The sequence below is a fragment of the Ylistrum balloti genome, unplaced genomic scaffold (assembly GCF_031769215.1).
Source record: "Ylistrum balloti isolate Yb309-2 unplaced genomic scaffold, AGI_CSIRO_Ybal_v1 Utg371116, whole genome shotgun sequence".
NCBI classification, from domain to species: Eukaryota; Metazoa; Mollusca; class Bivalvia; order Pectinida; family Pectinidae; genus Ylistrum; species Ylistrum balloti.
The window spans coordinates 59,423-131,511 of NW_026782613.1; the positions used below are offsets into that span (position 1 = coordinate 59,423).

Consider the following 72,089-nt stretch of genomic DNA (forward strand, 5'->3'; position numbering starts at 1 on the left):
ATGATACCATTCCATGAAGGACAGCAGTGACTTGTGACAATGATACCATTCCATGAAGGACAGCAGTAACTTGTGACAATGATACCATTCCATGAAGGACAGCAGTGACTTGTGACAATGATACCATTCCATGAAGGACAGCAGTGACTTGTGACAATGATACCATTCCATGAAGGACAGCAGTGACTTGTGACAATGATACCATTCCATGAAGGACAGCAGTGACTTGTGACAATGATACCATTCCATGAAGGACAGCAGTGACTTGTGACAATGATACCATTCCATGAAGGACAGCAGAGACTTGTGACAATGATACCATTCCATGAAGGACAGCAGTGACTTGTGACAATGATACCATTACATGAAGGACAGCAGTGACTTGTGACAATGACACCATTCCATTAAGGACAGCAGTGACTTGTGACAATGATACCATTCCATTAAGGACAGCAGTGACTTGTGACATTAATGATACTACAGTTCCATAAAGGTCAACAGTAGGATGGTATTGGTTATCAATTTACCTTGCCCATTCAAGTCCTAAAAATCTTGAATGACATTTGTTTACCCACAACAAATTAATTTGAAACCATGAAATTTAAGGAAGTTTACATTGCTTATAAATTTACAAAAATACCACTCAAATTTAAATTTGGTCTAATATATAGACAATTTAAGATTCATAATAAACCAAAACTTTAAACTTGATATGTAAACAAACCCAATTCCGAATTAAAATTGAAGAAAATAAATATTTGATTATTCATAAAGATTCAATAGAAGCATGCTAATCTTTACATTGTATATTTCTAATATGAAAACATAAATAACAAACATCACTCAATATCTTAAAGTAAAACGCAAACATTTTAAGTGAGCTCACATCAGTTTAGAAACATTGTGACAAAGTAGTGTCATGTGTTTTCTTGTCGTTTTAAGCATAGATATGCAAAACGTGTGGACACAAGTTTTCTAGTCACTAAGGTATGTGACCCCGTTTGAAAACCTGTCGTGGGCCCCATTCATTGACCATGATTTCTCCTTGTTTCGCTTCGAAAGTTTACAGGCTTTGATATGTCACATATCATTTTTAAAAAATAAAAACAATAACTGACAAATGTTTTCCCCAATGTGTTTAATCAAAGATATCACTTGGTTGATTATTAAACGACGAAAATCAACGCATGCCGCAGTTGTCAAGACGCCATATACATTCTACCGGGATCCGCCATGTTGTCTTTCATCTTCATAATCGAAGGCACAGACCTCATTACCCCTTACCGGAAACTACGAGGACAGAAATAGTGCATTCAAATTACACATATATCTAATTTGATTATAATATCGCGTTCACATAATTCGGCGAAGCGATTGAATAATATATAAATATGATTTTGTGGTGAAGTTTATATTAAAACAGATTAACTTCTTAAGTGAAAACATAGTTCCGGAAAAAATGTGCGTAGGAATCAAAGCAATTGCTGACGCGAAGAGTCTGGCAACAGTTGCCGTAGGAATAAACGCCATAGACACCGTAGCTGTGACGACTGTTACCCGCCAACAACCTAAGGTGATTTTTCTTTTCATTTGGTCAGTTAGTTTAGTCACATCTTCATGTGTTGATGATGGTCCTTCTGGCTAATGATATTAACCAGATTTTGCTTGATATGTCCTTTAAATCTAATACGTTGTCTGTTGTTTATCGTCAAATATGCTTCTAAAATGGCGAATGTTGATGTGTTTCAAGTAAATTTATTGTAATTTTTTGGACAAAAGGCGGCTTTTTTGAATTCATCCGCATCCATCACGAGGTTGCTAAAGTGATATTGAATTAAAGTATGTATAGTTTAGATTTTGAAGTGGACAGAGATAGTATTGAAAGCTTTGTATAATAAATATGCATGGGGTGTACCATGCGGGTCGTTATTTAGGGCAGTCGAAATGCCATGGATGTGTGGTTGCTACTATGGGACAGCGAGAGGTTGCTAAGTAACACCGAAGAAGGGAAAGATAACGTAGTAACAGACATTTGTATGGTTGATAACCGATCATAGGTGCTTCATTTGTTTGATTTTGTCGAAAATAGATTGATGTAGCAATTTAAAAAGAGTAAATAACAACTGTTTGGCCATGCTGAGACAAGGATTTATTTAAATAACGTGTCTGAACATATGTATTTCACTTTGATATTAACTATAGTTATTGGCACTTCTCTTTGTAACATTTTTATGTGTTGATAGTTCAAATAATATATGTAACATGGAGTTCGTGAAAGGACATTGATACTTTTGTAAATTATTTCCATAGCAACCAGTGATAAGTTGTGAAATAGCAACACAAACATATACATTACATAAAAGTTTATCAATACTGTACTGTTTAGAATAACATTTTTTTTTCAATTCTTTTTTTTTTATTTATTCGTTAATTTTTTCAACTGTCAGACAATTGCAAATATGTGCAAGTTTTTGTCTCAACATTGGAAAACAGAACATATTTTAGCTTCCCAGTTCAGAAAGGAGATATTTCTTTTACAGTCTTATATGGGCAGTTTTGGAAATAATGATTTATATGATTGCAATTTTTTGATGGACAAAAAAAAACTATTTCAAAAAAGTAAAACTACCTATAACAGTAACATGGAATTAAGGTTGGTTATTAGGTATTGGAGTTTTATTACTTGAATTTAACTATGTTTTTTTTAAAAGATATAATAAGCATTTACACTTGACAGAATATTGATAGCCTTGAAAAGATATGAATTAGTAAAATCTGGGACTTTTGGATGTAGGCCAGTGGTCTTTAGATTAATTGACTTTTTTTAATATTTTTAGTAAATTTAGCCATGATTTTGGTTAATTCTTCACATAATTCGATCTATTTATGTTTGAATAATGATGTGTAGATATAATGGGACACATGTTTTCTCAATAAACTAAACAGTTATTTCAGTCTCATCATTTTAGTACTGGTTTCTAATAAAGCTGTAGGCTTGTGATGTTTTATTTAAGTCACTGTCCTTCATCAGTGTCATGCTGTTTTCAGGTCTGCTTACACTTCTGTCACTGATTCAGTATTTGAAGAGCGATTACTTTGGTGTGTGTTAAGTAATGACATACAAGCATTAAAATGTCTAGATAGTGTAAATGTTTCTTTTAAACAAGTATAGTAATTGAGATGTTAGGTTAACAGCTATGCCATAAAGGTAAGTGCAGATGGAAAAGGAAGTATTGAAACAATTGTTATCAATACTGTTTTAGTTAGAGGCTTAATAGTTTAGATTTAATCTAATCTTCTTTGTGTCATTGAAAGAAATATCTGTTATATTCCTATCATGTGATGTTATTTTTGCAACCTGTACAATTGTCAAAAAAATATCAGTCTAAAGCCAAAGTTGAATTCTGTTTCTCCATACTACTAAACAGGACATTTCATAGACACATAACTCATTTCATATTCATGATATCTTCCAATAAGGTCTTCATGACATCTTAAGACATTGTTGTGTATCTTTCCTGTGTTATGTCTAGAATCATGAAACATATTCATCTGATTGATAATTGCAAGTTGGATAAAGTCCCTTGTAGAAATTGGTTAATGAAATATAGCAAATAAGTGTAGAAAATGAGATAATTATACTTAGGTTCAAGTGTAATGACATTACTTAGTTGTTACAGTTAAGCAACTGGTTTATATAGGGTTGTTTACGCTGGTAACGTAATGGCTCTAATTCTACTTTCAAATTCTAAGGCATTGATGAAGAGAAAATACAGAATACAGCAATTGAAAACTGAAAATATACAATTGAGTACAGTTTATTGTCAGATTAAAAGCAGAGTAAATTAATTTGTGCATGTAGTGAAGAAATGGGGTAACAGATCAGTGATAACTTACACATGAGTGATACGATTAGCGGATCAACATTATTTAAGTACCCATAATTCTACTGAATGATTTCACTGTTTGTTCAGTTTATACACAGTAAACAAGTTTCTACTCATTTCATACAATATAATGTGACTAATATATGACAATATGCTGATATTATAAGCACCAAAGCCCTAGATTGTCCTTGAAAGAGCGTCATACCCCAGGTACTGCTATGTTCCTTACTGTAAATCAAGCCAGGCCTTTTTTCCTCTATTTTGGGAAAACGCCACATGGCAATTTTGTGTCACAAAATTTACGAAATTTGGGAAAATATGCCAGCATTCAAAATGTTAGAATTCCCTAAAAAAACTGAGTGAATCTTATTTAAACTATTGCATTTTGTTATATTTTATATTAAAGATACAGACAGACCATACAGTGTATAAATGTCAGTGAAACATGGAAATCTTCAGTACAAGTTACATTGAGAATATAACTTAATTCATGTAAGGCAAGTCAAATAGTTTAACAGTCTAAACTGGGTTTTATTCATGATACAACCTTGAATTCTTCAGTACAACAATCAAAGTAAGTCAAATAGTCCAACAGACTAAAACTAGTTTTATTCACAAAAATATTCAATACAACATATCATAACTATCTAATTAAGTTCTATTAGTCTGATAGTCTTAACTGGAGTACCAGGGGGCTCACTTATGGTAGTCTGGATAGAAGGAATACCAGGGGGCTTACTTATGGTAGTCTGGACAGCTGAAGTATCATTATCGAGATTGGAATCACAGACGAAAATTGGGGTGTCAGTTGGTGTGATGTCGCTTACATTTACCACCGAACTATGCAGGTCTTCTGGGGGTTAGTGTCCGAGAGGCAGTCCTAAAAATGGTTCTAATTGACTTGCATTTTTCAGCATCCTTTTTCCAAATTTTCGCACAGTAATATTTGCTGTTATGTGACATTCTGTTGTCAGAGACGCCGGGCGAAAGCACACGATATCGAAGAAATCAAAAAGTATCTGAAACTTCCGAAATGCTATTACGCGGCACCAAATACAAAAATGCGGTAGATTTTGAATCACTTTATCGTAAATTTTGTCTCGCCTCCGAATGTTCAAACCTTGACTGTCCTAATATCGCAAACAATTGATGACAAATTACAATTATTTTCACTTACCTGTCGAACACATGTTTAGAACAGAAGCTAATTACATATTCAAAATTGGTCATCAGCCCGTTTGTTAACTTAACGCTGATTGGCTGAACATATCGAAGGCAATGATTGAAAGAATGTAAATAGAATGGGCGGAATCTTCTGCCTGCACAGTATAGCGATATATTTGTATAGCGATCGAGGTGTTACACTGTTTATTTGTAAACATACCCGGTACTCTTTGGACAAGGTTACTAGATTTATGTCGGCATTTTGTGTGGGTTTGTATCCGACTTTCCTCGGATGCTTGAAGTTGCAAACTTTTAGTTTGTAAATTTAAATTGCTAATCAACGGTTTTATCCCATGTATGAAAATTCTTGTTGTAATTAAAAAGCCGACCGCAGAATTGGGAATATTTTTTTTCAGATTTAGAAAAAACACCCAAATTTGGATTGGGAATGGGGCTGATATTTGGACCCATGGGATAGGGGAAATAAGACCTGCAAGCCGATTGTAAAATTACTCCCTTGGGCCTCGCTAACTTATTGTCAGCACACTTTCAACTTGTCCTAATAGACATGGTCATTACCGATTATCAGGTTTGATGAAGAAAAATGATTAACAATAACCGTTATTGATCCTACTCGCAAAAATGAATTAGAAAGACAGGAAACTTACACGTGTTTGTTTATACTTACATCACATGTACCTCATAATTCATCTCTAAAATATGCACATGAAAATTATAATATATCTTCATGATTCATGGTCAGTTTCCTGATATTGACATCTGAGATAATTGTCACTTAAGTTATTTTTTGTCACCTTTTCACATGAAGTTAAATCTATTACCACAAATTCCATTAAATAACAACATGCTATATGAAACATCTCAAACATTGTTGCTGCCAGGACAAATTATAGATAGGCTATTGAGAAAAAAATGGGCTGTGTTTATATATATAATAGACAACAGTATAGCCAGAGTGTGCCAAACTATGTTGGACTGCCAGACAAAATGGTCTGGTAAAAAATATTTTAAGGACCTTTTTTTTACAGATGAACCCAGAACACCATTTCCAAAATTTCAGACATTTAAAAGCAGTCCCCTTTACTAGGAGGTAAAGTTTGAAGAAAGTCCCATGTGAAAAATCATGAGACCAGGCCCCACTTGTATAAAACATCTCAACTTGAGATTTCCTCAAGTCGAGATTTTCCTCAGCTGATATCTCCTCAAAAACAGCTTGTATAAAATTTTCTCAAGGAACAGGAGGAAGGCATCGGCTAGGATGTCCTGAAATTCCTTGAGGAATTTTCATGCAAGATATTTTCAAGGAGATATTAGCTGAGGAAAATCTGGGTTGAGATGTTTTATACAAGTGGGGCCAGGACTCATATATCTGAGTCCAAACAATCACTGCATTTGTTTAAATAACTATTTTCTCTTCAGCACTTGCTCTTTTGGAATATCTTGTAATAACTAAAAACAAAAACCAACATCCATTCAGTGTAGATAAGGAAAAGTTCATCTTCTAGGTCCAGAAGGATACCAAATAGTATGCAGGGCACTCTTAACTCAAACCATGCTGAGCTTGTATTAAAGGAATGTGAGGTTGATGAAGAAATTGAGAAAATGTGCCTTTTAGACAAGCACTACAAAATTTTAAAGTCAGAGAGCATGGCTTCATTTACATATCTAAACAAGACAAATAATATCAATATTATCTCTTGTTCTAGAGATGTGAAATGTGATACCTACCAAATACCATCAAATTCTAGTGCTGCAAATACCAATTTTGAGAAGTAAAGAAGAGATGGTTAATGTATTGTTTTGCATAATATGCAGGATTTCCTTCAAATTGATCAAATTATAAAATATCAAATAATACCGTATTTATTCCAATAAACGCCCTGTCTCTAATAAAACCCCCCCCCCCCCCCCCCCCCCACCTGTTTTCTCAGTAAATTTCAACAACTCAGGAGTCCGGTTACAAAGCTTACCTTTTAATAAATTTTAAATTCCTGGTATCCATGAACATGAACAAATGAATTTTGGCACAAGAAAATTACACTGTCATGACATGTGCACAAGAAATATCAATTTATTCCACGGTTCATTTCAGTAAACTGCAGGTCTAACGGCCGGGACTGCCGTAGGAACTACTGTCTTCACTTTCACTATCGCCAGTCTCGCTTTCACTCAGTTCTATTTGTGGAATAGAAGGCGCGTTCGCTTCACCCATTAGATTTTGCAAAACATCATCTGCAGCTTGGACATCCTTTTCACCAAACCCCTGGAATTCCTCATCGTCCGAATCATGCTGGAAAATATGATCCTTGCTACCGTCCAGCGAATTTGTGATGCCGCATTTTTTTAACCATCTTCTGATTGTGTCCGGGCTAATGCTATCCCATGCTGTCTTGACCCAAGACAACATTGCAGCTTTAGATGGGGCTTTACGATTCCCTGCTTTGGTTTTCTCAATGGGGCCACTGAAACACCATTCGTCATACAACTCTCCAAGTTTTTGTTTGAAGGGTTTATTCCACGACACATCGGCTGGCTGTAGCTTATATGTACATCCTTCGGGTATAATACAGATGTCTGAATCATATTTTTGATGAACCAGTTTTTTTACATCTTCAGTAAGATGACCACGGAAAGCGTCCCATACTAATAACCGCCTAGCTGTATTATTCACACCCCAGAGTTTTTTTAACCAAAATTTTATACTTTCCTCGTTTGCCCAGGATTTTTGTCCGGCCCCGCACATGTATACCACAAAACCACTTGATATGTCATCTTTCGGAAGGGGACGAATGCCTGGCATGTGCACAAGAGGGGTGGGGGTGGGATTTTAGTCCCATCGGCATATGCTGCCAGTGTCACCATTATTTTTTGTTTTTCGTAGCCAGTACTGTAAACTCTGACCTCCTTTTCCCCCTTTATTGCCAATGTCGATTTTCCTGGCATGTCAAACCACACTGGGGTTTCGTCCATGTTAGCGATATGGCTATCGGGGTATTCTCGTAGCCGACACATTCTTAACACAAAATTAAAAAAACTGTCAATGCGATCATCAATTAATGAAACTTCATGTTGTGCCACATGCGTAGATTGCCTGAACGAAATGTTATGTCTCTTTTTGAATTTAGAAAACCATCCATATGAGGCTTTGAACGATTGACTACCATTTGCCTTATGCATACGCATGGCCTCAAACCGCAATGCTTTCCCAGTCACTCATATTCCGGCCTCCCGTCTGTCCTGTAGCCACCTCATCAGATTTTTGTCAATATCTTCATATCTGACATGCCTCCCACCTCCTTCACAGCGTTTAGATGTTTTAGAAAGATTTTTTAATTTTTCTTTGTTTTGACACCAGTCCCGCACTCGTTTTCTGTCCACACGAAACACTTTCACGGCGGCATGTTCACCCTTCTCCTCTGCGAAGGCGATTACTTTTAGCTTAAAAGCAGTGTCGTAATTTCGTTTTGTCCCAGACATTGTTATCAGGTATGTGGGATTTATTAAGAAACAGACTGGCTTATATGCCACTGTTTTTAGGCTAAACGTACTCAGTAGGCATTTCAGACAAAATTTACCGATCCTGGCCTTCTCGTTGGCTGAAATATCGAAAAGAGTTAGAGCCCTCTAGCGGCAATTTTTGCGTAAATAATGCCGCGATCTTTCAAATCGCTATTTTAAAAGCATCCAAAATTAGTTTATTTTTTAATAACAATATGATTACTATATATTTCAAAAAAGAAGCACAGTGTGGTTGAACTATTGATAAATTTTTAACAATATATTTTACGGTATTCTCGACATGACGTAAGCGTACAGAACACCGTACGTGCGAGTTGATAAGAAGCTAGTCTGGGGGCTTAGTTTGAATTATTAACTAACAATACTTATAAACAAACAAAACTTACAAACAGAACATCAATTTTGTTTTAATCCTTGTCGTTGTGGCAAGATCATCTTAATATATAAGATCACTTTACCTCATTAGACATAACCGAATTGGACTGTTCGTCCCACAGGCACACCCGCCGATATGACACTTTTTCAGGTTTTTCACACCCACCGCCATGACACTTTTTCAAGTTTTTGGAGATAAAAAGTTTGCGCTTCATAGGCAAGTTACATTTGGTCCTCATGGTTTATGAATAATATATTTTTAATACTGTACTGATCATGATGTTGACTCTGTTATAACTTATATTTTTTGTCTTTTAGTTTTATTTGATGAAGGTTGTTTGTGCTGATTTCTCAAGGTTTGTTAATGTGTATCAAAGTTCCTTGAAATGAAAATATTCCTTCAAACAAAGCGTGTATAAAAAAACCCCAAAATATTCATGTTTATCATTATCAATTAACTAGAACGAAATATTTCCATAACATATTTATTCATTTAGTGTGTCATGGTGACATTATCTAATGCATTGGAGATCAGAAATAGTAGTAGCTATAGTGAAAATATTGTAAATTTTGTATATATATGGAAGTCTGGTTTAATCTCAAAGAACTATATCTTTATAGACATAATTACTGGAAGAAAAGTCTAACCATGATACTTCAAGGAAGATAGGCATGTAAATACATTTAATGTAATTACTTGCACTTTAATCTATCTGAAATGCTGTGTACACCTTATTTACTTTCCTCAACTACAAATATAATTATAATAAGTAAGGACTATTACTTTTCAATACATTCAAAATAAAGAAGGTATAAAGTCCTTCCGATTTGTCTAAATTCTCATATTGATAGGATAGTAATTGCAACATCTTGGGTATTTCAAAGGTTCTATTTAGTCAACTTCATCATAGAGCTATTTATCATTTGGCTTGTTGGCGATAAATATATGGTTGTGTGTATTTTGTTATTTTTTATGCCCCCGCCATTTATGGCCGGGGGCATATAGCGTTGCCCATGTCCTCCCGTCCCGTCGCGTCCCGTCCCGTCCCAAATCAGTATATACCACCTAACAACTTCATTCGGACCTTTCACTATTATTTCACATGGGGGAGCGGGGGCATTCATGTCTTACAGACATTTTCTAGTTTTTACCTATTTTGATTTGTTCACATTATTGTCGTCAAATTTGAAATAAGAATTAAAGAAGATATAAAATCGCTTAAAATTAAGAAAAATAGCCTCTTAGTAATTTTTGCATTCCAAAGTGTAGGAGTATGGGGAAAGTAATATAGCTTAGCGGTTATTTGTGAACATTTTCAAAACGTTTAGCCTCTCAGTACTTTGATTTTATTTTGTTATGCAAACTAGGCCTACAAGCGATGATGAACATTGTACGTTTTTGACTAAAGCTGACACGATTGACAGCGTGTCATTTCATACAAGAATTCAGGTTATCAGAATGCAATTGACAACAATGTTTAAAGCTACAACAATGTTGGAATTACTGCAATTTTCAAATGCATTCTTTGCTGAGTAATTCGTTAGTTTGTTAAACAATGTTTTAAAGTGGCAGCCATGGCATGTCACGACCAACAAATTATGAAATTTTGTGTTCTATTAATCGCCCCCTGTCTGAAAAATTTCACGTCCCCAGGGCGTTTATTGGAATAAATACGGTATGTATTTTTAACTGGCCGAAATTAGATTGCATGTATATACAGACCTGCATATTATGGTGAGGCAGTGTGTTGCAGCAAATGACAGATTTTAACATCTTAACTAAATCTAATTATGTTTTCTGTTTCAGTCCTGGGGCAGCTGAACAATGGCAACCCAGACTTATGTTACAGATCTTCAAGCCATGAATCCAACTACACTGCTAAATGTTCAACAGGTAGGTGTAGTTCTGTTTCATTATATCGCATTAATCAAACAAGGTTTTCTTTCATAAAATGATAAATAATTATAAGATGATAAAAAACATTTATCTGAAAGGCATGTATTTGTATGTCATACATACAGACTGTATATGTTCTCCTTGTTATGCAGGCATGTCTCTTCTATAAATCTTGTGTGTAGTTTGATCCATCAAGTCAGTTTGAATGATAGTATTAGACTACAATAAATCAATTATATTTCATTATAATAAATAATTGAAAGGAAAAAAGAAAAGATCAGTCATATGTTATAAAATCAATCATTTGATGGTGGGCACTAAGATTGTTTTGGTACCTATCTAATGTTTGTTATTTCATACATTTGTGAAATAGTAAATACTATCACTACTTAATGTGACAAAGATGTTTTTACAGAGACAAGAGGAAAATGTTAAAACAAGGAATTGTCATCCCAGTTTGACTATATTATTGTAAATTTGATTTGCAGAAGACCCAATCTGGTGGTCAGACTATACACTCCCAAAGCCAGAAGTCGCAAAGTACAACTATAATTCAACCCTCCCAGGCACATACTACACAGCAGTTTATTGTCACCAGTAAGTTTCCAGTCTTAATGCTTTTAAATGTAGAATGAAAAAAATCAGTTTTGATACCATCAAGATATCATTTGAAATTATTGAACAAATTATCTAAATCTTTGTAATGAATGTTCTATCAATTTTATCCCAAATGTAAATATCTATTACAATCATCAAAGCATTGTACTACCAGACAAATTTGTTTATGTATATAATACATGTGATTTTTTCAAAGCCTCGGTTCCAGATCAACAGCTAAATGAACAAAACCATGGACAAGACACAGTGACCCTTCAGCAAGGAGGACAGACGGTTTATCCTACACATGTTCAGTACGTAGACAGCAATGATCCTGCTCTCTACGCATCTACGAATGGGCAAATGTACGACTATTATAGTAAAGTGTTGACGACGTGCAGTGATGTGGTCCGCACTGGTTGAACTCATTGTGTGAAGTGGCTTTCCCATGCACTAATTCTTTAATGTATACAACATTTTCTGCAATTGCATGTTTTCTGAGGCCTACTTTTTTGTCTTGTCATATATGAAAAACATTAGTATTATTGATAAAACAAAAACCAGAAGAAACTCCCCAAAAAGTGTTGTCAGGTTGCATGTATCCTTTTTCTTTATGAAAGAAAATTGATCTTGCTTTGTTTCAAACTGCACCAAACTTCCAATTGGCTATGAAGCTGGGATAAAAAACATTCATGTACAAGTTGCTTGTATCCTTTTCCTCATTTCAGCTGTCATTATTAGGTGTATGAAATCCATGTCTAACCTTGAAAGTTGGTGTGCTGTAGAGTTGTGCGAGTTTGAAAAAAAATACTGTGTAAACCGGTCATGATATCCTTGTTAATGATACAAAATCTGGTAGCTGTCATTACCTAGATCATACACTCCCAATTCATTGTAGGTATAAAGGCCACAGTGAAAACATGCATTGTAAGTTTTGATGAATATTTAAAAAAGAAAATGAGATCTAAATTTGAAGAAAAAGCATTCAAAATTGCTCTGGATGAATTACTGCCTAGAAAGATGTACATTTGCCTTGACCTTAAAGAGCTCTGTTCATACTATATCATTAGTGCACTCATCATTTAGTTATTTTTTCTTTATAGACAATCCATTCTAGAGTAGTGTTTTTTTATCATTTCCATGTATAAGTATTCTGCATCACTAATTTGAATATCTGTTCATGTATTTATGCATTTACTGTATGATATACCTACCCCAGGTAAGATATACATGTATTTGCTTTTGTGTTTGCATAGTGTAGTCGTTTGAATGTGCACGTTTCACATTTTTATGTTGTCAAGTATATATCAAATATCTCTCTTTATATATTTTCATTATGGCTGTATTTATGTCAGTATACAACATATCTTTCAGCCCCTCTTCCTGCCATTTTAAGTATCAGTAATGCATAGATACCATCATCAACATAATATTGTATAGCAGATGAAAAGCATTAGAAACTACTCCTGTCCTTAAGAGATAACTTCTATAGTATAAAGTGCTATTTCAATTTTCTACAGAGTACAAATGGTTAACAGACAATGGTAAACAAAATGTTGATTTTCTTTTCTTCTTTTGTTATATAAATTCTTTACCAAATTTTCCTTTTGTCCAACATTTAGTTTTTTATTTCCTGTATTAACAATACCACATGTATCGTCCAAGTAATCAGTTTTGTACTTTTATTTTTTCATGATGTGTTGACATTTTATGTTGTTCGTGAATATTATGTTATCATCATTTTAATTAGAACAATTGGTGTTTGATTGATGTTGATTTTATGCAACACATAAAGATGATTACTGAGGAAGAGTCAGTGATACATGATACAGACTGACATTTTTGCTCTATTTTTCAAAAGAAAGTTTTATTAAAAAGAGAGAGTGTTGAAGCATTCCATGTTATTTTAGAAGTTCAAAGTTCATGAAAAACAGCCCTCTGTTCTATCTTGAGCAGCAGAGGAAAAAGTGGTTAGGAAAATTTGTTTAAAAAAAATATTGAAAAAATTAGATGAAACTGTAGAAAAAAAAATGATTGAACCAGGACAGCAGTAATGCTGATTTAAGAGTTCTCATTCTGTATGTTCATCTGTCCTTATTGCAGGCAAACAACATACCAAACAGACTACGGCCAGACAATGTATACACCTGTCTCTGGTACATACTATCAGACGTCAGGTGGGGCACAGGTAGGTCACCATATCGGCCCCTTTAGCTGACGAATCATTAAAATATAGGATAATGGTCCTACCAGATTTTCACAAATATTTTTGTATATATATATATATATATATATGTATAATTTTTAGGTCATCTGACCCGAAGGGTCCGATGACCTATAGTCATCATGCTTCGTCCGTCGTCGTCCGCCGTGCGCTGTGCGCCGTCCGTAAACTTTTCATTCAAACGACTTCTTCTCAAATACTAGAAGGTCTAGGGGGCTAATACTTGGCACAGAGGATACTGGCATGGAGCTCTACCAAGTTTGTTCAAAGGAATGACCTTGACCCACTTTAAAGGTCACAGGGGTCAAATATGTTAAAATCTTTAAACAACTTCTTCTCATTAACCAAAAAGCTCAGAGTGTAGATATTGGGCCTGTGTCATGCTGGGATGAAGGACTACCAAGTTTGTTCAAATGAATGACCTTGACCCACTTTAAAGGTCACAGGGGTCAAATATGTTAAAATCTTTAAACAACTTCTTCTCAATAACCAAAAGGCTCAGATTGCTGATATTGTGCCTGTGGCATGCTGGGATGAAGGGCTATCAAGTTTGTTTAAATGAATGACCTTGAACAACTTTCAAGGTCACAGGGGTCAAATATGTCAAAATCTTTAAATAACTTCTTCTCAAATACTAGAAGGCCTAGGGGGCTAATACTTGGCCCATAGCATGCTGGCATGGAGCCCTACAAAGTTTGTTCAAATGAATGACCTTGGCCCACTTTCAAGGTCACAGGGGTCAAATATGTTAAAATATACAAAGGACTTCATCTCAATAAGCAAAAGTATATGAGTGCCGATATTGGGTCTGTAGCATGCTGGGAGGAAAGGCTACCAAGTTTATTTAAATGAATGACCTTGAACAACTTTCAAGGTCGCAGGGGTCAAATATGTCAAAATCTTTAAATAACTTCTTCTCAAATACTAGAAGGCCTAGGGGGCTAATACTTGGCCCATAGCATGCTGGCATGGAGCCCTACAAAGTTTGTTCAAAGGAATGACCTTGGCCCACTTTCAAGGTCACAGGGGTCAAATATGTTAAAATATACAAAGGACTTCATCTCAATAAGCAAAAGTCTATGAGTGCCGATATTGGGTCTGTAGCATGCTGGGAGGAAAGGCTGCCAAGTTTATTCAAATGAATGACCTCAACCCACTTTCAAGGTCACAGGGGTCAAATATGTTAAAATATACAAACGACTTCTTCTCAACTAGCAAAAGTCCATGAGTGCTGATATTGGGCCTGTAAGATGCTTGGAGGAGAGGCTACCAAGTTTGTTCAAATGAATGACCTCAACCCACTTTCTAGGTTTGGCTTGCTTTTTGTCAGATGACCGTTAAGGCCCATGGGCCTCTTTTTTTTTTTTGCATGAGTAATCTGTAATAGTCTATACAGGGGAAAGCTTTTGTGTGGTGTCCTGTTTGCATGTTTGCCTTTTTGACCCTAGTGTTCATATCAAATCCAACTATTCTGGCAAAAGCAATACCTAAATTTTTCAAGAGGAATCACATTTCTTGTCCTTACTCATTCTTGCTTTCTCAGCACTCATTCTGACTTTCTCAAATTGTTGAGCCAAATATGGCAATTATCAATACAGAGTTTTTGTTTGCTTTAAAAATTCTCAAAAACTGTTTGATTTTTGTGTTATTTATTGTGGCTTTATCAATTTGTGACAGCATGAGCTCTGGGTCAGAGTAGTAGAACTGTGTTAGATTTGAATGCATGTTCCCGCTGTTGTGTCAGGTGGCTGCGACAGGACTAGCCCAGGTTGGTACTGTACAAACTGTTCAAGGGCAGATACTGCAGCATCAGAGTGGCACCTACCTCATACAAGGGGGAACCATGGATGGAGAGGGCACGCCCTTGACTCACACAACCCGGGCATCACCTGCTACTGTAAGTGCTGTACGTGGTTTACTCCTCACTACTTCTGAGCGAAGTAGTTTTTCTTTGCATGTAACAAAAGCAGTAAATATCTTGAATTTTGATCCGTTTAATGATTATTTCTAAATGAATCGGAGAAGTAGGGAGAAAAGTCAGTGTGTATTAAGGTTCCTAGATGTTGATCAAAATTCATAGGTATTTTGCTGCAGTATCATTTAATCCATTATTTGCAACTAAAGAGGTTCATATGTAATCATACTAGCACTGTATTCACTTTTGAGTGTCTGATTAATAAATCTTACATGAATCATATTTTTATTGATTCTACAACAGAATCTAACATTTTTACCTTTCACATGTAACACTTCTGAACATTTCAAGAGTAAAAAAAAATAAATCCTGATGACAAGTATACTGTCATTGGACTATGGACATAATACTTCATAAATAGAGTTGATCACTTACCACCTAACAATTTCTAGTTAACTGTATTGTAGCATCTTTTCTCTTTGAACCTCTTCACTTGCAATTGGCATTGAAATATTTAAACTTTAAAAAATAACTTTGGTGACAACAAATATAGCTTTGGTTTTTGGACTTCACTAAAACTGTTTGAAAGAGATGTTTTAAAGATGAAATCATGGAAGATTCTTTTTTCAAATCTTTATTGACAATATCAAAAAATTATATCAACTTACCATGTAGCAATATAAGAGATGATGAACTATTGACTGTAGTACCTCTGCTTTGTAGGTTCAATGGCTGATTGACAATTATGAGACGGCAGAAGGTGTTTCTCTACCACGGAGTACATTATATAACCATTATTTAAGGCATTGTCAGGAGCAAAATCTTGACCCTATGAACCCGGCTTCCTTTGGAAAACTCATCAGATCAGTGTTTTTAGGACTACGAACAAGACGATTAGGGACTCGGTTAGTATTCTATGGTCTGTATGGTTCTTATTTTTTCCAATGGTCATCGAAGTACTTTCAATTGTGTGGTGTATATATATCTTTGTGATATCTAAATAATTCTTTAGAACAGATTTGGAAAATGTTGACACACTAAAAAGTTTGCAATATGTATTTGCATTTTGAATGAATTCCATGTTATGTTTGGTAGTGAATATATTACAAATCTTTGTTTCAGGGGTAATTCAAAGTACCATTACTACGGTATCCGTATCAAAGCCAATTCTCCATTGAATCAGTTCACTGACGATCAAACCATGGCAATGAGACAACAACCTATGTATCAGGGTAAAAAGTAGGTACAATGTAACTTAAACAGATCCTTCTCAAAGCCAATCACTCCTTAAAACTAAAGAAAATGATGATGTATCAATGTTGTCCTCTTTATTTATTACTTCTCAATACTGGTCCCTCTCGTTTCCAATCGTCAAATCTTCTCAATACTGGTGCCTCCCATTTCCAATTGTCAATCAGATTTTTTGTCAGAAATGCTTAAAGAACTGAAATTTTCTTCTGAAACCTGGCCTTACTCAAAGGATCAAAATCTGAGTTCTGTCTATTGGACTGTGAAATCAACATCTATGATGAGAGTCGTACGCGTTGTGCCTTGGTTGTGTAGGCTTTTAATACTTGTTAGAAGGATCATAATTAGCATGATTATCATTAAATATCAACTAAACAATTGATGACAGTTAGCTTAATGCAGGGCTTTCATCTAATTAGAATAGAGAAACAGCCTGCTTTTGTCCTTCAAAACAAGTTTTTTCATACACATGGTTATTAAATAGTTACACAGGAAACACCACACATGCTTTACCAGTGCCAAGTTACACATAGTGATACAGAAAATAAAGTAACTCTACAAACACACTATAATTCTCTTTATTGAATCACTATAATAAAAAACATACTAAATAGGAAAATTGTACGGTGTTATTGGGAAAATTTTAGCAGAAATACTCCACCCAGTCTGTTGGATGTTTATTAAGATTTTAGTCTTCCAATAACCATCTCAATTGTGAAATTAATTTTCAAATATATTTTCAGGTTTAAGATGGAAGATGGTGTGGAGGGAGGGCACCATGCTCCTCCAGATGCAGCCACTGCCCAGCAGCAGCAACATCAACAGTTTCTTGGAGATGCCTCTGGCGCACTCCCAAACTTTGGCGACATAGACACTTCATCGCCATTACCTGAGGGTGTCACCGTCGACCATGTACATGCTTTTGACAAAATGTATACAGAGCATGCAGAGGTAGGATTCAAGACATTTACAATAAAGATGTTATTATTTGTGCTGAGTAAAGTACAGATTAAAGACACCATTAATACAACAAATAAAGAAATGAAAAATATGGTTATAGTTAGAGCATACAGAAATTAGATTTAAAGGAATTTTTTCTTTTTATCAAAGTATATTTTAGAGCAATCAAAACCAAATAAGACCATGAAAATAATCTAAAAAGTTTTTTTGTTTTGTTTTGTTTCCAGGCTATAGTTGATGTGGTAGTTAACTTACAATTTTCCCTGATAGAAGCTCTGTGGCAAGGTTTCTGGCGGAATCAACCAGCAGACCAATTAACGTAAGTGTATCTGTTTCTCAGGCACTTGAGTTGTAGTTATCATTAATAGAAATAAGTTTAATACAGTGATATTCCCATGTCTCCCTTTTATTTTTTACAGAGCTGACAATGATTATGAAAAACGTCTGCCAAAAGAAAAGTTATATGCAGTTAGTAAATATGGGCCTGTACAGGAGTATGTACGGAAGGCTGACTACGCATTCTACCAAGCTTTAGTTGAAGTGCTTATTCCAGATGTGCTTAGACCTATACCAAGTGAGCCACAATTTTTTATTTCTTTTTTACTTTGAATTTACTTGTTGTTTAATGGTTATTTTCATTCTTGCCTATTTAATAACATTGTAAACAAGAGATTTAGTAGAACCGATAAATGCTCCTCGAATAAATATTATGACTTGCAGACTGACAAACAATCGAATGGATGGCAGGGGTCCGGAAAAGCACTCGTCTGGTCGCCCTGGATGTGTGAAAATAGTCTCGGGCAACCAGATTTATCTTTGTCAGTCGTCCGTCGGACGAGTGCTTTTTTCCAATGATATTAATGTTACAACTTAAATTTCAATAAAAATGTAAAGAAAAATTAGAACAAAGAAACGTGTTTACTTCGAAAACAAAATATTACAGTCTGCACTCTAACTTTTGATTACACTGCAACTCCCATGACGTCAAATATAGCATTTGGAATACCTTAGTCATTTTCCCGCGTTCATACTGATGTCAGGTGCTCTCAGGCAGTGCCAACATGTACCGGTCTGTATTTAGCAGCACCTAGTCAGTCGGATGTAAACAAACACTTCGGCTAGGTCTAAGTGGCGCATAAAGTCTGACACAAAGCAGCCATCACTGCATAGTTTTTTCAATAAAACTTAAAATAAATATAAAAAAAAAGTCACATGTCACATCCTCGCTGATTAAGTCGCCATTTCATGGCTGAATTTGGATGAGTAAATTTCCAATCCAGATGAGTGAATTTTTCAGCCCACTATTCCTGTGTCTAGTGGTTTAAAATATATTTCCAGGCTTCTGGATGGACAAACAAAGTGGCAACTATATGCTCGCCCTTCAGGGAGCATAATGATATAAAATCTGTATTGACTGTTTTATTTTCCAGGTTCCCTTACACAGGCTATTAGAAATTTTGCAAAGAGTTTAGAAAATTGGCTTAAAGGAGCTATGGTTGGAGTCCCAGAGGACATGCTCAAGTGCAAGGTTTGTTATCACTGATATGGTACACCCATAGACTTTTGGATATAATTAACTTTACATTATGTGATTATGTGGTCTAAAATTACTCTTCAAATGGTAATGCCATCTGTAATGCAAAAACAGATATCAAATGTCTGGACAGCTTAATTTGAATTACCCACAAGCATTGGGCTTTTTATATTTAAATAATGACCTGAAACTTCTGACTAGTAATTGACTCCATGACTGAGGGCTTGTGAGAAACATACTCTTGAACTCTTGAGTAGTAATATAATCATATGCTCTGGAACTGCCTTCAGGACTGGTGGCTGTCTATATATACAAAACATGCTCTGAATAACCCAGGACTGAGGGCTGCCTTTGTATAAGATATGCTCTTATATAACCCACAGACCTGAGGGCTGCCTATGTGCAAAATGTGTTCTGAAATAACCCACAGGAATTGACCAGTAATTACTTCCATAACTGAGGACTGTTCATATGTATAAAGTATAACCTGTAGGAATATGGTATCTTCCTTTGCCAAGTGTGGACAGTTTTTTTAATGCTGTTGCTTAAGATCCAATTTACAGTGGTCATCATGCTTAGTCTGTCGCCACAGGTTGTGCGCCATCTGTTGTACATAACTTTTTCTTTTAAACCCTACTCCGCTTTCATACCTGGATGGATTTCAGCCAAATTTGGTCTGATGCATCATTGGTTGATGGTAATCACTTCTTAGGTTCAGAATTGTGATTCGACCCCAAGAGGTCCATGGACAGGGCCTTAAATTATATTTAAAACTCTACTCCTCCTTTCTGCTTGGGTGGAATTGAACAAGATTTGGTCTGATTCATCGGTTAGGTTAGGCAATAATTTTTTAAATTCAGAAATTTAATTTGACCTCAAGGGACTTGGGGATAGGGCTCGAAAAGGGAAAATAAGACAATATTTTGCTTCAAATTGCTACTCCTTATTATGGTTGAATGGATTTCAACCAAAGGACCTCTTACAGGAACAATAGAATTTTGCCCAGGAACCAATTAAAACCAATCTGGATGCTATTTGTAGCACCTTGAGAGACAAACCATGAATTGAGTTTTAAAAATCCAAAATCCCCTAGAGGCCTGTACTCTTAACTCATTTAATGTAGTGAACTACAGGTGTACACCAAGGGTCAGTTTTTGGTCCAAAAATCTATTAAATAGATAAAATATTGCATCAATTGATACTGTATTGTAATTAGCATGTTTATCTTTACATTGTGATGTCAAATATGTAACAAAATGCTGAAAGATAAAAAAGTTTTGCAACCTTGAACTTGAAAAACATAATTTTCTTCGCATTTTTTAAAGATATGACAACTTTTTGCAAAAGTGGAGCATGTACTTCCGGTTCTAACACCCCAAAAATTTATACAAAATATTTGGGTCATTATACTGTCTACCTATGGTGAAAATTTTCAGAAAAATCAAGAACCGTTAAAATTGTCATTTTGAGGTCAAAAGGCATCGTGGTCTGTTTTCCAAAAATGCCAAAAAACTAGAGGTCTGTGTTTCTATTGGATTTTCAATCAATCCTTCTTTTTTGACATATTATCTATTCTATTATATCATCAGAAACATCTTCAGTGAATTTTGTTGCGTTAATTACATGATTCGATGTTGTAAAACCTTCTAACTGTTGGTGATGTTTTGAAATAAAGCAAATACTGTTTTTTGTACACAATAGAGCTTTTAATGGATACAGAGACATGAAAATTCTTCAAAATATATGTATACTTTTCTAAGAACCAACTCTGCATTGTGCAGGAAATTGATAATTTGTGAACTAAGTAAATTGAAGTGGTAACTAATGGCCATTGTGTTTGAATATGAACCTAAGCATAAGGAATGTACATTGTATGAAAGCTTCAGTTCTTGATTTGAACGAATAAGATTTCCGAGTATGTTGTTAGATACAATTCAAAATGGTAACAAAGTGCAGTTAGACAGTTACTGGAATATATGTATATATGTATCCAAGTATAATTTACTATAGTTTCTTTAAAAGTTGACTTTTCAGTCTCCCTGAAAAAAACCTGAAAGCCACAAATCAAAATGTGCATATCATTGTCTTTTTCAATTATGCTCACAATAAGCAGTTTTTTAATTTTCTGGCAGAAGGTTGTAGCTCTTTGGCATTTGCAAAATGTATGTAGAATCCAAGTATTTTTATGATTCGCTGTGCCACCTGGATGTCACATTGTTCTCGGAGTGGATCTTGGCTGTAGATTGGACCTCTAAATGCATTCAGACTCTGTTACAATCCGCACAATTTTGTCAATAACAATAAGGGAGCTTGAGTTGTCACCCCAACATCAGCTTCATTAGTGTTGGTTTCTAATATAAAGGTTAAGATGCAAGTGTTGGAAGGGATTAGCAAATCCCTTTTTAATTGTACTAGGTCACTGATATTTGGTTTCAGAACTTCTATGGTGGTTCACTGTTACTTTTTGGATTTGCATAATCTATTGGGATGGGTAGGGAGGTCTGCAAATATTGAAGGGCATCATCATTAAACCCCAGTCTTATTGAACAATTAAAAAAAATGCATCCTCAGTTTTGTTTCTTATTTATTTCAATCTGTTCATTCTTGCAACTGATTTATGTTCAAAATTTCTCAAATAATTGGAATGTTTTCTTTGAAAATTGCAATATATTACACTTTGCAAACCCATTCCCAAATACCAGTGTGTGCTATAGTGACACTGAGGCAAGTTTTGCACTATTGACACCATTATTGTAAACTAGGTGAATGATAAAAATTGTCAGGTTGTTCATACTCAAAAAACTGCTATAACTGCTTTGTTTTGTCAGGTTGTTCATACACCAAAAACTGCTATAACTGCTTTGTTTTGTCAGGTTGGTGCTGTGAGTGCATTTGCTCAGACATTACGGAGATATACATCCCTAAATCATCTCGCTCAGGCAGCACGTGCAGTGCTTCAAAACACCTCACAAATCAACCAGATGCTTACAGATCTCAACAGGGTAGACTTTGCCAATGTACAGGTAATTAATCAGTAATGTTTATCTTAAGATCTACTCGATATACAATGGTTGTGGGAGGGGGGCTCTATTCTTGGTTTAGGTCAGTAGTTGGGTGTACAGGTATTATGTATCAAGTGATATCAGACGTTTAATGAAAAGTAAAATGTAAAATGTTTTTTCTAGCCTATGAATAAGTATCTTCTTTCAGAGGTAATGTTATGTACCAACCAGTAAGTACTGCTCCTTTGCAGGTGATTGAGAAGTAACATTTAAATGTCACCATGCTGACTAAATGACACACATTATGAAACAGATGTTAGGTCACATTGCCTCTTAGAAATATCAAATAGAATTTATTGTTTAGCAGATTTGGTGACCACCCTGCTTATATGGTAACATTGATGATATATATATCAGTGACTACCTTTGTTTACAGGAGCAGGCCTCATGGGTTTGTCAGTGTGATGATAGTGTGGTACAACAACTCCAGGAAGACTTTAAGAAGACTCTAGAGTGTCAGAATTCTCTAGAGGATTGGGCCCAGTGGCTAGAGGAGGTTGTTAACCAGGTGTTAAAACCACATGAAGGCAGCGACAATTTTCCAAAGGCTGCACGGCAGTTTTTATTGAAATGGTCATTCTATAGGTTTGTAATTTAAGTTATTTATGAACATGTTTCTTACCCAGATGCGTGTAAACACACACCACAAGTACTGAAATACATATCTGATTAATGCTGATGAAAATATTTCTTACTACTTGTTACTCATCAAAATTGTCATGAAAAAATAGTTTACATTGATGTTTTCCATTCCTTGAAATATTCAGTGCATGTAGGTAGGTAGACTAAATATTTTTGTGTTGAGGAAATTATTTTTACAAATTAGGTATAGAGAACGGTTTCTGACTTAGTCAGTGCTTGTCTTAAATCATTCATAACATGTTATATCTAGCAGATAGGAAACATTTTGATTATTGTATTTTACACATTACTATTCTATCCATTAAGTTTGAAATTGCTGACAGGTGACCTGATTCTCATGAAGGTCATATTGGTAAGCTGATGAAAAAAAAAAAAGAAATTGTTTGATTTGCATTGTTTGATATAATATTGTAAGTTCATTCATACTGAAAAATAGAATTAGTTTATATTAAATTGTTTAAATTGTGATTCCAATTACTTGCTATTTCAGCTCAATGGTGATAAGAGATTTGACTCTACGAAGTGCAGCGAGTTTTGGTTCTTTCCATCTGATCCGACTTCTATATGATGAGTACATGTTTTATCTGGTAGAACACAAGGTGGCCGCAGCAACAGGGGAAACTCCCATAGCTGTTATGGGTGAAGTAAGACAGGTAGGATGTATTACTTGGAACAGACACATCTGATATTAACACAGTGTCAAAAATAGAAGGGCAATGTTGGGGCAAGAAAATCTGAAATATGTTAGACAGGTATTGGACAGGGCTTTGTTATCACAGGAAGATCTGAAGTAGAACTGACAGGTTTTGAGTAGGCCTGTGTTAGGGCAGGAAGATCTGAAGTAGAACTGACAGGTATTGGGCAGGCCTGTGTTAGGGCAGGAAGATCTGAAGTAGAACTGACAGGTATTGAGCAGGCCTGTGTTAGGGCAGGAACATCTGAAGTAGAATGGACAGGTATTGAGTAGGCCTGTGTTAGGGCAGGAAGATCTGAAGTAGAACTGACAGGTATTGAGCAGGCCTGTGTTAGGGCAGGAACATCTGAAGTAGAATGGACAGGTATTGAGTAGGCCTGTGTTAGGGCAGGAAGATCTGGTGTAGATCTGACAGGTATTGGGCAGGCCTGTGTTAGGGCAGGAAGATCTGGTGTAGATCTGACATGTTTTAGGCAGGCCTTTGTTAGGGCAGGAAGATCTGAAGTAGATCTGACAGGTATTGGGCAGGCCTGTGTTAGGGGGCTGAAGTAGAATGGACAGGTATTGAGTAGGCCTGTGTTAGGGCAGGAAGATCTGAAGTAGATCTGACAGGTATTGGGCAGGCCTATATTAGGGCAGGAAGATCTGAAGTAGTGACAGGTATAAGGCAGGCCTTGGTCTGTCATGCGTAAATGTAAGGGAAAATAAGACAATATTTTGCTTCAAAAGGCTACTCCTTTTTAATGCTTGCATGAATTTGAACCAAATTTGGTCTGAAACATTGAGAGTGGGGAATCATTTCTTTAATTTGGAAATTTGATATGACCCCTAGGGAAAATGGGAAAGTTGGTCAATATTTTGCTTCAAAATGCTACTCTTTCTTAATGCTTGAATGGATTTCATTGAGAGTTGAGAATTATTTCTTAAATTCAGAAAGTTGATTGACCCCTATTTAATAGGAATGACCATGATCCGCTTGACAGGTCAAAAGGGATCGAATATGTTAAAAGACTTTGAATGACTTCATCTCAATAACCAAAAGGCCAAGGTGATGATATTAGGCCAGTAGCATGCTAGGATAAAGGGCTACCAACTTTGTAAATATGTTTGACATTGACTCACTTTCAAGGTCACAGGTATCAAATGGGCCTCTTGTTCTGTACATCATGGTATTTTCATGGGATATCCATGAGGCACAGGCTCAAGTTAAATCATGTTTGAAAGTTCTTATGAAACCAAAAAAAAAAATCTCAGAGAGAGAAAAAAATAAAACCTTACGGTGTGTCAGAGTAAGCATTATTTTACCTTTTAAGATTATGAGCATTAATTGTTCATTATTTGTATTTGCCAGGACTTGGTGCAACAGATTTTTGAAGCTGATTGTGTACAGCATATACAAATGTGATTTGCTTGATTTCAGTTCATAGACCTGAGTAGTGCTGTTATGCTGAGTTCCCTGGAATCTGAAAAGCCACTTCCTGTGATCAAGACACCAGCTACTAATATGGCTGTTTCTAATACAGCTACAGCCCTTATGAACAAATCAACACTGGAAACTTCCTCAAGTGCCAACACAACTACACTCATGGTTCTCAATTCAGGAAACACCCCTGGTCAAGGTGTAAATGGAAACATTATAGTAACAGCAGCGCCAGGAACAAACCCTTCCACTGTTACAGTGCGAACAGCAGCAGGAACTCCAATACAGGGTGCTAAGACCATTGTAGTCATGCCAGTCTCTAACTCATTAGGTTCTGGGGACTCCCATTCACAGAATGTGAAACGGTTAAAAGTAGAATAGTCATTTATAAGTGATATTTAAGGATGCTAATATCAAAGAATCCTGGAGTGTTCAGAGGAGATGCTATTGATGAGAAAAACAAGCAATGTTTTGTCAACAGAATTCAGTCATTTTCCCCATTACAAATAACAATGAGAATGTTACAGGACATGTTTCATAGTTCTTTTTATATTTAATCTTTGATTCATATTCATGTAAATATCTGCAATGGTCTATTCCCTCCTAAATTAATCTGTATAAATGGCTTGAAATGATGTACATACTTGTAAAAACGATGTTTAATTTAATAGTTTTAAAATGACTTTTATAATTTGTACATGATTTCCCAGTGTTTCCTTGTAGACTTGCCTCTGACCTGTCCCCATGATATTTTTGTCTCCAATTTCACTTGTTAAGGCCTGTGTGTATTTTATTGTTATTACAACATGATAGGGTTTTATCTTGGGTTTTTATTTGTTATTCAGGTCAACAAAAGTAGGATGCACTTTCTTTTCATATGTCATTATTTTCTTTTCTGATAGAATAATTATTTACTTGCTTGCCATTTAGATGTTTATTTGCTTACAGTTGCTACTGATAGAAGATATTTTGTTTGAATATATTTCTACCTTGTTTTTAATGGATGATATCTAATGGTTGGTATTTTTCCTCAGAGATCCGAAAGTCCACTAGTGAACCACACCAATACAGTTTCATATTCTATGCATCAAGCCAGTTAAGGATAGTTTGATAACTACAGATGAGCGCATAAATGCAATGTATTTTTTAGCAAATGAACTAAATGCATAGTTCTGTCCAGAATTTGTTTGGGATGCTGTTGGATCTTAAGATTTTTGTACAATTTTGGATGTTACATGATATAAATCATCAGATTTTTTGTGTATGATACTAATTTTACACTTGTTCTTCCAAACACTACTTCACTAGTATTGAAGTTTGCATTGAATTGGTAAAGGGACGGTCTTTTAAAGAAATATTCTTGGCTGATCAATTTTAATTTGACATGATAATTTTACACCAAAAGGGTTTCATATTCATTGACACTAAAAACATGCCTGTAGTATTAGTAATATTTAGAGTATCTGGTATCAGGAGTGACTCCTTAAAATTTTTGTAATAATTTATTAGCTCACCTGGCCCAAAGGGCCAAGTGAGCTTATGCCATAGCGCAGCGTCCGTCCATCTTCCGTCCATCCTGCGTCTATCAACTTTTCAATTAGACAACTTATTATGAAAAACCGAAAGGCGAAGGGTTTGCGAAAAAAAATAACCTTGACTCATATTCAAGGTCACAGAGGTCAAATGTGTTTTAACCTTTAAACGACTTCTTCAAAAAAATACCGGAAGGCCTGGAATCATTATATTTGGCTGGAAGGTTCCTTTGATGAAGCCAAAGAAAGTTAGCGAAAAAAAAAATTGACCTTGACCCTGATTCAAGTCAAATGTGTTAAACCTTTGAACAACTTCTGATTAACCTAAAGGCCTGGGACCATATTATTTGGCCAAAAGGCTCCCTTAATGGTGCCCACATAGTGTGTGAAAAAATAGTCATATTGCTTTAAAGCGACTATAATTTTAAAAAACACTACAATAAAACGTTCTATTTTCCAATAGTATTTTAAAAAACTAAGACTTTCTGTTAATTACTAAAATTAAAAGTCACTGCAACCATTTTTATTGATATCTAAAAAAATAAAGAATGTAAACATTGCTGTCCTGATCTAATTCATACATTACCACTCGTAACCCTGATGCTGCACATGCGTATATGCCTAGAAAGAAGAAATATTTTGTCGCAAATACGAAAAAGCGACGAGGAAAGATGAAGGAGGATCTTGGACTGAATAGGGATTCAGAATTTGCGAAGCTGCTGCTTGACTGGTTAGCTTAGTGTGAGCCCTATATTTGTAACGTATCCGCCTGTCGTTGATTATAATCGAATGTTTGACACGTGAATATTTTATGAACAACACTACTAAAAGTGTTATCTGATAAATGTTGAATGAAAATAGTTGGATTATTCGCTTGAATTTACTATCGACAATGTGTGTTTGCAAGGTGGGGCCCAATTGGGGGTATTCGTTCTAAGTGTAAAAATATGATGGTACTGGTGTTACTGTAAGAATAACCACCGTGATGATAAACATAGCCTTCATCATAAACAGTGCAATATTTATTAATGTGTACAGACAAAGTATCAATTCCTGTGCATTTCTGCACATTGAGTTTAGCGCCCCGATTGACATAGATAATTCTCGCACGACAAAGCCAAAACGAAATGAATTACTAAGATTGATTGTTAAAAATTATATATTATAACACTATGGAATCATTTTCTGCTTATGAGAATTAGCAGAAAGGTGCTAAAGCAAGTGTCATACATAAGACATGTGCGTTTGTTTAGCTCCTAATCTATTTTTTCTTTGAGGCAGAAGTAAATGACTCGGCTTTCTTCGTAATCAACTGAGCGTGTACATGTTTATAAATAATAGTCAAGATAAATAATGTCCGGACACGCCGAAAATATGTACAAAACATCAAATTTGATGTTATAGGCAAGTGTATCACTTTATTATGGATATATTTTATTATTCATAAGCCGAATTCTCCATTTCCTGATGTTGAAATCTATGGTAATATAGTACTGTTGGTCATAAAGATCCAGGTGAGCGATACAGGCCCTCTGGGCCTCTTGTTTATAGAAATGATGTCTAAATTACAAAGCAATTCCAGCTTTACAAGAAAGTCTTGTACCTCTTTTTGTCATCAATCTTCTGAACATTTTATAGAAAATTACCAGGTAATTAAACAATATTTTACTTGTACCTATTCTCCTTTTGGAGTACAGTATCATGAATTTTGTTGACCTGGTAAACTTCACATTAACCACGACTTGGAATGATGGGCAGTGCCATACAGTTAATTGACACAAACATGACAAATATTCAGAGACAACTATTTTCTGTTTGTTTATTGTAGGTTTTGTATTACTCTCATATATATAGTCAACACCTGTTGTTTAAAGTACAAATTAGTGTTTTATGTCAAATTAGGATGTGTTTTCTATGGTTTCCTCCATATACAAACGTTTTATTTATTTGTATTTATTAGAAACTTTGATGATGACTTTGCTACTTTCATACCAGTTTTTGAGATTTTCTAAATGTGTTCATATGTGAAAATCAACACAAATGTTGGATCTACAGATTGAAGAAAATCAGAGAAATTTATTTTTGTGACACCATTGAATAAATAAAAAGGTTAATTGAAAAAATAAGAATCAATATATGTACACAAAGAATAAAGTTGTTGACTATAGAGTACCATTGTTTGTATAGTTATGTTCAATTTCCTGAACAAAAGAAAAAGACTTGTTTGAGGACTCCAGTCCTCTTTGTCCTGTCCAAGACGATTCAAGTATTTAATCATCTTGTCCATTAGGACTCGAGTATTCAAACATCAAATGCCTGGATCCATTAAGAATTGTGCTGAAATAATGTTGTACTCCCATTTATCCTTTTGTCCTTATGTGTTGTATCGGATATTGTTTCCCATTTAAAACCAAAACAAAAGTTTTAAGAAAGTATTGAGTCTGTCTATTCATGAAAGTTAAAATTACAAAAAGGGTACCAAATTTAACCTTAGAATAATTGATAAGTGAGCATCCACTAATGGGAAACCTGTGGGGAATCATTTTAGATTTATCACAGAAGGTTGACGATAAAAGTTTGGAATGATTGTGCAGTGCCATAAAAGTTGTCATAAACCTTGTACTTCTAAATTGGTTAGATTTTAACATTTGGTACATAAATCCTGATGGATGTTGGATATTCATACGGGCCTTGCCTTTGTGAAGGAAAAATATCTTTGCATGGTCCAATTATTTCATAAATGAGAACCACAGGTGATATGGGTCAAAGCACTAGGGTTGCAATAAACAGAACCAACGTTGGTTTATTGGTATAAACAGATATTGCAATGACAACCATCAAGCAGTGAACAATTTGTTTGATGGTTCTTAAACATTTTCAGCTTTAGTACATGTGAACAAATATACACATTATTAGGAAAAGAGGGTAATAAAAGATTTTGTTGGGAACAATAATTAAAAGCATCTTAACTGTCAAATGAACACTGACCAAGTTTAAAATCTTGGAAAAAATAAATCATATTGATATTATACATTGAGAAAGAGTTTTTATACAAAAGTAAAAGAACTGAAATGTTAAAATTTTACTCCAAAATAATATAATGAATACTGAACATTGAAAACAAATGTATTTTTCTTCAGTGTTAGTAATATATGATACCATACCTTTCAACCTTATTTGGGTTGGTAAGTATATATATATAGATTTTCTTATCCTGACCAATTAGAAAATTTGTGTGTGATGTTTCGATGACTACAATGTCACCTTCATCAGAAAACAATCTACTAGTACATCTTGGAAAAGTGGAGGGCAGTTAACTTCTAATAAATTACACTTAAATACAAAGTTATCTGTCCCTACACTTATAACACTGGACTACTGAATCAGTCCCTACACTAACTATACTGGACTACTGAATCGGGCCCTACACTAACAATCCTGGACTACTGAATCATTCCCTACACTAACTATACTGGACTACTGAATCAGGCCCTACACTAACTATACTGGACTACTGAATCAGTCCCTACACTAACAATACTGGACTACTGAATCAGGCCCTACACTAACAATCCTGGACTACTGAATCAGGCCCTACACTAACTATACTGGACTACTGAATCGGGCCCTACACTAACTATACTGGACTACTGAATCAGTCCCTACACTAACTATACTGGACTACTGAATCGGGCCCTACACTAACAATACTGGACTACTGAATCAGTCCCTACACTAACTATACTGGACTACTGAATCAGGCCCTACACTAACTATACTGGACTACTGAATCAGGCCCTACACTAACAATCCTGGACTACTGAGTCAGTCCCTACACTAACAATACTGGACTACTGAATCAGGCCCTACACTAACTATACTGGACTACTTAATCAGGCCCTACACTAACTATACTGGACTACTGAATCAGGCCCTACACTAACTATACTGGACTACTGAATCGGGCCCTACACTAACTATACTGGACTACTGAATCGGGCCCTACACTAACTATACTGGACTACTGAATCGGGCCCTGCACTAACTAGACTGGACTACTGAATCAGGCCCTACACTAACAATACTGGACTACTGAATCAATCCCTACACTAACTATACTGGACTACTGAATCAGGCCCTAGACTATCTATACTGGACTACCGAATCAGGCCCTAGACTATCTATACTGGACTACTGAATAAGGCCCTACACTAACAATACTGGGTCACTGAATTGGTCCCCACCTCTGGAATAGTCATGAGAAATTTTTTCAAATTCCTGAATCTTATCACAATAGCACGGTTCAAGAAGGGAAACCATTTTCACAGAAGTCTCTATAAATACATATACATACTGCAACAATCAACACTAGGTCCATTCTTATTACCCGTAACTAATTACATGTTAAAAAGTATGGTTTTAATTCAAAATTAAGTGTTTGTGAATTGAGAACACATAATTACAATCTCAATGGCTGAAGCAGGCACAACACCCTGTACAGATCCTACAGGGTTTTATACCCTCTTCTCAGTTTTTTTGTTCAAACTATATTAAAAAGCTTACTGTATAAGAATTAAGCATAATTTTTTTTTTTTTTTTATTTAAAAGTGCAAAATAAGCTGTCAGCTTTTACTACTCTTGTTGGTATGGCTGGATACGTGCAAGGGGGTCTCTTACTGTGGGAAGATACTGGAGCACTCATGTGGGTGGCGGGAACCCACATGGTTGGATAGGTAACCACTGACCCTTTCTACATCCGTTTTAAGATAATTATATAACATATCACAATTTGGTGGTCACAATGTAGTCCAGGGTTTTTAGAGGTAAATTTAATGTCTTGGCACTACACCACCATCAAATGTAGTGATATAGACACCTATAAGTCACATTAAAAAAGTGGAGGCACAAAATATACCATTTTATCTTTGTTAATTACTCTGTTAACTCACTGTACTTCTGGCATAACAACAATTTTCATAGTACTTAAAAATGAACAAAAATCAAAATTAACAAAAATCAAAATTAACAAAAATCAACTGGATGATCCATTGGATAATCAACTAAATAAACACAAAGTTTGTGTTACTTGTTCCAGGTAGATTACCCAAACCTCACAAATGTCAACACATTTACACTCGGGAATGTACATGAACATGAATTACGAAACAACCTTTTTCAGGCTTTCTTCAATGTTATCCTCTTCATTTTGTTGAATGGGTTCATATGTTGCCTTGTATCGATACAGAACATAATGTTGGACCATGAACACAACATCAAAAAATATGGAGAATGTAGGTCTAGGGGCCTTAGTAAGGCTCTGTTAGTGGTAGTATGTAGATCTAGGGGCCTTAGTAAGGTTTAAGTAGTGGTAGTATGTAGGTCTAGGGGCCTTAGTAAGGTTCCGATAGGGTAAGTATGTAGGTCTAGGGGCCTTAGTAAGAATCTGATAGGGTAAGTATGTAGGTCTAGGGGCCTTAGTTAGGTTATGATATGGTAAGTATGTAAGACTAGGGGCCTTAGTAAGGCTCTGTTAGTGGTAGTATGTAAGACTAGGGGCCTTAGTAAGGCTCTGTTAGTGGTAGTATGTAGATCTAGGGGCCTTAGTAAGGTTTAAGTAGTGGTAGTATGTAGGTCTAGGGGCCTTAGTAAGGTTCTGGTAGTATGTAGGTCTAGGGGCCTTAGTAAGGTTCTGATAGTGGGAGTATATAGGTCTAGGTGCCTTAGTAAGGTTCTGATAGTGATAGTATGTAGGTCAAAGGGCCTTAGTAAGGTTCTGATAGTATGGGTAGTAGTGTAGTGGTAAGTATCTAGGGGCCTTAGTAAGGTTCTTAGTAAGGTTCCGATAGTGGTAGTAGGTCTAGGGGCCTTAGTAAGGTTCTGGTAGTATGTAGGTTCTAGGGGCCTTAGTAAGGTTCTGGTAGTGGTAGTATGTAGGTCTAGGGGCCTTAGTAAGGTTCTGGTAGTGGTAGTATGTAGGTCTAGGGGCCTTAGTAAGGTTCTGGTAGTGGTAGTATGTAGTTCTAGGTGCCTTAGTAAGGTTCTGATAGGGTAAGTATGTCGGTCTAAAGGCCTTAGTAAGGTTCTGATAGGGTAAGTATGTAGGTCTAGGGGCCTTAGAAAGATTCAGAAAGGGTTAGTGTGTAGATCTAAAGGCCTTAGTAAGGTTCTGATAGGGTAAGTATGTAGGTCTAGGGGCCTTAGTAAGGTTCTGATAGGGTAAGTATGTATGTCTAGGGGCCTTAGTAAGGTTCTGGTAGTGGTAGTATGTAGGTCTAGAGGCCTTAGTACGGTTCTGATAGTGGTAGTATGTCGGTCTAGGGGCCTTAGTAAGGTTTTGGTAGGGTAAGTATGTAGGTCTAGGGGCCTTAGTAAGGTTCTGATAGTGGTAGTATGTAGGTCTAGGGGCCTTAGTAAGGTTCTGGTAGTGGTAGTATGTAGGTCTAGGGGCCTTAGTAAGGTTCTGATAGTGATAGTATGTAGGTCAAAGGGCCTTAGTAAGGTTCTGATATGGTGAGTATGTAGGACTAGAGGCCTTAGTTAGGTTCAGGTAGTGGTAGTATGTAGGTCTAGGGGCCTTAGTAAGGTTCTGATAGGGTAAGTATGTAGGTCTAGGGGCCTTAGTAAGAATCTGATAGGGTAAGTATGTAGGTCTAAAGGCCTTAGTAAGGTTCTGATAGGGTAAGTATGTAGGTCTAGGGGCCTTAGTAAGGTTCTGATAGGGTATGTAGGTCTAAGGGGCCTTAGTAAGTATGTAGGTCTAGGGTTTTAGCAGTGGTAGTATGTAGGTCTAGGGGCCTTAGTAAGGTTTAAGTAGTGGTAGTATGTAGGTCTAGAGGCCTTAGTAAGGTTCTGGTAGTGGTAGTATATAGATCAAGGGGCCTTAGTAAGGTTTCAGTAGTGGAGGTATGTAGGTCTATGGGCCTTAGTAAGGTTCTGATAGTGGTAGTATATAGGTCTAGGTGCCTTAGTAAGGTTCTGATAGTGATAGTATGTAGGTCAAAGGGCCTTAGTAAGGTTCTGATAGGGTAAGTATGTAGGTCTAGGGGCCTTAGTAAGGTTTTAGTAGTGGTAGTATGTAGGTCTAGGGGCCTTAGTAAGGTTTTAGTAGTGGTAGTATGTAGGTCTAGGGGCCTTAGTAAGGTTCTGATAGTGGTAGTATGTAGGTCTAGGTAAGGTATAGTAGGTCTAGGGGCCTTAGTAAGGGCCTTCTGGTAGTGTAGGGTAGTAGTGGTAGTATGTAGATCTAGGGGCCTTAGTAAGGTTTAAGTAGTGGTAGTATGTAGGTCTAGGGGCCTTGGTAAGGTTCTGGTAGTGGTAGTATGTAGGTCTAGGGATGTTAGTAAGGTTCTGGTAGGGTAAGTATGTAGGTCTAGGGGCCTTAGTAAGGTTCTGGTAGTGGTAGTATGTAGGTCTAGGGGCCTTAGTAAGGTTCTGTTTGGTTAAGTATGTAGGTCTAGGTGCCTTAGTAAGGTTCTGGTAGTGGTAGTATGTCGGTCTAGGGGCCTTAGTAAGGTTCTGATAGGGTAAGTATGTATGACTAAAGGCCTTAGTTTGGTTCTGGTAGTGGTAGTATAGTGGTAGTATGTAGGTCTAGGGGCCTTAGTAAGGTTCTGATAGGATATGTATGTAGGTCTAGGTGCCTTGTAGTATGTAGGTCTAGGGGCCTTAGTAAGGTTCTAATAGGGTAAGTATGTAGGTCTAAAGGCCTTAGTAAGGTTCTGATATGGTGAGTATGTAGGACTAGAGGCATTAGTTAGGTTCAGGTAGTGGTAGTATGTAGTTCTAGAGGCCTTAGTAAGGTTCTGACATGGTAAGTATGTAGGACTGGGGGCCTTAGTAAGGTTCTGATAGGGTATGTATGTAGGTCTAGGGGCCTTAGTAAGGTTCTGATAGGGTAAGTATGTCGGTCTAAAGGCCTTAGTAAGGTTCTGATAGGGTAAGTATGTAGGTCTAAAGGCCTTAGTAAGGTTCTGATAGGGTAAGTATGTAGGTCTAGGGTTTTAGCAGTGGTAGTATGTAGGTCTAGGGCCTTAGTAAGGTTCTGGTAGTGGTAGTATGTACGACTAGAGGCCTAAGTAAGGTTCTGGTAGTGGTAGTATATAGATCAAGGGGCCTTAGTAAGGTTTCAGTAGTGGAGGTATGTAGGTCTATGGGCCTTAGTAAGGTTCAGGAAGTGGTAGTATGTAGGTCTAGGGGCCTTAGTAAGGTTCTGATAGTGGTAGTATATAGGTCTAGGTGCCTTAGTAAGGTTCTGATAGTGATAGTATGTAGGTCTAGGTGACTTAGTAAGGTTCTGTTAGTGGTAGTATGTAGGTCTAGGGGCCTTAGTAAGGTTCTGGTAGTGGTAGTATGTAGGTCTAGGGGCCTTAGTAAGGTTCTGGTAGTGGTAGTATGTAGGTCTAGGGGCCTTAGTAAGGTTCTGGTAGTGGTAGTATGTAGGTCTAGGGGCCTTAGTAAGGTTCTGATAGTGATAGTATGTAGGTCAAAGGGCCTTAGTAAGGTTCTGGTAGTGGTAGTATGTAGGTCTAGGGGTAGTAAGGTATGTAGTATGTCTAGGGGCCTTTAAGGTAAGTAGTTCTGGTAGTGGTAGTATGTAGGTCTAGGGGCCTTAGTAAGGTTCTGATAGTGTTAGTATGTAGGTCTAGGGGCCTTAGTAAGGTTCTGGTAGTGGTAGTATGTAGGTCTAGGGATGTTAGTAAGGTTCTGGTAGGGTAAGTATGTAGGTCTAGGGGCCTTAGTAAGGTTCTGATAGGGTAAGTATGTAGGTCTTGGGGCCTTAATAAGGTTCTGATATGGTAAGTATGTAGGTCTAGGGGCCTTAGTAAGGTTCTGATAGGGTGAGTATGTAGGACTAGAGGCCTTAGTTAGGTTCAGGTAGTGGTAGTATGTAGGTCTAGGGGCCTTAGTAAGGTTCTGGTAGTGGTAGTATGTAAGTCTAGGGATGTTAGTAAGGTTCTGGTAGGGTAAGTATGTAGGTATAGGGGCCTTAGTAAGGTTCTGATAGGGTAAGGATGTACGACTAGGGGCCTTAGTAAGGTTCTGATAGGGTAAGGATGTACGACTAGGGGCCTTAGTAAGGTTTTAGTAGTGGTAGTATGTAGGTCTAGGGGCCTTAGTAAGGTTCTGATAGTGGTAGTATGTAGGTCTAGGGGCCTTAGTAAGGTAGTGGTAGTATGTTCTCAGGTAGTGGTAGTATGTAGGTCTAGTGGCCTTAGTAAGGTTCTGGTAGGGTAAGTATGTAGGTCTAGGGGCCTTAGTAAGGTTCTGGTAGTGGTAGTATGTAGGACTAGAGGCCTTAGTTAGGTTCAGGTAGTGGTAGTATGTAGGTCTAGTGGCCTTAGTAAGGTTCTGGTAAGTATGTAAGACTAGGGGCCTTAGTAAGGCTCTGTTAGTGGTAGTATGTAGATCTAGGGGCCTTAGTAAGGTTTAGTAGTGGTAGTATGTAGGTCTAGGGGCCTTAGTAAGGTTCTGTTATGGTTAGTATGTAGGTCTAGGGGCCTTAGTAAGGTTCTGGTAGTGGTAGTATGTAGGTCTAGGGGCCTTAGTAAGGTTCTGTTAGGGTAAGTATGTCGGTCTATCGGCCTTAGTAAGGTTCTGATAGGGTAAGTATGTAGGTCTAGGGGCCTTAGTAAGGTTCTAGGGTTAGTAGGTAGGGTAGTGGTAGTATGTAGGTCTAGGGCCTTAGTAAGGTTCTATAGTGGTAAGTGTGTGTAGGCTAGTAAGGCCTTAGTAAGGTTCTAGGTAGGTCTAGGGGTAGTGGTAGTATGTAGGTCTAGGGGCCTTAGTAAGGTTCTGATAGGGTTAGTATGTAGGTCTAGGGGCCTTAGTAAGGTTCTGATAGGGTAAGTATGTAGGTCTAGGGGCCTTGGTAAGGTTCTGGTAGTGATAGTATGTAGGTCAAAGGGCCTTAGTAAGGTTCTGATATGGTGAGTATGTAGGACTAGAGGCCTTAGTTAGGTTCAGGTAGTGGTAGTATGTAGGTCTAGGGGCCTTAGTAAGGTTCTGATAGGATATGTATGTAGGTCTAGGGGCCTTAGTAAGGTTCTGGTAGTGGTAGTATGTAGTTCTAGGTGCCTTAGTAAGGTTCTGATAGGGTAAGTATGTATGACTAAAGGCCTTAGTTAGGTTCTGGTAGTATGTAGGCCTAGGGGCTTGAGTAAGGTTTTAGCAGTGGTAGTATGTAGGTCTAGGGACCTTAGTTAGGTTCTGATATGGTAAGTATGTAGGTCTAGGGGCCTTAGTAAGGTTCTGGTAGTGGTAGTATGTAAGACTAGGGGCCTTAGTAAGGTTTTAGTAGTGGTAGTATGTAGGTCTAGGGGCCTAAGTAATGTTCTGATAGGGTAAGTATGTAGGTCTAGGGGCCTTAGTAAGGTTCTGATAGTGGTAGTATATAGGTCTAGGTGCCTTAGTAAGGTTCTGATAGTGATAGTATGTAGGTCAAAGGGCCTTAGTAAGGTTCTGGTAGTGGTAGTATGTAGGTCTAGGGATGTTAGTAAGGTAGTATTCTAGGGCCTTAGATAGTGGTAGTATGTAGGCCTCTGTTCTGATAGGGTAGGTTCTTAGTAAGGTAGTGGTAGTATGTAGGTCTAGGGACCTTAGTAAGGTTCTGATAGGGTAAGTATGTAGGTCTAGGGGCCTTAGTAAGGTTCTGTTTGGTTAAGTATGTAGGTCTAGGTGCCTTAGTAAGGTTCTGATATGGTAAGTATGTAGGTCTAGGGGCCTTAGTAAGGTTCTGATAGGGTAAGTATGTAGGTCTAGGGGCCTTAGTAAGGTTCTGATATGGTAAGTATGTAGGTCTAGGGGCCTTAGTAAGGTTCTGATAGGGTAAGTATGTAGGTCTAGGGGCCTTAGTAAGGTTCTGATAGTGGTAGTATGTAGGTCTAGGGGCCTTAGTAAGGTTCTAATAGGGTAAGTATGTAGGTCTAAAGGCCTTAGTAAGGTTCTGATATGGTAAGTATGTAGGACTAGAGGCCTTAGTAAGGTTCTGATAGTGGTAGTAGTATGTAGGTCTAGGGCTGATGTTAGTTAGGGGCCCAGGTTCATTGGTAAGTATGTAGGTCTAGGGGCCTTAGTAAGGTTCTGTAGTGGTAGTATGTAGGTCTAGGGGCCTTAGTAAGGTTCTGATAGTGGTAAGTATGTAGGTCTAGGGCCTTAGTAAGGTTAAAAAGTGGTAAGTATGTAGGTCTAGGGCCTTAGTAAGGTTGTGATAAAGGACATTTGATATATACACCTATTTATTATAAGCATTACTAAACCTAATATTTTCGTTATTATTGTAATAGATTATATTAGTTGAATATGTTTTTGTGACTTGTCTTTTTTACATATTGATTAGCAATACTCACTACAGTTCATATACGTCCATGTGGGTATTGCCTATGTGGAAGGTATGACCACTGAGTTTGGTTATGGTCTCTATGAGAAAGGTATGACCTTTGGTGGATGGAATGACCTGTGTGTGGATGGAATGACCTGTGTGTGGAGAGAATGACCTGTGTGTGGATGGAATGACCTGTGTGTGCATAGAATGATCTGTGTGTGGATGGAATGACCTGCGTGTGGATGGAATGACCTGCGTGTGCATAGAATGATCTGTGTGTGGATGGAATGACCTGCGTGTGGATGGAATGACCTGTGTGTGAATAGAATGACCTGTGTGTGGATGGAATGACCTGTGTGTGGAGAGAATGACCTGTGTGTGGATGGAATGACCTGTGTGTGCATAGAATGACCTGTGTGTGGATGGAATGACCTGCGTGTGGATGGAATGACCTGCGTGTGGATGGAATGACCTGTGTGTGAATAGAATGACCTGTGTGTGGATGGTATGACCTGTGTGTGGATAGAATGACCTGCGTGTGGATGGAATGACCTGTGTGTGGATAGAATGACCTGTGTGTGGATGGAATGACCTGTGTGTGGAGAGAATGACCTGCGTGTGGATGGAATGACCTGCGTGTGCATAGAATGATCTGTGTGTGGATGGAATGACCTGCGTGTGGATGGAATGACCTGCGTGTGGATGGAATGACCTGTGTGTGAATAGAATGACCTGTGTGTGGATGGCATGACCTGTGTGTGGATGGCATGACCTGTGGGTGGATGAAATGACCTGCGTGTGGATGGAATGACCTGCGTGTGGATGGAATGACCTGTGTGTGGATGGAATGACCTGTGTGTGGATGGTATTTTTGCCCATAGTTGTAGATTGAGGCTGCAGCACTTAACACTTACCACTGTTGTAAGCCAACAAGAACATCTGTAGCAGACTCAAACTCCCTCCTGTAAAGTCCAGTAAAACATTCCCTATACTCCAACCCACTGTGCTTTTTCTTTTGTAGTTCATGTATGCCTGAAAACCAAATAATCATGAAAGTATTTAGTAATAATCTTTTGAAACATCAGGCAGAATGAATTTAATTCTGTTCCTGGTTGATTATTGTATTTCTTGTTTATGACACCAATCGATAAGTAAATTCTTGAAAGATTTCAAGTTATCTGCAATCTCTTCTCAATTCAGCAAAACAAATATTTGAAGAATGACACATTCAAACTCTGTGATTTTGAACAAGAGTAAAGGCAATTTGTTTGAATATATTGAGAATGCTTCATCCTACTTTGTTACTGACTAAATTTGGAAGAGTTGAAAGGAAAAAGTAGACACGGGATGGACATCAGATGAAAAAATTAATACTGCATCATGGCTCAAGCTCACTTGTCCTTCTGGAATTTTAGTTTAATTCATAATAACATTTCTGATATTTGCCTGAAAAAAGTTAAAAGTGTTACATAGTATCACTACATATTCACACCAATAGTTCCTTCTTAGTCATCTGCCAGGCCAGGTGATAGTGCAAAGTTACCTGAGGAATGTTCACCCATAGTTCCCCAGTACCAAGTTGACAAACAGATATTTCTGTGAGATGTACACCAATAGTTCCTAAATAGTCACCAGACAGGACAGGTGATAAAACAAGAGGCCCAGAGGGCCTGTGTCACTCACCTGGATCTTTATGACCTACATTACTAAATCTGTGCATATGTTCGACGTTTAACATATTTGACCCCTGTAACCTTGAATATGGGTCAAGGTCATTTTTTCTGCAAGCTTTGTTGGGCTTCATCAAAGGAACCTTCTATCCAAATATAATGATTCTAGGGCTTCTGGTATTTAGAAAGAAGCCGTTCAAAGGTTTTAACACATTTGACGTCTGTAACCTTGAATATGGGTCAAGGTCATTCTTTTTGCAAACTTTGTTGGGCTTCATCAATGGAACCTTCAAGCCATATATAATGATTCTAGACCTTCCGGTATTTTGGAAGAAGTCGTTTAAAGGTTTTAAAACATTTGACCTCTGTGACCTTGAATATGGGTCAATGTCATTTCTTTTTGCAAACTTTGTTGGGCTTCATCAAAGGAACCTTCCAGCCAAATATGATAACTCTAAGCCTTTTGGTATTTCAGAAGAAGTTGTTTAAATGAAAAGTTGACGGATGTCAGACGGACGCCGCGCTATGGCATGACAAGGTTGATAATCAGACGTACCTGAGGAACATACTTGATAAGGGTCACACCAAGTTTGACATATGAGAAGCAGTAGAGATAGCTGAGCCAGGTGATGACTTTGCCCACCGCCAGGAATAATGTTACAAGAATAAACAGCCAGGCCAGAACCAGCAGAATACAAGAAATCTTGGAGATTCTCTGTCCACCACGCTGTAAAAACATTTGTTACTGTAGCCTTACACATGTTGATATATACCATGTGAGTGAATATTTCTATAAAGCCTCACATTATCAAAACTTTTCGTGACAAATATGACTCAAAAGTTTCTAAAACAATGTATCTATCTTGGCATGAAATCTTCCTGTTCAATAACATCACAATACTGATCAATTGTAATTCTTACTGATGATACATCAAATTTATATAGATAAAAGAATCACATAGGCATTGTTCAGCTTTTTTTTAAAAACATTTTTAACATCTGAACTAGACAAGAGGTGTAACTACTTGAGACCTTTAAGTAAATGTTCAGATTTCTGCTAAAGCCAAATACTACTTAGTGTGTTAAAATAACCTTAGCTATCATCACTTCTACTGAAGTAGTTTTCTAAACATTTACCTCTATAAGTCTGATTGGTCCCTGAATGCTTACTCTAAGCAAATCACATTAAAGTTCTACGAAGTTCAAAGTGATACAGCCAACAAGAACCAGTTGATATAAATTTGCATGTATTTTCTCTACTAAGACCTAACCTTTCTTTAAGCTCCTCAAACTGAGGCAGGGCTACAACTTATATAGGCAGATGTCATTCCTTGAAATGAGAATACCTGTTATTTGAGATATAACAAGTACTAATTGTAATGGGGACCATTACAAATGTCCAACAAACGACCCCTTCAGCAGTAAATGATCACAATAATCAGACCTGCAGTCATGCCAAACATGGACTTCGCCATTTTTCTCCTAGTGCCACCTAATACATATATACAAATTTTCATGAAAATCAGACAATATCTAAAATTTGGCCAAATTTTGACCAAAGCTGACCACTTTGATGGCCGAATGAAAAATGGACTACGCCATTTTGCTCCTATAGTACCACCTAATACATCTATACCAATTTTCACGAAAATCAGACAATATCTAAAATTTGGTCAAATTTTGACCACAGCTGACCGCTCAGATGAACGATTGGAAAAATTCAAGTGGCCTGAACTCTGCCTCGCATGTATGAATGTGTGTAAAGTTTTGCTAAATTCCATGCAATAGTTTTTGAGAAACGCGTCAGAAACCTCGCTGGCGGAAGAAAGTGGAAGAAATAAGAATAATATAAATACCGGTAATAATAAAAATAATAATAATAATAATAAGAAGAAGAAACGGAGCAAACACAATATGTCCCCCCACTTTGTTTGGGGGACATAAAAACTGAATGACAGACTCATCATTACATCTCCATTAAAACATGTTTAAACATGGGCTACAGGATGGTTCTGTTTACCTCATACATACAGCACTGACAGATGGTGATGATGGTGACAAAGACTGCATGGAGAGCAAAAATCACATCATTCAGTTGAACAGGATTTATCCCCCTTGGATGTGAACTCTTATAATCATCCTAAAATAAAAGACAGAGATCATCATATTACAATCATAAGTTACAATATATACCGAAAAAAAAAATATATTTATGTCATTCCATTGAATATTTAGGTCAAATGTGTCAATAATCAATAGTAGTTCTACATATTTACTACCATAATTCCTTACATCATCATCAAAAATTTTCTAAGGAGAAATGTAAATGAAGCCCACTGTATGTATATATGTACATATAGGTAGTGTGTATACTACATATGTGTATAGACAATATGATGAACACAGTGGTACTCAGGGTACTTGTCAGGTAAACCTCTGGTTGAGTGAGTAAGAATGTGTGCACATACTAAACACCTATCTATACCCTGCCCTTCACAATCCTTCCCGATATCATTCTGGGCATGACATCAGACAGTAGTTATCATCTTCTACATATCTGTAAGCAGTTTTGATTCATCATTCCTGGTTAGATATCTTAAACGTAATTTTGTCTTTTGTAATATCTACAATAGGAAATGCAGTTTTTAATGTTCATTGTGTGTGTGACCCACAATACTGTATATTTCATATCAAGTTATAGTCAAGTGTTGATCTTAATTCAACATATGAAAACCCAGAGCAGATTGCTGTTTCCATTATCACATCTGGTTACATAAACATATTCTAAAGCTATGGTTAATTCTTCGTGTATTACCTGAATACTTTTGAACCAGAACAGTCCAACATTGAAGAAGCTGTAGGCTATAAAACCTGTGATGTTATAGGCAAGGAAATCAAAGTTCAGACCAATCACACTGAAATAGATCAAACAAATCACACTGAAACAGATCAAACAAATCACACTGAAACAGACCAAACAAATCACTCAGATCAAACAAATCATTCAGATCAAACCAATCACACTGAAACATATCAAACCAATCACACTGAAACAGATCAAACAAATCATTCAGATCAAACAAATCACTCAGATCAAACCAATCACACTGAAATAGATCAAACAAATCACACTGAAACAGATCAAACAAATCATTCAGATCAAACAAATCACTCAGATCAAACCAATCACACTGAAATAGATCAAACAAATCACACTGAAACAAACCAAACAAATCACTCAGATCAAACAAATCATTCAGATCAAACCAATCACACTGAAATAGATCAAACAAATCACACTGAAACAGATCAAACAAATCACTCAGATCAAACAAATCATTCAGATCAAACCAATCACACTGAAATAGATCAAACAAATCACACTGAAACAGATCAAACAAATCACTCAGATCAAACAAATCATTCAGACCAATCAAATCACTCAGATCAAACCAATCACACTGAAATAGATCAAACAAATCACACTGAAACAGACCAAACAAATCACTCATATCAAACAAATCATTCAGATCAAACAAATCACACTGAAATAGATCAAACAAATCACACTGAAACAGACCAAACAAATCACTCAGATCAAACAAATCATTCAGATCAAACCAATCACACTGAAATAGATCAAACAAATCACACTGAAACAGATCAAACAAATCACTCAGATCAAACAAATCATTCAGACCAAACAAATCACTCAGATCAAACCAATCACACTGAAATAGATCAAACAAATCACACTGAAACAGACCAAACAAATCACTCAGATCAAACAAATCATTCAGATCAAACAAATCACTCAGATCAAACAAATCACTCAGATCAAACAAATCACACTGAAACAGACCAAACAAATCACTCAGATCAAACCAATCACACTGAAATAGATCAAACAAATCACACTGAAACAGACCAAACAAATCACTCAGATCAAACAAATCATTCAGATCAAACAAATCACTCAGATCAAACAAATCACTCAGATCAAACAAATCACACTGAAACAGACCAAACAAATCATTCAGACCAAACAAATCACTCAGATCAAACAAATCACTCAGATCAAACAAATCACTCAGATCAAACCAATCACACTGAAACATATCAAACAAATCACACTGAAACAGATCAAACAAATCACTCAGATCAAACAAATCACTCAGATCAAACAAATCACTCAGATCAAACAAATCACTCAGATCAAACCAATCACACTGGAACAGACCAAACAAATCACACAGATCAAACAAATCACACTGAAACAGATCAAACAAATCACTCAGATCAAACAAATCACTCAGATCAAACAAATCACTCAGATCAAACAAATCACACTGAAACAGACCAAACAAATCACACAGATCAAACCAATCACACTGAAACAGATCAAACAAATCACTCAGATCAAACAAATCACACTGAAACAGATCAAACAAATCACTCAGATCAAACAAATCACTCAGATCAAACAAATCACTCAGATCAAACAAATCACATCAAAAATCACACTGAAACAGACAAACAAACAAATCAAACAAATCACACAGATCAAACAAATCACACTGAAACAGATCAAACAAATCACTCAGATCAAACAAATCACTCAGATCAAACAAATCACTCAGATCAAACCAATCACACTGAAACATATCAAACCAATCACACTGAAACAGATCAAACAAATCATTCAGATCAAACAAATCACTCAGATCAAACCAATCACACTGAAATAGATCAAACAAATCACACTGAAACAGATCAAACAAATCATTCAGATCAAACAAATCACTCAGATCAAACCAATCACACTGAAATAGATCAAACAAATCACACTGAAACAGATCAAACAAATCATTCAGATCAAACAAATCACTCAGATCAAACCAATCACACTGAAATAGATCAAACAAATCACACTGAAACAGATGAAACAGACCAAACAAATCACTCAGATCAAACAAATCACACTGAAACAGACCAAACAAATCACTGATCAAACAAATCACTCAGATCAAACAAATCACTCAGATCAAACCAATCACACTGAAATAGATCAAACAAATCACACTGAAACAGATCAAACAAATCATTCAGATCAAACAAATCACTCAGATCAAACCAATCACACTGAAATAGATCAAACAAATCACACTGAAACAGATCAAACAAATCATTCAGATCAAATAAATCACTCAGATCAAACCAATCACACTGAAATAGATCAAACAAATCACACTGAAACAGACCAAACAAATCACTCAGATCAAACAAATCACACTGAAACAGACCAAACAAATCACTGATCAAACAAATCACTGATCAAACAAATCACTCAGATCAAACAAATCACTCAGATCAAACAAATCACTCAGATCAAACAAATCACTCAGATCAAACAAATCACACTGAAACATATCAAACAAATCACACTGAAACAGACCAAACAAATCACACAGATCAAACAAATCACACTGAAACAGATCAAACAAATCACTCAGATCAAACCAATCACACTGGAACAGACCAAACAAATCACACAGATCAAACAAATCACACTGAAACAGATCAAACAAATCACACTGAAACAGACCAAACAAATCACACAGATCAAACAAATCACACTGAAACAGATCAAACAAATCACTCAGATCAAACCAATCACACTGGAACAGACCAAACAAATCACTCAGATCAAACAAATCACTCAGATCAAACAAATCACACTGAAACAGACCAAACAAATCACACAGATCAAACAAATCACACTGAAACAGATCAAACAAATCACTCAGATCAAACCAATCACACTGAAACAGATCAAACAAATCACACAGATCAAACAAATCACACTGAAACAGACCAAACAAATCACTCAGATCAAACCAATCACACTGAAACATATCAAACAAATCACACTGAAACAGACCAAACAAATCACACAGATCAAACAAATCACACTGTTTACACAACAGATCAAACAAATCACTACACACCTTTTAGATCAAACCAATCACACTGGAACAGACCAAACAAATCACTCAGATCAAACAAATCACTCAGATCAAACACATCACACTGAAACAGACCAAACAAATCACTGATCAAACAAATCACTCAGATCAACCAAATCACACTGAAACAGACCAAACAAATCACACTGAAACAGACCAAACAAATCACTTCATTAGTTTACACACCTTTTACCTGTAGTGTTACTCTATTAGTTTACACACCTTTTACCTGTAGTGTTACTCCATTAGTTTACACACCTTTTACCTTCAGTGTTACTCCATTAGTTTACACACATTTTACCTGTAGTGTTACTCCATTAGTTTACACACCTTTTACCTTCAGTGTTACTCCATTAGTTTACACACCTTTTACCTGTAGTGTTACTCCATTAGTTTACACACCTTTTACCTTCAGTGTTACTCCATTAGTTTACACACCTTTTACCTTCTGTAGTGTTACTCCATTAGTTTACACACACACCATTTTACCTGTCAGTGTTACTCCATTAGTTTACACACCTTTTACCTTCAGTGTTACTCCATTAGTTTACACACCTTTTACCTTCAGTGTTACTCCATTAGTTTACACACCTTTTACCTTCAGTGTTACTCCATTAGTTTACACACCTTTTACCTTCAGTGTTACTCCATTAGTTTACACACCTTTTACCTTCAGTGTTACTCCATTATTTTACACACCTTTTACCTTCAGTGTTACTCCATTAGTTTACACACTTTTACCTTCAGTGTTACTCCATTAGTTTACACACCTTTTACCTGTAGTGTTACTCCATTAGTTTACACACCTTTTACCTTCAGTGTTACTCCATTAGTTTACACACCTTTTACCTTCAGTGTTACTCCATTAGTTTACACACCTTTTACCTTCAGTGTTACTCCATTAGTTTACACACCTTTTAACTGTAGTGTTACTCCATTAGTTTACACACCTTTTACCTTCAGTGTTACTCCATTAGTTTACACACCTTTTACCTTCAGTGTTACTCCATTAGTTTACACACCTTTTACCTTCAGTGTTACTCCATTAGTTTACACACCTTTTACCTTCAGTGTTACTCCATTAGTTTACACACCTTTTACCTTCAGTGTTACTCCATTAGTTTACACACCTTTTACCTTCAGTGTTACTCCATTAGTTTACACACCTTTTACCTTCAGTTTACACACCTTTTACCTTCAGTGTTACTCCATTAGTTTACACACCTTTTACCTTCAGTGTGTTACTCCATTAGTTACACACCCTTCAGTGTTATTAGTTTACACAGTTTACAGCCTTTTACCTGTAGTGTTACTCCATTAGTTTACACACCTTTTACCTTCAGTGTTACTCCATTAGTTTACACACCTTTTACCTTCAGTGTTACTCCATTAGTTTACACACCTTTTACCTTCAGTGTTACTCCATCAGTTTACACACCTTTTACCTTCAGTGTTACTCCATTAGTTTACACACTTTTTACCTGTAGTGTTACTCCATTAGTTTATACACCTTTTACCTGTAGTGTTACTCCATTAGTTTACACACCTTTTACCTTCAGTGTTACTCCATGAGTTTCGCACCTTTTACCATCAGTGTTACTTCGTTAGTTTACACACCTTTTACCTTCAGTGTTACTCCATTAGTTTACACACCTTTTACCTTCAGTGTTACTCCATTAGTTTACACACCTTTTACCTTCAGTGTTACTCCATTAGTTTACACACCTTTTACCTTCAGTGTTACTCCATTAGTTTACACACCTTTTACCTTCAGTGTTACTCCATTAGTTTACACACCTTTTACCTTCAGTGTTACTCCATTAGTTTACACACCTTTTACCTGTAGTGTTACTCCATTAGTTTACACACCTTTTACCTTCAGTGTTACTCCATTAGTTTACACACCTTTTACCTTCAGTGTTACTCCATTAGTTTACACACCTTTTACCTTCAGTGTTACTCCATTAGTTTACACACTTTTACCTTCAGTGTTACTCCATTAGTTTATACACCTGTTACCTGTAGTGTTACTCTATTAGTTTACACACCTTTTACCTTCAGTGTTACTCCATTAGTTTACACACCTTTTACCTTCAGTGTTAATCCATTAGTTTACACACTTTTTACCTGTAGTGTTACTCCATTAGTTAACACACCTTTTACCTTCAGTGTTACTCCATTAGTTTACACACCTTTTACCTGTAGTGTTACTCCATTAGTTTACACACCTTTTACGCTTCCAGTTTTCATAAACTTGTGGATAAAATGACACAGACCAAGCAGCAAAGTAGATCCAACCAATCACTATATTGATGTAAACTATGGCAGAACTATGGAAGATACTCAGCCTTACAAAGGAACTCTCCAAGCTGTGAAGATAGAATATTCTAAAATTCAGGTTTGTTAAAAGCATTACCAAAGTTATAATACATGCTTTCATTCCCACAATTGTATATATATCAAACATCAAATACTGTTTCTCTCATTTCTATCTCTTTAATAATGACTGTCCTGGCCATTACATCCATGTTACTGGGAGTTTTCTCATTTCTACCTGTATAATATTGATCTGTCCAGGCCATTACACCCATGTTACTGGGTGTTTCTCTCTCATTTCTACCTGTATAGTATCGGTCTGTCCTGGTCATTACACTCATGTTACTGAGTGTTTCTCTCATTTCTATCTCTATAATATTGGTCTGTCCTGGTCATTACACTCATGTTACTGAGTGTTTCTCTCATTTCTATCTCTATAATATTGGTCTGTCCAGGCCATTACACCCATGTTACTGGGTGTTTTTTTTCATTTCTAAATGTATAACATTGATCTGTCCTGGCCATTACACCCATGTTACTGGGTGTTTCTCTCTCATTTCTACCTCTATAATACTGGTCAGTCCAGGCCATTACACCCATGTTACTGGTTGTTTCTCTCTCATTTCTACCTGTATAATATTGGTCTGTCCTGGTCATTACACTCATGTTATTGAGTGTTTCTCTCATTTCTATCTCTATAATATTGGTCTTTCCAGGCCATTACACTGATATGACTGAGTGTTTCTCTCTCATTTCTACCTGTATAATATTGATCTGTCCTGGTTATTACACCCATGTTACTGGGTGTTTCTCTCTCATTTCTACCTGTATAATATTAGTCTGTCCAGGCCATTACACCCAAGTTACGGAGTGTTTCTCTCTCATCTCTACCTGTATAATATTGATCTGTCCTGGCCATTACACCCATGTTACTGGGTGTTTCTCTCATTTCTACCTCTATAATATTGGTCTGTCCAGGCCATTACACCCATGTTACTGGGTGTTTCTCTCTCATTTCTACCTGTATAATATTGGTCTGTCCAGGCCATTACACCCATGTTACTGGGTGTTTCTCTCTCATTTCTACCTGTATAATATTGGTCTTTCCAGGCCATTACACCCATGTTACTGGGTGTTTTCTCATTTCTACCTGTATAATATTGGTCTGTCCTGGTCATTACACTGATGTTACTGAATGTTTCTCTCATTTCTATCTCTATAATATTGGTCTGTGCAGGCCATTACACCCATGCTACGGATTGTTTCTCTCTCATTTCTACCTGTATAATATTGATCTGTCCTGGCATTACACCCATGTTACTGGGTGTTTCTCTCATTTCTACCTGTATAATATTAGTCTGTCTTGGCCATTACACTCATGTTAATGGGTGTTTGTGTCATTTCTATCTGTATAATATTGGCCTGTCCTGGCCATTACACCCATGTTACTGAGAGTTTCTCTCTTTTCTAAACGTGTAATATTTTATAAAGATATAAACTTATATTTATTTTACAACAATTGCGAAGCAAGTTATTTCAATCTATACTAACAATTCTTGTTGACCTGGATGCAAGTGCGTGATGGGTCTTATTGTGGGAGGAAACTGGAGTTGATATGTGTGTCTAAGAGGGTTGATGGGTAGACAGTTGACAGGTATGCCTAGAGAGGTAGTGAGTTGACCCATGTGTCTGGGAAGGGTTAACAGATATACTTTAGTAGGTTGAAAGTTAGCGAGTTGAAAGGTATTCCTAGAGAGGTAGTGAGTTGACCCATGTGTCTGGGAAGGGTTAACAGATATACTTTAGTAGGTTGAAAGTTAGCGAGTTGAAAGGTATTCCTAGAGAGGTAGTGAGTTGACCCATGTGTCTGGGAAGGGTTAACAGATATACTTTAGTAGGTTGAAAGTTAGCGAGTTGAAAGGTATTCCTAGGGAGGTAGTGAGTTGACATATGTGTCTAGGGAGGGTTAGCAAGTGTGTATAGGGAGGGTTAGCAAGTGTGTCTAGGGAGGGTTAGCAAGTGTGTCTAGGGAGGGTTAGCAAGTGTGTATAGGGAGGGTTTACAAGTGTGTTTAGGGAGGGTTGACAAGTGTGTCTAAGGAGGGTTGACAATTGCGTCTAGGGAGGGTTTACAGGTAGAATTGATAGGACTATCCAGAGAGAGTTAATGGTTTGAGATTTGACAGTTGTGTCTTGGGAGGTTGAAAGGCAAGGAGGGTTGACAGGTGTGTACAGGGAGGGTTGACAGGTGTGTACAGGGAGGGTTGACAGGTGTGTATATGGAGGGTTGACAGGTGTGTACAGGGAGGGTTGACAGGTGTATATAGGGAGGGTTGACAGGTGTGTACAGGGAGGGTTGACTTGTGTGTACAGGGAGGGTTGACAGGTGTGTATAGGGAGGGTTGACTGATGTGTGTAGAGAGGGTTGACAGGTGTGTATAGGGAGGGTTGACAGGTGTGTATAGGGAGGGTTGACAGGTGTGTACATGGAGGGTTGACAGGTGTGTACAGGGAGGGTTGACAGGTGTGTATAGGGAGGGTTGACAGGTGTGTATAGGGAGGGTTGACTGGAATGTATAGGGAGGGCTGACAGGTGTGTATAGGGAGAGTTGACAGGTATGTCTAAGGAGGTAGTAAGATGACAGATGTGTCTAGGGAGAATGATGTGATATTCTTTAGTAATTTACCCTGTCAGCTCCAGTGATGAAGAGTTCACTCCGACATTAATACTGCCAGCATGATCTGCAGTAAAATTGATCTTCACTGTCAGGCTACTGTTGGCTGCAATGGTGACGTTGGGCAGAATATGAAGTAAATCATGGTCCTCTGTGTATTTAATGTCATCTCCTATCTCATATGTAAATAGCACTACTGCTGTCTCCTTCAATGGTCCACTGAAAGAAATTCCCATGTAATTAACATTAAGTAACGGTATATATCTTATAGAACAAGATTCAATGTACGCTTGTACATTGCAGTCAGTACTGCTAACAAAACAAAATTTAATCAACCCTATCTACATTAAAATAGAAAAGATTTTAAACCTAGATATCATCAAATAAAAAAATCTATATCTCCTCTGCTTACCTTGGTACAAGCCACAAACTTTTCGTTTCGGGAATAATCAGCGTTAGATCAGTCTTGGAGAATGTCAGTGTAACGCTGCTAACTTGTGTCACTGGAAATAGAGAGAAACCAGGACGCATAACAGAAATAAATACAAATTGTCATCAAGAATTCACCCACTTAGAGAAAAAATTTTTTTGTTGATATCAGAATTCTCCTTGTAACATAACCCTGTGGAACTAAGTACCAATAACAGAGATGTATATTATGGTCGTGGTGACCACTGCAGCAGCTTTTTACTAGACCGGAAGTTCAAAGAGACAGATTACGTAATACAATTTACAATCAATATCTAGTACAACACAATACAACAACAACCGACAAGGTCCGAGTAGGGCAGTTCCTACCACATCCCTACCTTACCTATGAGAAAGATGCGTATCCGCGAAAAAACAACTAGAATAAAACACATTACTTAAAACATATTTAGCACAGTTCACATGCACTTCGACAGTTCCTATATATAAGCTCTGATGTCTTCCAAGTTGACATCATCCCTGAACCATGATGGCAGTTAAAGTCTGTAGATACGCCTCAAGTTCTGAGAAGCAGACTCCAGGACATCCTGAATATACATTCCTCTTGCTCCTGCCATCACACCTGCTACCTCAAAACTACCCAAGGCGTACTGAGATGGTGTGGCTTACACGGAAGGTATGGGGAATCACTTTCAAGTAGCAGTTTATCCATAGGAACTTTGGCAGCGGATAGTCGAATGGGTTCATCGCGTATTAGCCCAGAGAATCCAAAGTACACATTTGGTAGACAAGCCATCCATTTTTGCAGTTCCTCTAATCCTCCGGTAAAGCAATGCTGATGTATTTGGAGATGGGCAAGGTTCATTTCTCTCACAAGAGACAAAACACATTGGCTGGATTCCCCGGATCCTTTGTCACGGCAATGTACAATCACTGTCATGTCCATCCATTCGTCATAGATAAGGCACTCCCTTAAGAACTCCTGTTGAAGAGCTGTCGAGTATCATCGACAGGATGCAGGGATTACACACTTGATATGCCTGATGCATTTGCTAGTCGGATCTATACCAACCTCACCAATGACACAAGCTAAGGGAGCTTTCAATAACAAGACCAACTTGGGGGAACAACTGCGGCCATTCTTTTCCACAAAATGGGGATGTATACCGAATGACACATGAATCCTGGGATCATTTTGCTGAGTCCACATGTCCCAACTTTTCGGGAAGACGTAATTTGCCACTGCACAACTCCCTGTTTCTCCCAACATAACATGACTCCTCTAATTCAGCCAGACTTTCTTTTCTTGACCTTTTCAACAGCTGGTCAAGGTGGAAATTTGAATCAGTAAATTTCAGAACCATGCTCTTAGGGACATCCAGGATGTCAGATCCCCTTAGTGCCACACTAGACACTAACATCTCCATTTTACTTAAAATGAAACTCTTCACGATAGGCAGCACTTAGAGGTTCCAAAAGGTTGGTGAAAATCCACCAGTGAACAAGACAAATAATATGATTCAGTGGGCTGACTATGAATTCAGGAGGCAATACCTCCGCAAGGAAACGCGACACAAAGTGTTCCATCAATTTTCCCTCAGGAGCTGAAAAGTGTTGGTCATCCTTGCCAAAGTTTGGATGCAAACCATTCGCAACGACATATGATAACAATTCATCCAAGTCACCAAGATTGTGGGTTTCTTATAAGAAGTGAAGAAGTCCAGTGACGTAACAGCACCACTTCCAAATATTGACCTCGTTTAAGGGTGTCCAATCGCAGCTGGTGTGTGAATTAAGACGACTTGTCGTGGTGACTTGCTCCTGACAATCCCAGCATGAGGTATTCACAGCAAAATACCAGGGTAGGTGCATCTTAATCACATGCCTTTTCAGTATCTTTGGCTTAAATGCACACAATGGACAAATCCTCTCCCTTGCTCTTGGTCCATTGGAAGTGTGAACTGCCGATGAGCCAGAGATGATCCCTTTGTCAAGAATCATTCGGGAATCATGCGCCTCGCTTTCGGACTGGTATTCGTCAACCACTACTAGACCTGATGACATCTCTGAGCAGCTGTCACTCTCAGCCGATGAGCTGTAGTCAGGAACTAATTTGGCCTTGTTGCAATCAGAATCCATGTTAACTGAAAATACATGGAATGTTGAGTGCAATACTAAAACAAATCACACTACAACATCACAACTATCCAGTGTGATGGTTTCGCCTTTACATATACACCTTACCATTTCTTCTATGGAAGGTGTGTACGCTCATTGTCATAGAAAGGCAAGGTACACAGTGAAAATAATCTTGGAGCAGTCTATTAGAGCAGGTTATAACGCAATAAAGCATAACCAAGCACAACAGAAAACTGTGCAGGTCAACTTGTACAGAAATCCTTCAATTTTGCAGGAAGGATTATTGATCTTCCTGCTCTCATTTTGCAAGCTGCAGTTTTGTCTCCGTGTTCAGTTATATCGATCTGAGATGGTGTTGTGAGGACTTCCTGTCTATCAAGATCTGTGTGTCCTCATCCAAATCTGTCTCATCTAGGCGACTCAAGGAGTATTTGTCCACCAAAACTCTTTCTCGCAGTCTTTGGAGCCACACAGGAAATGACCGGTCCTCACAAAGTTTCAAATGGTCGTGAAGGGTCACACTAATTTTCTTGCGATCCTGGATAGCATACAATGGAGGTTTACAATCGCTGACCAAGTAAGGCCACTCCCAAAGGGATTGCAGCTTGGGACTTGGCCAACTTTCTTTGCAGAGTTCAGTTTGTACACATAATCCCCGATATTGAAATGTGATTCCTCCTGACGAAAATCATAGAGGCGTTTTTGGCGCTCAAGTGATTGGCCAAGGTTCTTCCTGGCAAAGTTGTCAGTCTCGTTTGTCAGTTCACAGAGGAGTTCAAAGCCATAGCAAGAAGAGGTAGATCTCGATCCCACTTATTTTCTGATCTTCAATGAAACAACGGATCATCTGAAGCAGGGTGTGGTTGTAACATTCAACCTGCCCATTAGATGTAGGATGGTATGCAGTGGTCCTCTTCTTAGTTATTTGCAGAACATCACATACAGCTTTGAACAGGTGACCGTCAAAGTTCTTCCCCTGATCTGTGACAACCAAATGTAGCAACAATATGGACAATGACCTTCCAATTCAACCCATTTGGTAGACTGGTCCACCATGACGAGGATATAAATGTTTCCTGCTTCACTCCTCTAAAAAGGCCCAAGAATGTCTAAGTGTACCCATTCAAGGGGAAAACCAGTGTCAAATGTTTGTAGTGGCACTCTTGGACGCAAAGTCGGATTCTTGTTGCAAACTGGGCAACTTCTCACATAATCCTCACAGTTTCAGGACATGCCATATCAGTAAAAGACTGTTTGGCCTGCAACAGAGTCTTGTCCCTACTAAAGTGTCCAGAAGATTTGGTGTCATGGCAATACGACAAGACGTCAGCCTGTCGGCTGAGGGGAATGTCTAGGCATGCAGTCTTATCCATCTTGTTTTCCCACTGATAGTACAGCACCTCATCTCTGAATAGACATAACCGAAAAATGCCTGCATGCTGGACTTAGCATCCTCAGCTCTATTTTTGATGGAAGTTCCTTTTTCTCTAAAAGACGGGTGATGGTGTGCAAGTCTGTGTCATCCTGCTGCTTAAGTGTAAGCTCACATTTGGTTAATCCATCCATCCAGTTGCAAGTCACATCTTGCTGGTCGTTTTGTTTAGAAACATACCTCACTTCCAAAGTGTCAATGACTGACAGTTGACCAGGGCATGATAGAGATGTTATGTCATCGACATCATTTTCGAACCGTGACCACTGAGAGTGGGCTCTTACAGTAATGACATCCACCACAAGGCAGGCTTACAGGGTCTTGACCTGAAGTATAGTTGTCACAAGGGGGTCGAACATCTGTGATTCTAGATATACCATCTGCATTATTGTGATGTCTTCCTTACAATGGACAATGACCATATCGTAGTTGGACAGTTCTTCAAGCCACCTTGCTAGCTGACCTTCCACTTGTTTAAATCTGGTGAGCCACACTAAACTGTTGTGGTCGGTTCTAATGATGAATTTCCATCCCAACAAGTTTAGGCGGAAGTGTCTACAAAATTTCACAACTGCCAAAAGCTCCTTTCGTGTTGTACAGTACTTCCCTTGAGGTTTTGTGAGTGTATGACTGGCGTTACTGATCACTCGTTCCTGGCCATTTTGTACTTGTAAAAGTTCAGCTCCGATTGTGACATCAGATGCGTCCGTGTCCAAGATAAAGCTGTCTACGGTGGATGGGAACACCAGGCAAGGAGCTGACAAAAGGGCTTCTTTAATGCATTCAAAGGATGATGTGTGTATGTCCGTCCAAATGAACTTATCCTTCTTGGAAACCAAGGCATACAGAATAGACGTCAGCTCAGCAAAATGATAGATGTGATCATGATGATAATTCACAAATCCTAGGAATGACATCAGCTGGGTTTTGTCTGTTTGTAGGGGCCAATCCTTTACGGTGCTCAACTTGTCGGGTGAAACCGACACTCCATGTTGGCTTACCGTTTTGCCGAGAAACTCAACTTCCCTGTGGAGCAGTAGATAATTTTTTCGGTTTAAGTTTGAGGTTGTTGTCCCAAAATCTCTGCGGTGTCTTCTTAAGGCTGGCTAAGGCATCCTCAAAATTCTTGCCCAAGACAATAATGTTATCCAAGTACACCAGTACCTCCTGCCAAGTCATACCGCCAAACACCAGCTTCATAGCCCTCTGGAAGGTGGCGGGAGCATTGCATATACCAAAGCCCATCCGTGTGTGCTCGACCAAGCTGTATTTTGTCAGGAATGCAGTTTTGTGACGATCCTTTTCATCAAGCTCTACTTGGTAATAGCCAGATGCCAAATCAAGGGTAGGGACAGGGCTCTCACACCCCATTTTGGGACTGGGGCCTGGGGCCCTTAGAATTGGGAAAAATTGTGGCGTTTTCCTTAGAATTGGGAAAACTTGGGGTCCAAATTGGGAAAAAAAGATACTATTTTGCATTGGGAATATCGGTCCCAAATCTGGCAGATTGAGAGCCCTGAGAGAGAAAAAAAAAAGGATCAAGACAATCGCCGATATTGGGCAGAGGAAAACTGTCCTTCTGTATCTTGGTGTTCAGTGCTTTGTAATCAGTGCAGTAACAGACACTTTCATCTTTCTTCTTGATCAATACAGGTGCAGATGCCCATTCTGATGTTGAGTGTGTGATCACTCCGGCTTTCATCAATTTTGAAAGGTGTTGCTCCTCTTGTTCTTGGTACACCAGAGGGGTCCTTAATTTATGCTTAACTGGGCAGTGTGTATTTTGTGTGTCACCCCCTTAAGGCAACCAAGGTCTAGGTCATGCTTTGCGAAAACATGGCTATACTTGATGAGAAGCCCTTTTAAAGCTTCACACTGAACTGTGCAGAACATTCGTATAAGTCATTGAGGTGTTCTGGCAATCGAGAAGGACTGTCAGAGTCAGAAGTAACATTCCTTACGAGGCTTGTCTTTGAGGTACTGCCTCCTGAATTGCTATCAAATATTCCTTCAACTTCTTTTGCTGAACCTATTTTCTGACCAGACTTCAACTTGATGAAAGACTGAGATAGATTAACAGCTTTTATGACCAAACTCTGTCCCTCACCAATAACTGCCGACAACGCTAACTGGTCTATTGGCATTGGCTCCACAATAAAGTTTCCAGGAACTGGGTCCTCCAAGGCAACATTGACGTATGACACTGACCCTGGTGGTATCCGTAACTTCTTCTCAACAATGACATACGAATTTGGCCGCTATTCTCAGACTTCTGCATAGAGCCTTTAATCATTTCTTTGTTTATGATGATCGCATCACGGTCCAGGTCGATCTGATACTTGTTCTTCTTCAGGAAATCTTGACCTAGAATTACCCGATCTCGCATAGGCACAGAACAGAACTCGATGTTGTAGAATCGGGATCCGATTTGTGCCTCTTTACCCAGGTACACATGTCCTTCAAATTCCTGTTCTCCAAGTCCTTCTAAGCATATTAATTTGTACGGTGTGTCCTCTTTGAAAACATTCACAATGAGGTCTTGATTAATTAAAGTAACCATGGCACCAGTATTTACAATAGCAGGAATGGTAACACCACTGATAGTAATTGGGATAACCAAACTGGATCCCGCAGATAGGCAAACCATATGTGTTTCAAGCTTCTCAGGTGAAGTGTTTTGTGGCCCATTTTGCTCTTGGACTAGTCCTTGGCCATGCGGCCTAGCCCTTTGGAGTTTAAATCCTTTCCAGCCATCTGTTGTCGGTCAATCTGGCTGGATCTAAATGGTGAAGGGGACCTTGAATGTTGTCTTTCCCTATTCCTTGGTAGTGGCGTCGATGACCTTCCACGTCTCCACAAGGATGTGTTTCGTTTCTCATCTGGGGTATTCTGAAAAATCTTACTGAGGTTAGCTACTTGCTGGGTAAGCTGTTCAAGGTCTTCTATTATCTTTAGGTTACGTTTCCGAGTGGAAGAGATGTCTTCCGCCTCGGAACAGAAGTGTTGCTTCGAACGTCATCTGAAAAAGCTACATGTCGTTGGGAGTGAGAAGCTGATTTTGATGAACCGAATATCGACCGATGGTTGGCTATCAATGCCTTTACATATTTCAGAGTCTTATGAATTGAAGTTGGGCCCTTTTCCATTGCTAACCTTGCAGCCTCCTTTTCCTTGCAGCCGCAGAGTAAAGCCTCTGTAGACAGAGATCTATTGTTTCTCTATCTGACTTCCTATATCCATCCATAGCTAAGAAATACACATGCTGTGAAAATTCCTCAAGGGATTCTCCCTCTTGCTGGCATAAGAACTGAAGCTTATGCCTGGCCGAGACTGGCTCATCTTTCTTACTAAATCAATGCCTCAGCTCTTTTTTAAGCTCTCTGTAGCTAGAGTCTAGATCGAGATCTCGGACATACTCCAGAGCTTTTCCACTTAAACAGTCAATAAGTCTATCTGAACTCTTCCTATCACTCCAAACCCGCCGCTTAGCAATTCGCTCAAACTGAAAAACGAAGGCCTCCCAGATTGATGTAGAGCTACCTTCAAAAGCTGTTAGTTTGGGCATTGTTGGACTTTTACTACGTTTCCGACCTTTCCTTTTGTCTTTTGACCTCTCCTAACTGCTAGCCAGGGGAGCTTGACCTACTTTGACTGCGTGAGGTACCTGAATCACTCGACTTTGAATTCCTCTCTGACTGATGTTTCTTAGTAGATCTATCCTGAAATTTTGTGTCCCCTTTGTCCACCAACCATGCCAAACTTTCTCATTGGGTTTGCTGAAGTGCCATGTTTGTTCATTTATCCCAGTGGCAATGACGAGATCTGTTACTGTAAGGCATTTTACGTTTTGCAATTTGATAATATTTTCTGCCTTTACAGGACCGACTCCACGGATTGTCTGCAATTCCTCAAACGGAGCGAATTGAACATGTATTGTTACAATCCTTGCAATAATATTTGACAGGTGGAAGTGTGAACTCCCAACAATATTTACATGGCAGGGTAGAAATATGCAATAAAATTGGAATTTATGACTAAAAATATATTTTATTCAGAACATCATGTTATTTAAATGTTTATATGAGATGGGAATTGCGATTCCGAGCGAAATTAGGTGAAGACAAATTTTGTTTTAAACGGTGGTGTAAGCAAAGTTAATAAACCTGACCACATAACATGTGATTCATAATAAAGTATTGATAAGCTCAGAAACACACGAAATCATACAGAAAAGAATTACATACAAGCCGAATTCATACAAAAATGACAGAATAGTATTAATAATAAATATATGTTAACTGCGGTGGTGTGAACAACCGTGGCTGACGTAATGGCGGGAGATTTCTCACACTGCCGATGAAAATTGGTTCAAACACAAATATTTACCCAATGTAAGTGGACAAATGGTCAGAATTTTTTATCCTCGTCGCCAATATGGTCATGGTGACCACTGCAGCAGCTTTTTATTAGACCGGAAGTTCAAAGAGACAGATTACGTGATACTATTGACAATCAACATCAATCAACACAATACAACAACAACTGACAAGGTCTATGTAGGGCAGTTCCTACCACAATATGTAACCTGGTAAATACTAGTAACAGACTGGTAAGTCAAGGGACCCACGTTCAAATCCTAGAGGTGGCATTGAAATAAATAATGACCTCTGTCACATTAGCACCTCTGTAGGGACTCAGGAATAATACCTAGCGTTGTCCAAAAGACCTTGGTTTAACCCCTGTAAACTCGAGGATGAGTTCTTTCCTGAAGGGAGAGTATGTAAGTACTAGCCATGATATACCATTCTGCTACAGAGAGCTTCTCTTTAGCTAAATCGGTTGAGCATCAGAATAGTTACCCAGAGGTGCCGGATTCAAATCCTAGCAGAGTTAATGAAATACATAATAACCTCTGTTACAAATACAAGCTGTCAATCAATGATCGTATGATCACTCATATGTTGATCATGGATGGAAGACACAGAGAATGGAATAATTAACAGTTCATTAAGTCTTCGTTGGAGATACTTTCCTGTTTGTAAACGGTAGCATGTGTTAGTCCTTTACACATATGTCATATACATTGTAGACCTAAGTAACGAAACGTAGGTCCAAGACCACTACTTAAAACAGACCACAGTATATACCTCAGTCAAATCTATCAAAGTGCACAAAACATGTACTTACAGTTAAGTAATAACGTAAACAGCACAACCGATAAAAAAAACGCGGTCATTTCAGGAGGATCTTTGATGTTGTATAGAATGTCAATAGAGTTTTGTGACAGCAGACTTAACCTGGTACAAAATGAAAGCAAGTCACATGATTTTCTACGACTGGTGATATGGGTCATGTGACATGTTCTACGTTGAGATTTAGAATCAGTCAGAAAGTATCAAACTTTCAACGAATTATCCCATGAAATATTTGCAACTACAAGATCATTAGAACGATTTAATAAATAAGGTTAAATAATAAATTTATTGTGAATTATGTATGCGACAAACCGGAAGTGGTGGTAAACGAACATGGCGGCTTTAGCAAGGTCATTGTTATATGCAACTACTCAATGATTTTCTTTGATGTCATTTTCGCAAGTACATAATGCATAAATAATGTTACATACTTCGCATCTTGGAAAACAGTGGCTCGGTTTCGCGAGACTAATGATGGATTGAAAAATATGGAATGTTATGAAACGAGGGTACCACTGCTCTTTTCACATACATCGTTATTCCAAACTTGTATACGATACTTTATCGCGTAATTAGCTTCCCCATTACATCAATTACGTATTTTTTTGTTGTTACACACGTGTAATTTGACCGAGCGGATTGGCTGAAGGTTCCCATTTTTTCCGTTGTGACGTCGTAGGTTCACTGTCAACGCATTGTGACGTCTCTGGAAAGCGGTTACATCGGCGTTTAAGATTTGTTGTGTCTTATTCAATGTTGTTTTTGTGAATGGTTGCAAAAGGCACAATTCTTAAATTTATATTAAACATAATATCACATTCGTTTCCATTTCAAATGAGATTATGAACCTCATCACCCTACATCTGATGTCTGCTGTCTGTCCATTAACAATTCATGTTAACATATTGCTCTTTCACAAATTTCATATGTAGGTTCTCAGTGGTCTTTAGCTGTGCTCTCCCCGATTTGGGACTTCTCAAGAAAAACATAATGTCTAACAAGTGGTTATTTTCAATTTTGATAATGAAACAACAAAGAAAATATTGACATGTAAACAGAGTAATAATTCATTATTCTAACTTAAAGTTAATAAAACTAGGGCAAAATATGAACAAAGAAAAATTTACATGGTGACTCCTGAAAAAGTGCAAGGATTATTCTTGTACTTTTTCATTCCCAAATGAGAACAAGGTAAAAACAACAGCACCATGAGGCCTATTAATGAACATCAAACATGTTCAGCTTCATTTCACACATAGAAATACATTATTTCTTAACGAGATCATTATGACAACCATAAAACTTTTCAATGATCTTTATCAAGTTGCATCTCTCAAAACCCTCAAGTTGAAAAGTTTGATTTCACTATTTCTTAAGCACTTCGATGGAATTTTATCAAATTGCACATGTAGGTTCCCCTTGGTCCTTATAGTTGTCATTTTGATTTGGGACAGAGTTTGTCAGATGCCAACTTCTTGCATGAAAATCACGATACTGGGAGCATGTCCTAGAATATATAATCAAGTACAACATGTGGATACCATAGGTTGGGGATGCAGGGATGTTGCTTTCCAGAAATGGAAAATTAAATCTTTACACTTATCATATAGCTAGGTGTAAATCTGTCCCTGCTAATTTCGTCGTAGGTAAAGATCAAAGTGAGAAGCTGATGTAGCTGTCATGTCCATGAAGTTTTTGGTGTTTATAAGATGAACATGGCCAACAAATTTCTTCTTATTTAAAAGACAAGGCATCATCAGTATATCTTAAAGTGAAACTTGGAAGTTAGATTTTGCTGTTTCTTCAGAAAAAGTTCAACTTTAAAGATTGAATAGATATCAAGGAATGGTGAGGGCCATTTTCCCTCTGGAATATCTTTTAATTTTTTATGTTTTCTTTATATATTTTGTTTTCTCACATTTTCTTAACTGTTCTAAAGGGTTCCGCCTTTTTACCAGCAATTTAATTTTTCTTCTAAGCTGCAGTCAACAATTGATCATGCTAGAGACAAGAAATAAAAAAGAATTGAAACTTATCATCCACAACAAAGACAAAACTGTGGATGTGCAGAATGCTTCAAACTGTTAGCATCCACCTCCATAATTAAAAATCATATATATAATACAGCATACATATATATTTAGGTAGCAAACTTGAAAAATATTGAAATCTTATTTCATGTCAAGATCTGTAACTTTTCATGCTTTACTGTTGATTGAACACCAGACAAAGGATATTTTATCTTCCAAATAAACCAATGTCTTGGTTTTGCTACTTCCAGGAAAGATTGTCTAAATGAGTGGCAAACATTGTTCAGATTTTGGTTAGTTGGATAATTTCAGTTGTTCTCTCAATGATCTGAAAGCTTTCAATGTGAAGGTAGAAGGGAAAACCAACCATTGAAACCAGACACTTTCCAGTCTGTAGTGGCCAGGTCTTCCTCCAAAGAACAGCCATTTATAAGACTGCCACAGGTTATGTATTGGAAAGTTCATTGTAAAACTAATGTCTTTGCAATACTGTGGCACTGATGTGTAAACATTTTACATTACAACTCTGTTTTAATCATACATTGTATTTGAATTTTCAGGCTTGGAGAGTCGTTATGTAAAGTTTGTCAAGGACATTTCATACATCAGTATCAAACTATGTCCAGCAGAACATCACTGACACGCTACCGAAGGAGAGTTTATGTACGCCAATATCCCACAACAGTAGTTTATCCAGACGGCTCCACCATCTCTGTCAGATATAAGGAACCTAGAAAACTTATCACGGTAAGTACTGAAAGTTCATGTTACCAAGAGAAGCAAGCCTGGTACCTAGTTGACCATTTTTTTTTTTTTTTTTTATTGCTTAGCTTAGCTGAGTGTAATCCATGTTCACATTATAGTGACAGAATATTGTAAACTGTTTAGACCTGTTTAAACTTTTAACACATTACGAAGAAAAAGAGATCCAACGTCCAAGAGGTAAGGCTGGTGAGTCCAGTTTCACTCCACAGCGGATTTCCTGAGCGAATACTGAGTCCGGTACCAAAGGATAGGTTAAAAAATCGGTAAGCAGGACCAGACAACGCCAATGAAGATCTTCTGTAACTTTATTAGTTGACTAGTTTCGGCATACTAGGTATGTCGTCCTCAGAACAGTGCAAATTAAAAAAGCAAGACTTTATATTCTACTGTGCCTAGCAACTACACATGTTATTTCCACCAACGTCAAAGAGAGTACACTAGTTACAATGACGTAATTAATTGGTGACGTCATAATGCAAGTAAACAGATAATAGCGGAGTTCCGCTTTGCCCTAGGCTAATGCTATGTAATGTACAAATATCAATAAAAGGAAATTATAAAACTGATAAAGAGATACAGATATATTGGATTCTGCATTTTTGATGATACCATGTCAAAAATGGGGAATCCAATATATTGGACAAACGGGAAATTCAATCAGGGAACGCTTTCATGGCCATTTTGCTGACATCAGGAATGCCAACAAACACAAACCAGTCTCGCATCACTATACATCTACAGGACATGACGCAGGAAGTGTGAAAATTACTGGACTTAAAATCACATTGAAGAATGTAAATACCCGCTTACGTACGGAAGAAGCCTTTATCACGTATTTAAACACCGCGGAACCACATGGACTGAATATCAGACACGGATAGTGTAAGAACTTTAAAAAATTCTCAACCCGGCTACATGTCTGGATATTTAAGACTAAATATAAACTGTCATTCTTATTATGTATAGTTGTGCTTTTATATTATGAACATTATTTGGTAATCTGTTTATTCGCCATTGGTTAATATTGATATACTGAGTTTTTAAGTCTTAAATTAACTTGTACTATTATCATAATTAGATTCTAATGACAGCTGTATTAGAAACGAACATTTCCTACATACCTGTTTAATATTTCCAGCCGTAGGATAGACTTCTTATATATTTATTCATTGGTATATATACCGTAGATAACGTTGCTAATTGCTGTATCTCTTTATCAGTTTTATAATTTCCTTTTATTGATATTTGTACATTACATAGCATTAGCCTAGGGCAAAGCGGAACTCCACTATTATCTGTTTTTACTTGCATTATGACGTCACCAATAGATTACGTCATTGTAACTAGTGTACTCTCTTTGACGTTGGTGGAAATAACATGTGTAGTTGCTAGGCACAGGAGTATATAAAGTCCTGCTTTTTGAATTTGCACTGTTCTGAGGACGGCATACCTAGTGTGCCGAAACTAGTCAACTAATAAAGTTACAGAAGATCTTCATTGGCCTTGTCTGGTCCTGCTTACCGATTTTTTAACACATTAGATGGTGGGCTGTTTAAATCACCCTGCATCCATCCCTGTGTCAGTAAACAATTTTTGTTAAAGCTATTTCTTGAGAAGTACAGGGTGATTCTTTCTCAAAATGCATATGTAGGTTCCCCACGGTCCCTGGTTGTGCCCATTTGATTTTGGGAATGATAAAAAAAAAACCAAAATGGCCAAACGGTGGCCACCTTGGATTTTTTCAATGAAGATTGTTGTTGCTATTTCTTTAAAGTGCTAATTGGATCTTTCTTAAATTTCAATTGTAGGTTCCCCACAGTCCCTGGTTGTGCCCATTTGATTTTGGGTCTGATCAGAAAAACAAAATGGACGACAAACAGCCATCTTAGATTTTGACATTGAAAGTTTGTTATCGCTATTTCTTGAGAATTACTGTGTAGATCTTTTTTTCATATAAAGATTCCTTTTGATCCCAAGTTGTACCTATTGGAGTTTAAGTCTGATTGGAAAAACAAAATTGCAAACAGGCAGCCATCTTAGATTTCGCCTAGTAAAGATTGTTATCCCTTTTTCTTGAGAAGTACTGAATGGATATCTATCAAATTTCATATGTATGTTCCCTTTGATCTCTTCTTGTGCCCATTTGGTTTTGGAACTGATCAGAAGAAACAAAATGGTTTCCTTGTAGCTATTTTGGATTTGGCAGGTAAAGATTATCATGACTATTTCTGCAAAGGAATGGTCAACTGTCTTATCATTAAGAGCAAAAACAGAGAGAAGGGAAAAAAAGGGAAAAGATCAAATTTTCAAAGAGTAGATAAAAATCGAATAATGGTAGTGCCAAGATCCCCCAGGGATGTCGTTTATACTTCAAAATTCCAATGGTGATGTAGCGGGTGGTGTTGTGCCAAAAAAAACCAAAAACGCTGGGTTTGTTCAATGTTTAATCGATGTAAAATAGACATTTGGAATATACTGTAACAGTATTCATTTCAATGCCTACGCTAGGAATCGAACCGGTGACCCCTGACCCCTGACTTAATAGTCTGACGTTCAACCAATCGAGCTAAAGAGAAGTTCTCTCTAGCCGAGTGGTATATTGCGGCTAGTATTTTACCAGGGTTACAATACAATAAAACATAATCAAATACTCTCACAACTTGACAAATCGCTTGTTACATATTCAACAATTCATACTCTTCTTTCATTAACATATTACATTTCACCGAGTGAAACAATATTAATACTTCTGCATTTGTTTGAATAAAATATAAGATCCAATAAAATACTTAATAACATGACCATTCCAATAGTAATAAAGTAAAATCACATTTACAACACGTATCGTGCGCTAACGTACAAGTCATGTATGAGTTTGCAACACTCCACAATATCACTTCATCCGTCATTTATAGTAGAACTACAAATAAGAAATAACCTCTTATTCAATTTACAGAATACTTCAAGCAAGAAATGCATAACGCTTATACATTGGTAAAGTATAGGATTTACGAATATTATAATACATATACATCGTTGATTCCAAATATTACCCTGAACGTTAAAACATATCATTGAACATTATATTGTTCATACAAACTCTCATCACTCACAAGGAGAATATATTAGAAGAAATACTTTAACTAGAAAGAAATAAAGTTAGAGAAAACTTACCATAAAGACAAACCCCGAGGAACCTGACATTTGAACATCCATCTAACCCGCAAGCCAGGATTCAAATGTACCCCGATATAGTAACATACAAAAGACGTATACCTAGGAGAAACTTTCAACCAATCAAACACCTTCGTCAAAGTCCGTCAAATGTCTTGTGTCCAGTCGGTCAGTGAACACTACTCGCGTATACAAGTACATACATATACACTACACAAAGGGACGCACTCGCCAATACGTGTAAACGTTACACACGCAGGTAAAATGTGACACTAACGATGTGTTTGCGATGATAAATAATACACACATGTACATAACCAGTACATATATATATATATATACTACAAGACAAAATATAGATACTACAGGAATCGGTGCCAATATACAAAATATTACCCTATTACAGTGAACATATCAATATTGTTGAATTATTTATTTTGAAAAAGAAAAAACAAATTTTCTAGATATTCCGATAACTTTTGTCTGTAAAAAATTTTTCTGTGCAGTTACCTCTTGATCTCGGTGGACTATCAGAGGAAGAAGCTAATGAAGTAATCCGTAGAAGGACACCACGTAAAAAGATGGCTGTGATGGAAGAATATGAAGATGACTATGACTCAAATAAATACAAGCATATATGGAAAAAGAAATCTGTGAAAAAGTAAAAAATTGACCAATCTTTAAATGCGAGAAGTGTGTTCATGTGTAATGACTTGGAAGTATTTTTACATAGTTTTGTGAAAGAAAGAGTGTAAAATAAAGGCATGATTATTCTATTGATACCCAGCTGACTAGTTGATTATTCTATTGATTACCAGCTTACTAGTTGATTATTAGCTCACCTTGGCCCAAAGAGTCAAGTGAGTCAAGAGTCGGTCGTCCGTCAACTTTTCATTTAAACAACTTCTTCAGAAATACAGAAAGGCGTAGAGATATCATATTTGGCTGGAAGGTTCCTTTGATGAAGCCCAACAAAGTTTGCAAAAAGAAATGACCTTGACCCATATTCAAGGTCACAGAGGTCAAATGTGTTAAAACATTTAAATGACTTCTTCCAAAATACCAGAAGGCCTAGAATCATCTTATTTGGCTGGAATGTTCATTAGATGAAGCCCAACAAATTTTGCAAAAAAATATTCTGGACCCATATTCAAGGTCACAGAGGTCAAATGTGTTAAAACATTTAGGCGACTTATTCCAATATACCGGAAGGCCTAGAATCATTATATATTGCTGGAAGGTTCCTTTGATGAAGCCCAACAAAGTTTGCAAAAAGAAATGACCTTGACCCATATTCAAGGTCACAGAGGTCAAATGTGTTAAAACCTTTTGAACGACTTCTTCCAAAATACCAGAAGGCCTAGAATCATTATATATGGCAGGAAGGTTCCTTTGATGAAGTCCAACAAAGACGTGGATCATATGCACAGATATAGTAATGTTGGTAATAAAGATCCAGGTGAGCGATACAGACCCTCTGGGCCTCTTGCTCTGTTGATACACAGCTGACTAGTTGATTATTCTGTTGATTGCAAGCTTACTAGTTGATTATTCTGTTGATTACCAGCATACTAGTTAATTATTCTATTGATACCCAGCTGGCTAGTTGAATATTCTATTTATTACCAGCTTAATAGTTGTCTTTTATCACACATAGTTTATCATATCAAGCTATTTACAGGATGTGGAATACATGTACTACTAGGTTACTTCCCTTTGTCAGAGAAACATTCTAGATGACTTTTCTTGCTCACTTACAACAGATCATGGAATATCATTTGGTTATATGCATTGCCTCCTTTTTTTGTTGAATAATGTTTTATGTACCAGCTTACTAGTTGATTATTCTATTGATTACAGGCTGTCTAGTTGATTATTCTATTGATTACCAGCTGGCTAGTTGATTATTCTGTTGATTACCAGCTGACTAGTTGAGTATTCTATTGATTACCAGCTGACTAGTTGATTATTCTATTGATTACCAGCTTACTAGTTGATTATTCTATTGATTAACAGCTTACTAGTTGATTACCAGCTGACTAGTTGATTATTCTATTGATTACCAGCTTACTAGTTGATTATTCTGTTGATTACCAGCTTACTAGTGGATTATTCTGTTGATTACCAGCTTACTAGTTGGTTATTCTGTTGATTACCAGCTTACTAGTTGATTATTCTGTTGATTACCAGCTTACTAGTTGGTTATTCTGTTGATTACCAGCTTACTAGTTGATTATTCTGTTGATTACCAGCTGACTAGTTGATTATTCTGTTGATTACCAGCTTACTAGTTGATTATTCTATTGATTAACAGTTAACTAGTTGATTACCAGCTGACTAGTTGATTATTCTATTGATTACCAGCTGACTAGTTGATTATTCTGTTGATTACCAGCTTACTAGTTGATTATTCTGTTGATTACCAGCTGACTAGTTGAGTATTCTGTTGATTACCAGCTTATTTGTTTATTATTCTGTTGATTACCAGCAGACTATTTGATTATTCTGTTGATTACCAGCTTACTAGTTGATTATTCTGTTGATTACCAGCTTACTAGTTGATTATTCTATTGATTAACAGTTACTAGTTGATTACCAGCTGACTAGTTGATTACCAGCTGACTAGTTGATTATTCTGTTGATTACCAGCTTACTAGTTGATTATTCTGTTGATTACCAGCTGACTAGTTGATTTTTCTATTGATTACCAGCAGACTAGTTGAATATTCTGTTGATTACCAGCTTACTAGTTGATTATTCTGTTGATTACCAGCTGACTAGTTGAGTATTCTGTTGATTACCAGCTTATTTGTTTATTATTCTGTTGATTACCAGCAGACTATTTGATTATTCTGTTGATTACCAGCTTACTAGTTGATTATTCTGTTGATTACCAGCTTACTAGTTGATTATTCTATTGATTAACAGCTTACTAGTTGATTACCAGCTGACTAGTTGATTACCAGCTGACTAGTTGATTATTCTGTTGATTACCAGCTTACTAGTTGATTATTCTGTTGATTACCAGCTGACTAGTTGATTTTTCTATTGATTACCAGCAGACTAGTTGAATATTCTATTGATTACCAGCTTTCCAGTTGATTATTCTGTTGATTACAAGCTTACTAGTTGATTATTCTATTGATTACCAGCATACTAGTTAATTCTTCTATTGATACCCAGCTGGCTAGTTGGATATTCTATTTATTACCAGCTTAATAGTTGTCTTTTATCACACATGGTTTATCATATCAAGCTATTTACAGGATATGGAATACATGTACTACTAGGTTACTTCCCTTTGTCAGAAACATTCTAGATGACTTTTCTTGCTCACTTACAACAGATCATGGAATATCATTTGGTTATATTCATTGTCTCCTTTTCTTCTTGTATGATGTATTATGTACCAAAGGGTTTATAAATGCCATCACCACAGTAATAGTAATGCATTAGGTGGAGATCTTGATCATGTCAGTACTATTCAAGAACAAAAATTCAACATGGTGGGCTGCAACATCATACCTGTTCTCATAAATGTTTGTATTCTTCATGTTGAGCAGAATATCCTGTTTAGGCAACACTTATCAAAGCATTAGCCTTAGTGATCCTGCACGTAATCACTACTCTATATAGTAAGCACAACGTTTAAAGTGAAGACAATTTAGAACACTTCATTCAAGATACCTACAGGCCAAGTATGGACTTGATCTCCCAAAACTCAGAAACAGACAGGTCTATGCTGTCAAGTTGGTATCCTTGGGCAAGAGACTTCACCCCAATAGCTCTGTATAGCATGTCTCATGTGCTGTTCAGTGAAGTAGCCACCAGTTCCTAGAAGAAGGTTCTGTCTCAAAATGACCCTGAATGTTTATGAAGCAAAAAACCCACCAAATAAATCATTCTCAACATAAATATGGACTTCAACATTGCAGTTCTTGGAACTTATACATGGCCCCAATCATCTTGACATTAAATGGGAAATTCTTGAGACATGTACACAGTCCCTGTGATGTTGACAGTAAAAGATCAATTCTTGAAACATGTACACAGCCCCTGTGATGTCGACAGTAAAAGATCAATTCTTGAAACATGTACACAGCCCCTGTGATGTCGACAGTAAAAGATCAATTCTTGAGACATGTACACAGCCCCTGTGATATTGACAGTAAAAGATCAATTCTTGAGACATGTACACAGCCCCTGTGATGTTGACAGTAAAAGATCAATTCTTGAGACATGTACACAGCCCCTGTGATGTTGACAGTAAAAGATCAATTCTTGAGACATGTACACAGCCCCTGTGATGTCTACAGTAAAAGATCAATTCTAGAGACATGTACACAGCCCCTGTGATATTGACAGTAAAAGATCAATTCTTGAAACATGTACACAGCACCTGTGATGTTGACAGTAAAAGATCAATTCTTGAAACATGTACACAGCCCCTGTGATGTTGGCAGTAAAGGGTCAATTCTTGAAAAAACTTGAAACGGGGTCTGGAAAGTGACAGTCTCCTACATGTCGACTATTATTACAGGATCTGGAAAGGGACAGTCTCCTACATGTCGCCTGTTAGTATGGGATCTGGAAAGGGAGAGTCTCCTACATGTCTACTATTATAACAGGATCTGGAAAGGGACAGTCTCCTACATGTCGACTATTATTACAGGATCTGGAAAGGGACAGTCTCCTACATGTCGCCTGTTAGTATGGGATCTGGAAAGGGACAGTCTCCTACACGTCGACTGTTATTACGTTATCTAGAAAGGGAATATTCTCCTACATGTCGACCTGTGCAGATCCCGTACCAACAGTCTACGTTTAGGAGACTGTCCCTTTCCACATCCCGTACTAACAGTCGACCTGTAGGAGACTGTCCCTTTCAATATCCCGTGCTAACAGTCGACGTGTTAGACAATGTTCCCTTTCTAGATAAGGTACTAACAGTCCATGTGTAGGAGACTGTCTCTTTCCAGATCCCATACTAACAGTCAACGTGTAGGAGAATGTTCCCTTTCTTAATCCTGTACTAACAGTCGACATGTAGGAGAATATTCCCTTTCTAGATAACGTAATAACAGTCGACGTGTAGGAGACTGTCCCTTTCAATATCCCGTGCTAACAGTCGACGTGTTAGACAATGTTCCCTTTCTACATAACGTACTAACAGTCCATGTGTAGGAGACTGTCTCTTTCCAGATCCCGTACTAACAGTCAACGTGTAGGAGAATGTTCCCTTTCTTAATCCTGTACTAACAGTCGACATGTAGGAGAATATTCCCTTTCTAGATAACTTAATAACAGTCGACGTGTAGGAGACTGTCCCTTTCCAGATCCCATACTAACAGGCGACATATAGGAGACTGTCCCTTTCCAGATCCTGTAATAATAGTCGACATGTAGGAGACTGTCCCTTTCCAGATCCTGTACTAACAGGCGACATGTAGGAGACTCTCCCTTTCCAGATCCCATACTAACAGGCGACATGTAGGAGACTGTCCCTTTCCAGATCCCGTACTAACAGTCGACGTGTAGGAGACTGTTCCTTTCCAGATCCCATACTAACAGTCAACGTGTAGGAGAATGTTCCCTTTCTTAATCCTGTACTAACAGTCGACATGTAGGAGAATATTCCCTTTCTAGATAACTTAATAACAGTCGACGTGTAGGAGACTGTCCCTTTCCAGATCCCATACTAACAGGCGACATATAGGAGACTGTCCCTTTCCAGATCCTGTAATAATAGTCGACATGTAGGAGACTGTCCCTTTCCAGATCCTGTACTAACAGGCGACATGTAGGAGACTCTCCCTTTCCAGATCCCATACTAACAGGCGACATGTAGGAGACTGTCCCTTTCCAGATCCCGTACTAACAGTCGACGTGTAGGAGACTGTTCCTTTCCAGATCCCGTACTAACATCCCTTTCCAGATCCCGTAATAACATTCAACTAAAGGAGAATGTTCCCTTTCCAGATCCCATACTAACAGTCGACGTGTAGGAGGCTGTCCCTTTCCAGATCACATTCACACAGTCGCGTGTAGGAGACTTTCCCTTTCCAGATCCCGTAGTAACAGTCCATGTGTAGGAGACTGTCCCTTTCCAGATCCCATACTAACAGTCGACGTGTAGGAGGCTGTCCCTTTCCAGATCACATTCACACAGTCGCGTGTAGGAGGCTGTCGCTTTCCAGATCACATTCACACAGTCGCGTGTAGGAGACT

At 37.4% G+C, this 72,089-nt stretch overlaps 3 protein-coding genes and 1 pseudogene across 7 annotated transcripts; 2 read left to right on the forward strand and 2 right to left on the reverse strand.

Moving 5' to 3' along the window:
• The first annotated feature begins 1,506 nt into the window (after window positions 1–1,506).
• On the forward strand, window positions 1,507–28,861 carry LOC132560808 (DNA-binding protein RFX2-like). 4 transcript variants are annotated; one of them, XM_060225491.1, is made up of 16 exons: window positions 1,507–1,573; window positions 10,774–10,860; window positions 11,352–11,460; window positions 11,678–11,825; window positions 13,564–13,648; window positions 15,429–15,590; window positions 16,323–16,504; window positions 16,722–16,838; window positions 17,591–17,798; window positions 18,035–18,126; window positions 18,227–18,381; window positions 19,238–19,335; window positions 22,215–22,364; window positions 22,780–22,988; window positions 23,536–23,698; window positions 25,160–28,861. In XM_060225491.1, the coding sequence occupies exons 2-16, from the start codon at window positions 10,792–10,794 to the stop codon at window positions 25,538–25,540; spliced, it is 2,328 nt and encodes a 775-aa protein (XP_060081474.1). In that variant the 5' UTR covers window positions 1,507–1,573; window positions 10,774–10,791; the 3' UTR covers window positions 25,541–28,861. The 4 variants fall into 4 exon arrangements, with proteins under 4 accessions (XP_060081474.1, XP_060081475.1, XP_060081478.1 ...); XM_060225492.1 differs by having other exon boundaries at window positions 15,429–15,581; XM_060225495.1 differs by having other exon boundaries at window positions 11,678–11,774.
• A 10,053-nt stretch (window positions 28,862–38,914) lies between these two features.
• On the reverse strand, window positions 38,915–59,950 carry LOC132560810 (cystinosin-like). The gene is made up of 8 exons (XM_060225497.1): window positions 59,885–59,950; window positions 51,110–51,200; window positions 50,710–50,916; window positions 47,936–48,076; window positions 42,497–42,596; window positions 41,702–41,821; window positions 40,238–40,408; window positions 38,915–39,043 (listed from the first exon to the last, which is right to left on the reverse strand). Exons 1-8 carry the CDS (start codon window positions 59,931–59,933, stop codon window positions 38,915–38,917), a joined length of 1,008 nt encoding a protein of 335 aa, XP_060081480.1. The 5' UTR covers window positions 59,934–59,950.
• LOC132560812 (uncharacterized metal-dependent hydrolase HI_0454-like) lies at window positions 51,663–52,553 on the reverse strand (annotated as a pseudogene).
• Window positions 59,951–60,219: 269 nt separating the features above from the next.
• Window positions 60,220–66,647, forward strand: LOC132560811 (large ribosomal subunit protein mL55-like). Of its 2 annotated transcripts, none has more exons than XM_060225499.1 (3): window positions 60,220–60,242; window positions 62,483–62,669; window positions 66,368–66,647. In XM_060225499.1, exons 1-3 carry the CDS (start codon window positions 60,226–60,228, stop codon window positions 66,524–66,526), a joined length of 363 nt encoding a protein of 120 aa, XP_060081482.1. In that variant the 5' UTR covers window positions 60,220–60,225; the 3' UTR covers window positions 66,527–66,647. The 2 variants fall into 2 exon arrangements, with proteins under 2 accessions (XP_060081482.1, XP_060081483.1); XM_060225500.1 differs by lacking the exon at window positions 60,220–60,242 and adding an exon at window positions 60,264–60,401.
• The last annotated feature ends 5,442 nt before the right edge of the window (window positions 66,648–72,089 follow it).

What these genes read in the sequence shown, in the direction of transcription:
- LOC132560810 (XM_060225497.1), bottom strand. Translation starts at nt 59,933, where the DNA reads ATGACCGCGTTTTTTTTATCGGTTGTGCTGTTTACGTTATTACTTAAC. An exon ending in GAAAACTGGAAGCGTAAAAG is followed by an intron (nt 42,597 to 47,935) that starts GTGTGTAAACTA and finishes GATCTATTTCAG; the next exon opens with TGTGATTGGTCTGAACTTTG. An exon ending in TCTGGTTCAAAAGTATTCAG is followed by an intron (nt 41,822 to 42,496) that starts GTAATACACGAA and finishes CTTTTATTTTAG; the next exon opens with GATGATTATAAGAGTTCACA.
- LOC132560808 (XM_060225491.1), top strand. Translation starts at nt 10,792, where the DNA reads ATGGCAACCCAGACTTATGTTACAGATCTTCAAGCCATGAATCCAACT. An exon ending in CACCTGCTACTGTAAGTGCT is followed by an intron (nt 15,591 to 16,322) that starts GTACGTGGTTTA and finishes TCTGCTTTGTAG; the next exon opens with GTTCAATGGCTGATTGACAA. An exon ending in CAACCAGCAGACCAATTAAC is followed by an intron (nt 18,127 to 18,226) that starts GTAAGTGTATCT and finishes TATTTTTTACAG; the next exon opens with AGCTGACAATGATTATGAAA.
- LOC132560811 (XM_060225499.1), top strand. An exon ending in AACCTAGAAAACTTATCACG is followed by an intron (nt 62,670 to 66,367) that starts GTAAGTACTGAA and finishes TTTTCTGTGCAG; the next exon opens with TTACCTCTTGATCTCGGTGG.